Raw genomic sequence first — 72,089 nt, 5'->3', positions numbered from 1 at the left:
GTATGTCTTTGTGGTTTGACAGCTTGAATGAAACCTCTTCAAAGATACATAGAGAAATTGCATAATAATTTTGAATCAATCAGTTTGCGCAGTGACAACAGTTTCATACACTAACCTGCCAACTCATCAATGGCACTTTTTTCATTCTTGAAGAACAACAAAAACCTTTAACTTTTGTGTGTTTGCTTCCTGTACAAGGAGTTCTAAAATACCCATCCTATGTTGTGATACCTGTGCCTTGTGACCAGCTTCAGTAAATGTTGTATTACCCCCTTGTGGTCTCCCATCGCTATTATGCCAGCCTGTTAAACAGAAGGCCAATTGAGTGAATTGGAAAGCACGCAAATTAGGCTTCTAATTTAAATGACAGTTAATACATCGATGTCTTAAAAATATATTGATAAAATAACTTGCTGATTAATAATTGATATATCGATATTAAATGGCATGCCTACTTCTAACTAATGGTCGATTGATATGTTTTTTTTTTTTTAATGGCCGATGCACACAATTTAGTATAGTAGATAACCTAAACACAAACTTGCTATACATTTTTTTTACTTTTATTTAGCTCTATATTTACTTAGTTTCACACAAAACATTTACATTTGTAAAAAATAACAATTAAAAAATATTCTTTTGCTTTAAATGGTAGATAGCAGTTTCTGTTTAGTCATCCAATTTTAGTAATTGTTTACACAAAGAAATTAATATATTAGGAAGAAGGAAATAACAACAGTGCACACAGTAGTCCAGCAACCACAGACGGTATGTGGGCATTAGCAACCTGTAGTTGACATGTTTTAAATGATTTTGTAAACCGATAATACTACTACTGTAACCATACTAACATTATTGTTCTTCTGTCTCACTTCCTGCAGTCACAGCACACATCGCACCTTTGGCAAACAGCAGTGGCAGCAGCTGTATGACACACTGAGCTCCTGGAAACAGAATCTTGTCACTGTAAAGAGCAGTCTGCAGACACTCTCTCCAACTGCCTGACACTGCTGTGTCTGTTTCAGTTTTTATATACATACAATAAAAGACTAATGAAGACCATCTTTGTGCAGAGTTTTTTTACACTGTTTACTGTAAGCATTATGTGGTTATTGTATCGCTCTGAGGAAGTTTTTTTTTTTTTTATAACGTCCAGCTGGATGGACTTTATCCTACTTATTTCACAGCTACTTACCTAATAAATAAATAAATGGACATAAAATATTGATTTGTGTTTAAGGAAGAAACATGAAACTAGCACAGTAATGTAGAAAAATCAGTTGTCTGGGACAAAGATTCACTTTAAAATTAAAATTCTGTCATTTATACACCCTAATATGAGTTTGTAATAATGTGAGAGTAAATAATTATAGAATTTTTTATTTTGGGTGAACTATCCCTTTAATACATGTGTCTCCTAAAACATAAATCAGCTGACACTTTGTTTTAAGCACAGTTGTTTTTGACACTGAACACTGAAACACATGATGTGATATATTGTGTGAGAAATACATGGTTTCAATAAACTGCAAAACTCAGTTGCTTTCCCTCTCCATTTGCACTCACAATATCAGGTTAACAGTTCATACTCAAATGATGTGTTGTGTGAGATTTACCAGTTATGTCTCTCTCTGTTCACTGTGTCCATTTCATTACCCCATTTTATCATTATCTGATACAGGTAGAATCACATATGGCTGCTCTCATTACACAGTGGCACTAAAATGGACAATTACATCACACATAAGAATGTATGAATGTCATTGCATAAAGTAACAATATAAAAAAAAGTGGCATTTTCTCAAAACTAACTCCACTTAGCCATTTTAGCAGAGACTTAACCAACTGGTCCTAAAATGGTTTTTAAAGGGATAGTTCACCCAAAAATGAGAATCATTTACTCAACCTCATGCCATCCCAGATGTGTATGACTTTATTTCTTCTGCAGAACACAAATGAAGATTTTTAGAAGAATATTTCAGCTCTGTAGGTCCCCAATGTAGGTGAATGGGGACCAGACCTTTGAAGCACCAAAAAGCACATAATGTCATCATAAAAGTAATCCATAAGACTCCAGTGGTTACATTTATGTCTTCAGAAGTTATATAATAGGTGTGGGTGAGAAACAGATCAATATTTAAGTCCTTTTTCCATATACATTCTCCTCCCTGTCAGTAGGTGGTGATATGCACGAAGAATGTGAATCACCAAACACAAGAAGAAAGTGAAAATGGAGATTTATAGTAAAAAAAAGACTTACATTTTGATTTGCTTCTCATCCACACTTACAGTTCAAATAAATAGCAGTGCATTAATAAAAGTGAATAAAGTGCAAAGCTTTTTTAATAGCTTTTATTTCCATATTTCAAATGTAGTGGAAACATTACACATTCAATTCCAAATTAAAGCATTAACACATTTTATCAAGTCTGCGTTATTCTTTTACAGGAAGCAAAGAAAAGGAATATTAATCTGTTCAAAAAAATAGCAGTGTAGACATTTTTCTCTTCAAACTGTTTTTGATAACTGCTGCGCATCTGCGTTGCATCAAGTCAACCAACTTCTGGCACCTAGAAACAGGTATTTCAGCCCAGGATGAATGAACTACATTCAACAGTTCCTGTGAATTTTTGGGTTTTGCTTCAGAAACTGCATTTTTAATGTCACCCCACAAGTTTTCAATGGGGTTGAGGTCAGGGGATTGAGCTGGCCACTCCATTACCTCAATCCTTTTTGTCTGGAACCAAGATGCTGCTTGCTTACTCGTGTGTTTGGGGTCATTGTCTTATTGAAACATCCATTTCAGGGGCATTTCCTCTTCGGCATAGGGCAACATAATCTCTTCAAGTATTTTGATGTATTCAAACTGATCCATTATCCCCGGTATACGATAAATAGGTCCAACACCGTAGTATGAGAAACTTCCCCATACCATGATTTTTGCGCCACTATGCTTCACTGTCTTCACAGTGTACTATGGCTTGAATTCAGTACCCAGGGGTCGTCTGACATACTGTCGACGACCACTAGACCCGAAAAGAAAAATTTTACTCTCATCAGTCCACAGAATGTTACGCCATTTCTCTTTGGGCCAATTGATGTGTTCCTTGGCAACAACAAAAAAAAAAAACGATTCTGCACATGCCGTTTTTTCAACAATGGTGCTTTACGGGGGCTTCTTGCTGATAGCTTAGCTTCGATCAAACATCTTCTGACTGTAACAGTACTTACAGGTAATTTTAGATCATCTTTGATCTTTCTGGAGATGATGATTGGCTGAATCTTTGCCATTCTGACTATTCTTCAATCCATTTTAACAGTAGTTGCTCATTTTCTTCCATGTGTTTTGGGTTTTTGTTGCCATTTTAAAGCATTTGAGATCATTTTAGCTGAGCATCCTATAATTTGCTGCACTTCTTTATACGTTTTCCCCTCTCCAATCAACTTTTGAATCAAATTACGTTGTTCCTCTGAACAATGTTTGGAACAGCCCAATTTACTTAGCAAGTCAGAAGGAAATATATTTTATAACGTGTGAAACATTTGCTTCCCTTCTTCCTTAATAAAGGACAATTAATGACACCTGTTTTTTCACAGAATGAATGAATTCTCTAATTCTCCACACTGCTATTATTTTGAACACGCCCTTTAAATGAATGAGTCAGTTACTCAAGCAGCATGCATGTCATGACAGTTGGGTCTGTTGTTTTTCTATTACACTACTACATCTACAAGTAAATTATTTGCGATGCAGAAATATAATTACAACTAATAACAGTGGTTCATCAGGTTACTGATGTTGTACTGCTATTTTTTTTAACACAACTGTATCACATCGCTTCAGAAGATATGGATTTAACCACTGGAGTCGTATGAATTACTTTTATGTTTCATTTATGTGATTTTTGGAGCTACAAAGGTCTGGTCACCATTCACTTGCATTGTAAGGACCTACAGAGCTGAAATATTCCTCTAAAAATCTTTGTGTTCTGCAGAAGAAAGAAAGTCCTACACATCTGGGGTGTCATGAGAGTAAATTATGAGACCATTTTCATTTTTGGGTGAACTATCCCTTTAATGGATATATGAAGACAGTTCCCCTCATGTTCACACAGGTGTCCTAGCAGAGTAACCACATGTACCACTAACATTTGACAACCATAAAGAGCAAAAATACTTTAATGTCATAATTTTAACTTTAAACATTATATTAAATTAAACCGAATAAATCAGTTCTGAAGCACAATTGGCATGCCTCCAACTTGAATCCAGCAACAGATCAGGAGGTATTTCCCACTGTAGAGAAATTATCGCATTTCCAGGCCCCAGTTATCCATCATTATTCATCTAAAGCACAGTACATATTTAAAATCCTCAGGGGTTCTGACAAGTTCAACGTCTGGTTTTACACACAAGATAAAGAGAGGAATTCAAACTTTTATATCACTGCACAGCTCTCTGTCAGGCTGCTTAACTGTGTCAGCATTTTTTCAGTGGATTCAACTGCTGCAACAGTGTCCAGACCCCTGCTGAAGGACAGCACTGAAATACTGCAGTCTATTACTGGTCAATTAGCACCAGTCTCCAGGAGGAGCACAAATACATCACTGCTTTTAAATAAAGTGGGGATTTTTCCTGGCTGGAGATGATTTGGGTGAGGCACTAAAAGGAGTTGATTTTCCCAGAAAGCAATTGGAGATATGAGGCGACCATGTTATTAAGCGATTAGGTTTATCTGTGCTGTTTGGGATTCACTCTTGGTTTTTTTAAAGATATTTATTATATATACTGTATACAGATGTGCTCAAAAGTTTGGATACCCTGGCAGAAATTGTGACATTTTGGTAGTAGTAAGTGTATTATGATTATATTATTTGCTGCTTTTTATGGAGTTTTGACACACATAAACTTTTATTTAAGGATAGTGATCATATGAAGCCATTTATCATCACATAGTTGTTTGGCTCCTTTTTAAATCATAATAACTGAAATCACCCAAATGTCCCTGATCAAAAGTTTACATACCCTTGAATGTTTGGCCTTGTTACAGACACACAAGGTGACACACACAGGTTTAAATGGCAATTAAAGGGTAATTTCCCACACCTGTGGCTTTTAAAATTGCAATTAGTGTCTGTGTATAAATAGTCAATGAGTTTGTTAGCTCTCACGTGGATGCACTGAGCAGGCTAGATACTGAGCCATGGGGAGCAGAAAAGAACTGTCAAAAGACCTGCGTAACAAGGTAATGGAAAATAAAATAAAAAGATATCCAAAACCTTGAAAATGCCAGTCAGAACTGTTCATTCACTTATTAAGAAGTGGAAAATTGGGGTTCACGTGACGCCATGCGAGAGACAGACGTGTGAACGACGAGCTCTGCGAACTTTGCTAGTTTTTTAATTATTTTCATGTTGTGATCTGGTGAGATTCGATACACCCAATTACATACTTGCTCTTTGAGGTAAATATGGCAAAGAAGTCAAAATTCTCAGACTCTGGAGACATTAAAAGACACTTACGTGTTCAAGCTGAGGCCTCTGACAGTACTGCGAGACGGGGACTCGATTTGGACGGCACATCGGGAGAAGATATTCAGCGTCAGTTGTCCAACATGTCGGTGATGTTGACGAAGGTTCTTGCTGACTTGGAGGATCTCGCTGTAATACGTCGATCGATTACGGCGATGGAAACAAAATTCTCTGAGTTGTTTACAAGAGTGACAGAAGTTGAAAAACGAATCGATTATCTTGAGTCATCGGAAAGGGAATTATCTGCTAATCCGCCCACGTCCAAAATACATTTGGAATTAATTTCGGAAAAACTGGAATATTTAGAAAATATGAGCCAAAGGAATAACATACGAATTGTTGGAATTCCGGAGCATGAAGAGGGCAGAGATATGGTGAAATTCCTGGACGAGTTTTTCCCGAGTCTGCTCGACATAACAGGCCACAAGCTGGAAATCGAGCGAGCTCACAGAGTCCCTGCTCGCAGAACTGCTGAGGGAGATAGGCCTCGATGCATTCTGGCCAAATCTCTGAAATCATCCGATAAAGATCTCGTGTTGCACCAGGCAAGGAGCAAAGGAAAGCTTTCTTGGAAGAACCATAATATTTTCTTGTTCAAGGAACTTTGAGAATTCCACAAGAGAGAAACACGATCGGTTCAAGGAATGCAAGAAACTCTTACATCAGAAAAAGATCTTGTTTGCTCTGATGTTCCCGGCCAAACTGAGAATAGAAACGAAGAATGGTCACAAAGTATTTACTTGTCCAAAACAGGCACTCTCCAAATACGTTGGAGTAAGCCATTTGATGTTTCTTATATTAGTGGACTGACTCGCGGTTCAGGCACTCCGTTATCTGAGGAAGCTGGGTGCCATTTTTGTTTCTTTTTGTGTTGACTCCGCCTAGCAGCTGGAGTTTGTTTTATGGCATGACTCCAAGAAATGTTGAGATTGAGAGATTTTGCATTGACGGAAGATTTTGTTACACTGAAGTTTCCGGCCAGATCGAGAATGGACACTTTGGATGACCACAAAATATCTATATGCTCACATAAATGATGTCTTTTATAAAGTTGACGGGCTGAGTAAGTCATGGTGGTTTTTTTTTTGTTTTTTGCACGGCCTCCGAGTTAGTTTGGCTCTTGATCATCTGAGGAACCGGGATGCCGGTTTTGTTTTCGTGCTGGCTCCGCCTAACGGCTGGAGATTGTTTTGTGGAATTACACTACTTCAGGACAGTTGTGGTTAAATATGTTTGTTCTTTGTGCTTATGCCTCCTAGTAGAATGATTACCTCATCTGCTGCACTCATAACAGCTGGCTCACTGAACAATTGTTTGTCTGTCCGAGAAAACTGAACGGCTTTATATCAGCTGGAGTTTATTTTGTGGAGGAACACACCTTCGAGACAGTTTTGTGAATGAATCTACATGTTTTTTCTGTTATTCTGCCTGTTGGCTGGGGTATGTTTTACAAAGTATTTTCTGTTATTGTAATTGTGCCTCACAAAATTTGTGCAGAAGCACCGGACTCGAGCATCCCGATGTCGCGGGGGCTCTCGTAGGCATACATGGACTCTTTGAGTTTAGAGGGATTGTCGCCGGTTGGCACTGTCGTGCGCGGGGTTAATGCGCACGTTTTTCTTTTTTCTGTTTGTTTTGTTCCGGGGGAAGTTCGGGGTTTGATTGTTGCATTAATGGGGAATGTGGTCTGTATAATTTTGTTTTTGACACACTCATTTTTTATTTTTTTATTACATCAATATGACAAATGTTAATGTGAATGGGTTATCTCTCTCCACATGGAATGTGAATGGGTTGGGACACCCCATAAAAAGAAGGAAGGTTATTTCTTTTCTTAAGCACAAGAAATATGATATAGTGTTTCTTCATGAAACGCATTTTTCCCCACAAGAAGCTGAAAAATTTGGGAAGATATGAGGTGAACATGTTTTCTTTAGTGCTGGCTCAAGTAAGAGCAGGGGAGTTATTATATTAATTAATAAACATCTACAATTCAAATGTCTCAAACAGAATAAAGATAAATTAGGAAGAGTCATTGTTGTGTTAGGAGAAATTCAGGGGCAAAGGTTGATTTTGGCTAATATTTACGCACCTAACACTGATGATCAGGGCTTTTTTATAGATCTTGAAGGGATGTTGCAAGCTGCTGGCATCTCTCATGACATAATATTGGGAGGAGACTTTAATCTTTTGATAGACTCAGTCCTTGATCACAGTGAAGCAAAAGTGTATAAACCCCCTAGAGCTACATTGACACTTCACAAGATCTGTAAAAATCTTGGTCTTGTAGATATCTGGCGACTTTTGAACCCATCTGGTAGGGATTATAAATTGTTTTCATCAGTTCATAAGATTTTCTCTAGAATAGATTTTTTTTTTATATCGAAGTCCCTCATTTCATCTGTTGTTGATTGCTCAATTGGAAATATCTTAGTCTCAGATCATGCCCTGGTGAGTTTAGAGATATTGCCACATACAGAGAAAAGGAAATCATATAATTGGCGCTTTAATGTATCCCTTTTGCAAAATCCTGATTTTCAACAAATGTTAAAGACTGAAATCAGTGTCTATATGGAGACTAACTGGTCCTCGGTATCCTCTGTGGGCGTGGCTTGGGAGGCACTTAAGGCAGTTCTTAGGGGTCGAATCATACAGTATGCCTCATTTATCAAAAAATTCAAAGCACGAGAACTTGTGAAATTGGAAGGAAATATTAAAAAGTGCCGAGGCAGAGCTGAAGCGCCGTATGTCATCTGATGGCCTCAGAGAATTAACCCGATTGAAATATAGATATAATACTATTTTGTCGCGGAAAGTGGAGTTTTGATTGTTCAGGGCAAGACAGTCATACTTTGAGTCAGGGGATAAGCAGAGAGAGTCTTTTTCTACTATTCCCTCAGTGAAATCTGCTGGTGGTGAAATTTTTACTTCAGCCATTGATATTAATAATGCTTTTAAAGAATTCTATCTTGATCTCTATAGTTCCACGTCTTCGTCTACTGATGAGGATATTAGGAACTTTGTGGAACCATTAGAACTCCCTAAACTGACGAATGAGCAAAAAAACTCTCTTGATTCTGAGATAACCTTGGAGGAACTTGACGAGGTAATCAAGTCCCTACCTACTGTTAAGGCTCCGGGGCCAGATGGTTTTGCCGCTGAATTTTTTAGATCTTATGCTACAGAACTGGCTCCACTTTTGTTAGAAATTTATACTGAATCATTAAAGAATGGAAAGCTTCTACCAACCATGACACAAGCCCGGATCAGTCTGATTCTTAAAAAGGACAAAGATCTAAGCGAGTGTAAAAGTTACCGTCCAATTTCCCTGATCCAGCTATATGTAAAAATTCTGGCTAAAATTTTGGCTAACCGATTAAGTAAGGTTATGACATCTCTTATACATATAGATCAGGTGGGGTTTATTCAGGGCCGCAGCTCTTCTGACAACATTAGGCGTCTCATCAACATCATGTGGTCAGTGGCGAATGATCAAACTCCGGTCGCTGCCATCTACTTGACACCGAAAAGGCATTTGATATGGTAGAATGGGATTATCTTTTAAAAATTTTGGAAATATATGGGTTCAGGAATATGTTTATTGGTTGGATTAAGTTACTTTATAAACACCCTGTAGCAGCGGTACAAACAAATTGATTAATTTCAGATTATTTTACTCTAGATAGGGGCACCCGTCAGGGCTGCCCTCTTTCCACATTATTGTTTTGTCTTGCCCTGGAACCATTAGCAGCAACGATAAGAAAAGATGATGATTTTCCAGGGGTGATGGCGGGAGGTGTGGCGCATAAGCTTCTGCTTTATGCAGATGATATTTTATTATTCGACTCCGACCCCACTAGATCTATGCCTTGCCTCCACAGAATTATTAATTCCTTTTCCAAGTTCTCAGGATACAAAGTCAACTGGTCTAAATCCGAAGCTTTGGCTTTGACAGCATACTGTCCAGTAACGGCCTTCCAGCCAGGCACCTTCCAGTGGTCCAAACAGGGCATTAAGTATTTGGGCATTTTATTCCCAACAAATTCGTCTGATTTAGTCAGAGTTAATTTTGACCCTTTAATAAAACGGTTTTCGAGCGATGTAGACAGGTGGGTTTCATTACATTTATCGATGATTGGGAAGGTTAATGTCATTAAAATGAACTGTATTCCAAAATTTAACTACTTGCTACAGTCTCTCCCTGTAGATGTCCCCCTCTCTTATTTCAAGCAATTTGATAGCATAGCGAAGTCTTTCATTTGGAGTGGTAAGCGCCCCAGACTTCATTTCAATAAATTACATAGGCCGATTGACAAAGGTGGGCTAGGCCTACCCAAGATTTTATTATTATGCATTCAGTCTCAGACATTTGGCTCATTAGTCACTTCCACCTGAAAGAGCCCCTCCCTGGTTCTGCACTGAACAAGAACTCCTTGCCCCTATTTTGCCATTGCACAGCCTTTCCATCAAACTAAATAGAGAAGTTAAATCACACCCCATTATTTCACATTTACACTCAGTATGGACAAAAGTGTCCAGAGTGTTTAATCACAGATATTTATCTAAATGTTGCCTCAAGCCTATGGCTAAACCCCAAACTATGCATTAATAAGTCTCCTTTTTGTTGATCAGAGTGGATTGCGAGGGGGGTTAATTCACTCGGTGATCTTTACAAGAGCAGTGTGATGAGATCCTTTGAAAATCTGGTTCAATATTTTGGGATCTCCAGATCTCAGTTTTTTAGGAATCTTCAGTTACGCCATTTGCTCTGTACTATTTTTGGGAGTAGCATACACCCCCCTAAAGCAGCAGATACTCTAGGAGTGGTGATTTCTGCTTTTGGAAAGGGCCATGAGGCATCAGTGTATTACTCCTTATTAATTCAGAGTCTGGGGGACGGAGTCTCAACCAATCTCAAGAGATTATGGGAGAAAGATTTAAACCTGGAATTGGAGGAGAGAGAATGGGCTAGGATTTTAAAAAACATAAAAACTGCATCGAGAGATGCAAGGGTTTTACATCAAGATTTTACATCGGTTCTATTGGACCCCCTCTAAATTGTATAGGCTTGGTCTTAAAGACACACCCACTTGCTGATGATGCCAATCAGAGGAAGGAGACATGGCCCATGTTTTTTGGTGGTGCGCTGAGATTCGGGAATTTTGGTTGAAGGTACAGAGTGTTCTGTGTGACGTGTTGGGCATTCGGATTTCGTTTTGTCCCAGACTCTGTGTTTTGGGTGATGGGGCGGTCATCGACGTAGGTGATAAATACATAAACAATTGGATCCTCACTAGTGCGATGATAGGCAGGCAGATTGTTTTAAGGGGTTGGAAGTCGGTGGGAGCACCCTTAATTCGGGAATGGTGCGAAGAGATGGGAAGGGTGGCAGCCTTCGAAGAGGTATCATGCAGAAGGCTGGGGATATGGGATTCTTTTATTGGGAAATGGTAGATATTTGACGTTTTTGGGGGGCTCTCGCAGTGGGTCTGTGGAGAGAGAGGTATAGTTTAGAGTTGTATGTTTATTATAGGTGTATGTGTGTGTATATATATATATATTTGTGTATGTATGTATATATATATATATATATATGTGTGTGTGTGTGTGTGTGTGTGTGTGTATATATATATATGTGTATATTTATTTATTATTTTATTCTCTGTAAATGTGTGTACTTATGTAAGACCACTGGGATGTTCGTTTGGGGTGGGGTTCTTGATCGGGGAGGGGAAATAGTGGGTGTTAATGTCGATTCACTGTATATATGTTTTGTTTTTCTTTGTTTTGAAAATTAATAAAATGTTAATCACAAAAAAGAAGTGGAATATTCAGGGATCTCTTGATACCAAGCTACGGTCAGGTAGACCAAGAAAGATTTCAGCCACAGCTTCCAGAAGAATTGTTCAGGATACAAAGAAAAACCCACAGGTAACCTCAGGAGAAATACAGTCTGCTCTGGAAAAAAGACAGTGTGGTTGATTCAAGGAGCACAATACAACGATACTTGAACAAAAATTAGCTGCATGGTCGAGTTGCCAGAAAGAAGCCTTTACTGTGCAAATGCCACAAAAAAATCCCAGTTACAATATGCCCGACAACACCTTGCCACACCTCACAGCTACTGGCACACCGTAATTTGGAGTGACGTGACCAAAATAGAGCTTTATGGTCACAACCGTAAGCGCTATGTTTGGAGAGGGGTCAACAAGGCCTATAGTGAAAAGAATACCATCCCCACTGGGAAGCATGGTGGTGGCTCACTGATGTTTTGGGGGGGTGTGAGCTCTAAAGGCACGGGGAATCTTGTGAAAATTGATGGCAAGATGAATGCAGCATGTTATCAGAAAATACTGGCAGACAATTTGCATTCTTCTACACGAAAGCTGCGCATGGGATGCTCTTGGACTTTCCAGCACGACAATGAACCTAAGCACAAGGCCAAGTTGACCCTCCAATGGTTACAGCAGAAAAAGGTGAAGGTTCTGAAGTGGCCATCACTGTCTCCTGACCTTAATATCATCTAGCCACTCTGGGAAGATCTCAAATGTGCGGTTCATGCAAGACGACCAAAGACTTTGCATGACCTGGAGGCATTTTGCCAAGATGAATGGGCAGCTATACCACCTGCAAGAATTTGGGGCCTCATAGACAACTATTACAAAAGACTGCACGCTGCCATTGATGCTAAAGGGGGCAATACACAGTATTAAGAACTAAGGGAATGCAGACTTTTGAACAGGGGTCATTTCATTTTTTTCTTTGTTGCCATGTTTTGTTTTATGATTGTGCCATTCTGTTATAACCTACAGTTGAATTTGAATCCCATAAGAAATAAAAGAAATGTGTTTTGCCTGCTCACTCATGTTTTCTTTGAAAAAAGTACATATATTACCAATTCTCCAAGGGTATGCAAACTTTTGAGCACAACTCTATATATACAGTATATATATATATATATATATATATATATATATATATATATATATATATATACACAGTACTGTGCAAAAGATGTTTCACAAAAAACATTTGTCTTAAGAAGGTTATTTATATCTTCAGCTTTAGTGTGTCATAGGAAATATACATTTAGACTCCCAAAAGTTCCTTTTGCAAATAGAAGAACAGGGAGCCCTGCAACAGATGTTACTGCCCCCACAGAGGCTCAGGCCGTATCAAAACATGCTGAATCCATGGCGGAAGAAAGTAGTTCCACTCGCAAGAGCATTTTACAGACGAAAATGAGAAAACGTCTTGATATAAAACCCTGAACGATGTCTTGAGGTGTGGTAACCGTGGTATATTTGGAATAAATAATTGACTCTGGCCCGTTGAATTATTGAAAAATAATTTCTCCGCTGTGCGTCGTGTATGCATTACAACCTCGGGGTGTGCATTATTTTTCCTTATTATTCCGGAATACTTGATTCTGATTAGTCAATGGTGCCATCTAGCGGTCTGATATTGCTCTGTAACCACTGCAGCTCCACGTATCAGACCGCTCATCCAGGTCCTTACGAGCCATCTCTCCGGTTGTGTGATCTCTTCATGGTAATAAAATATTTTCAACTCAAATCAATGTTTCATGTCCATTTATTTGTTTATTTGGCAAGTAGTCTTGTAATAACTTGTATAATGAGGAGTCAGATGGACATTTTCGCAAAAATAATACCAACAGAAAACTCCTATGCAAACCGGATGTTGATTTCAGCTGTTCAGCGATTTATTTCTTCGCACATACTTACACAATTTCAACACAAAGTGTCATGTCCATTTATTTGTTTATCTGGCTAGTAGTAATAGGCTGAATAATGAGGAGTCAGATGGACATTTTCACAAAAAGAAACCACCAACAGAACTCTGACACAAACCGGAGGTTGATTTCAGCTGTTCAGCGATTTTTGTTCATGTTCCTCCGCTTTGCGGGTCCTGATCACTCGGTCAGGGTTTATTGTGCGATAACAACCGCCTGACTGGACATTATCCTGCTTATTACACAGCGGACCAGAATTCTCGGTTCTGATTAGTCAATAGCGCCATCTAGCGGTCTGTTATAGCTCTGTAACAACCGCAGCTCCACGTATCAGACTGCTCATCTGGGGTCTGTGATCCGTCTCTCCAGCTTCAAATAGCACTCTGTGATTTCTACAAGTAAGATAATATAATAATTTAAACTCAAATGTTTCATGTGCATTTATTTCTAAAGTTGTTTCTAATTACAGAGAAGTAATTAATCATTTGTAATGAATTACTTTTTTTATGCAGTAGTAACTTACCAAACACTGTTTTTAACACATACCTTATTGACTGAATGAATGCATATTACATTCTGTAAAATGGGATCAATGATCCAGATTACAGGACAAATTGTAGTGAATTCCATTTGGTTGTACTAACGTGTGCATGAGTAGCCTACATACAAAGACAGTTACAGTCTCCTTATGATTAAGCACTTATGTTTTGGCATTACTCATTTGTAAATGTTAAATAAATGTAAATGATTATGTTAATGCAAATGTGAAGATTATACAAAGGGATAAATTGATTCAGGTTTCGCTGCAATGTTTTAACCACAGGTACTGTTGACAGCAAGTTTTCCATGCCATCTAGTGGTATTACGTATGCTGCCTTTACGTGCAATCTTTGCACATGCACATTTTATTATATTATTGTATTTTTTTGCTGTATAAATCAATACAAAGAGAAATGTTCATTCAAATATTAAAGGGGGGGGGGAGAATAATCAAGTGCCAAATTGCGCACGCGCGCGCGCGCGCGCACACACACACACACACACACACACACACACACACACAGGGGGAAAAGGGTGCCACTTTTGCAACAATATCATACTTGCAGTATTACAGGCTCTAAAATCTTTTACTAAACACTATATTGTTTGAAATCTTAAGTGGAAACATTTTGCCATTTCATTTTATAAATGTGAAACTTCCCCATTAATATTAACAATCGTTTAAGATAAGCTTTCTCTTTCTATGGTCATTGAAGTATGTTTGTATTAGTGCTGTCGCAGTTAACGCGTTAACGCAAAATTCGTTTAACGGCACAATTTTTTTTTTTTTTTTTTTAAACGCCGTTAACGTGTAATATGACCCTTTGAACAAACCGTAGTTCATGAGAAGCGAGTCAAACGCCGCTAATGTCAAATGCATTGACCGATGGGAATACAGATGGGAGACATTATGCTGATACTTGCGCCAAGCATTTGATCAATATAGCACAGTAGAACATGCCTGCTAAGTACAGATAGAGCTTGGAACTTTGTAACATGATTGCAGTGTCAAGACAGCCATTTGAACACCTGTCTTGCACTACGATGTGCGAGTACGAAATGAAAGTGTGTGCGCGAGGCGATCGGCTGTAATCCGCGACTGCTTCCGGGTCCTTGAATAATGTATAACGTGCCAGTAAAGGCAGCCGGTGGAGTTTCTACGCTAACTGCGTAATATGCGTGTAGGGAGCGCAGCGGCAGTACTGATTACCAGCTAACGGAAACCCTGCTGCCGTCTCCAAGGTTCTGTCACAGTGTCTGTTTGATAGTGTACTAGACTAGCCAATGCAGAAGTTGTAGACATTGCTGGAACCCTGCAGGTAATCTAAACTGTCATTAACCCATTTAATCCTACCGGTTACAATTGTGACTAGGGTGTAAAAGGAGTTGATGTATTTTACACAGAGTTGTAAATTGTAAATGACAGTGCAGACTTTTGCACCAGTGGTGTAAGTAGTCACATGACCAGAGCCTTTTAATTCCACTGTGCTCATGGAAAGAGTCTCAACTCTATAAAAAGCAGTAAATAAATCATGTTATAATACACTTACTACTACTACCAGATTTTGTACATAATTTGAATTGAGTGGTGTTCAACTCTGTTGGTGGTGTTACAATCTCACTTTAAAGTCTAGGGCCGTGAGCCTGTAACAAGGGTTTTGTGGGCACAATTCCGGCCCGTTCCAGCTCTCCACAATAAACACCAAGTTTACAAGATAAATCTCATTTTATTTGGGAAAAAAAAAAACAAAAAAAAAAAAAAAAGTAGAATATGCCAAAATAAAACAAATTTTAAAAGGGATCTTTCTTACCAATCAAAAGAAACTTACACAGTTCTTACACATCTCCCTTACTGTCCACAAAACATAACCCAAACAGTGTTCCACAGAAAACAGCATCCAACTCCCTACTACCATAAAAAAATAAAATAACTAACAAGCCGTACTCAAAGTTCAAATGAAGTCACAGGTTACCGTCTACAACTTGATAACATGAGTCATCAGTATCACAATGTATATACACTTCACCACACTACAACACATGTCTGGAATGGGCAGAAGAGTGTGACTTCTCCTTGGCCATCCTGCTTAAGAAATCAGGCACATCCACCCATTAGCCAGTCTGCTTCCACTCCTCATCATTGAGGACACCTGGTGACAATTAGTGGGACAAATAGCAATGAGAGGGGGAAACAGAACACAGGCACAAAACATCCACAGACAGAGTCAACATAAATAACACATGTAAAAACAATTACGTCTGCAACGTAACACCCCCACCATTAGCTTTACAAACCTATCCTTTTTATTACTAAGGATGGTCTTGTAAAGAATATTGTAACAATTCACATTTCAGCACTATGCACTCTAGACAGCGCATCTGCTACCACATTGTCTTTCCCTTTCTTACAGCGAATGTCTGTTAAACTCTTGGACAATAAGAAACCAACACATCAATCTGTCTAATAAGAACCAGTCTCGAGAGAAAGACTAATGGGTTGTGGTCTGTATACACGACAGTTGGAATGTTACTACCGCCTAGGTATACTTTAAAATATTGAAGTGCCCATACCAATGCTCCTTTCTCAATGGTACTATAATGATACTGTGGTTGCGAGAACTTCTTAGAGAAGTAGCAAACTGGATGATCTATACCAGATGCATCTTCTTGCAATAAGACTGCACCGGCACCTGTACCACTCGCATCCACCTGCATTTTTAAAAGTCTGTTCAAAATCATGCGCAGAGAGGACAGGAGCGTGACAAAGATCTTTAGCTGTCAAATGCATCTGTACACTCAGAGTTCCACACACGCATTTCTTTGAAGTGCTGAGGATATTAGTCAATGGAGTTACTACTGTGGCAAAGTTCTGACAAAACCCTCGATAATAGCCATTGATTCCTAAGAAACGCAGTTCACGCTTATTCTTTGGGGTGTGAAAGTCTAGAATGGCGGATATTTTAGCCCCCACTGGGCATACTTGACCAACTTGTTTTCCTAAATAGACAATACTCGCCTTTACAAACTCACTTTGCAAGGTTCACACTCAAGGAAGCATTCGCTAGTCTATCAAACACAAGGTTTAGGGTTTTCAAGTGGTCTTCCCGGCTAGCAGAATAAATGACCACATCAAGATATGCATCACAATTCGTTATTCCTGATAACATTCGCTGCATGAGCCTTTGGAAGGATGCTGGGGAATTTCACATCCCGAAGGCCATTATAGTGTACTGCAGAAGTAATCTGGGGTTACGAACACCGAGATTTCAGAAGCACGCTCACTTAAAGGGACTTGCCAATATCCTTTGAGGAGATCTATTTGTTACATACCTTGTGGAGCCAACTCTATCAACCAAATCCTCCATTCTTGGAAGGAAAAAAAAAATAAAAAATTAAAAAAATAAATAAAAAAAGTCTGGTTTCGTTTGACTATTAACTTTGCGATAGTCAGTGTAAAAGCAGAAGGAAGAATCCGACTTTGGCATGAGTAAGCAAAGTGAGCTCCAGGGACTTACCCTTGGAACAGCAAAACAATGGCATAAATATTCAGCCTCCGATTTCATTCTCTCTCTCATCTTTGGATTTACTCGGTATGAGTGTTTGATCAGAATCGTGTCACCTACACCAGTATCATGGCAAATGACATCAGTTTGAGTAGGGACATCCGAAAACAAACAAGAATGTGTCTCAATTAGCTCAACTACATCTTCCCGTTCCAATTCCGATAGATGAGATACGACCTCAAATAATTCAAGATAGAGTTGGGCAATCGAGCACTTGACATTTGGAAATCTTTTACCACCAATTCATCCTCCTCTGGCAAACAGACAGATGGAGAGATAACAGGAGTGGCTGGTTTAGCTGCACACGCAGAGAGAAATTCCTTTCAACATAGGGCTTTATCATATTAATGTGACAAATTCTTGACTTTCCTACATTCCAGGGTCCGAATTACGTAGTTAGTTTCAGTTACCTTTTGTTCAACCACGTAAGGGCCACTAAACTTAGTTTGTAACGAGGAACCAGGGGCAGTGAGTAACGCAAGTACAAGATTACCCTTCTGAAAGCTTCATGATACACTTTTCCTGTCAAAGCGTCACTTCATCTTGCTTTGCGTGGTAGCTACATTTTCTTTTGCGACTTTGCAAGCAGTTTTAAGTCGATCACGGAAGGATAGCACATAAACTGACACAGAGATGGGCACACTTCTCCTAGTAAGTAGCTGTTCACGGACCAACTTTAGAGGGCCTCTGACAGTGTGACCAAACACTAATTCAACAGGGCTGAATCTTAGGGATTCTTGTCCCTAGTTTCCCTGATCACAAACATCAGTAGTGGGAGACTTTCCACCCAATCCTCAATCCTTACCTGAAGTTACGCAGTATGTGCGTAAAAGCATACTTAAGGGTTTGATGGAACTATTCTAAAACACCCTGTGATTCCGGGTGGTATGCACTAGAGATCTGGTGGTTTACTCCTAGTTCACGCACTACCTGTGTGAAAAGCTTAGATGTGAAGTCGATTCCCTGATCTGTTAGTTGCGCACAACTACTCGTATGCCCAGTTTGCCGCGATCCAAGTATGCCCAGACTTAGATCACGGCAAAGGTCCGACACAATCAATTATTAGTCTCTCAAATGGTTCTTCCATAACAGGAATCCTATTCAGGGGTGCTGGTGGAATAACCTGATTTGGCCTACCAGCAAGCTGACATGCATGACACGATCGACAAACATGAGAAACATCAGATCTTATTCCTGGCCAAAAGAAATAGAGAAATTCTATGGTACGTTTTCATGACACCGAAGTGACCAGAAAGTACATGCTCGTGAGCAAATTTTAGCATCTCTGGACGATAACTTGAAGCACTAGCTGGTTAGCTGCTTCACCAGGGGTCAAATGAGGCTTCCATCGGCGCATGAGGTTGCCCTCATCCCAATATTAAGCTACACTAGCGTTAGGATGTTTGTCTATATCTACCGTACGCTGAATACAATTCAGGAGCGTAGAATTGGCTTGTTGTGCTTCAGCTAACAAATGTCTTCTGAATTTCTGAGCATCTAATGTCAAAGGTTTGTGTGGGTACAGAATCTGCAGACTTAATTGACAGTTTACACTCAACTGGGGTTGAAGAGGAAACCAAAAACGAATCAGAAAAGGTTCTCAACATCCAACGTTTGGGCCCGAGCACGAGTAACTGCACACGCAGGAAATGCCGAGGGAAAGTCTTCTGCTAGACCTGACTGATCATAGGGGTTAGGTTTGTCTGCCACTATCAGTTGGGGAAAGACTTTGCCACCTGCCAAATCATTTCCCAAAATGATACCGACACCACTGACAGGCAATTCAGATCACACTCCAGTCCTCACTAATCCTGTAACAAGATCAGATTTCAAATAAACATGGTGCAATGGCACCTTAACACAGCCTAACTCAATTCCTTTCACCAAAACATCAGTACCAGTGTAGGTTTCTGAAGAAAAGGGTAAGGCGATCTCAAAGATAAATGATAGAGTAGCTCCCGTGTCTCTTAACATTGTAACGGTTGTCAGATCTGCATCAGTAGAGACAGATTAAACCAGTCAATATGAATGGATCATATAAGACAGCTTCCGACACATCTGTTTGGAAATGACATTCATCAGGCATAGTTAATGAATGCAACGCTTTTAGTCGGTAACGCAGAATTTTTACGCTCCATGCCTTGCAATTGGAGATGAGATGTCCAGGGTCAAGATGGTAAAAACAGACTCTTATCATCGGTACGTGATAAGGCTTTAGCATTAGTTTTATCAGTATTAGAACTCTGCACTCATACTGGGCGTCTGATTTTTAGATGGGCTCATGGCAGAAAACACTATGCGCGAGCACAAATTCATCTGCGAAAACAGCTGCCTGTGAAAGAGAATTCAACTTATTCAGATGCATAACTACATTTTCCGGCAAACAGTTTTTAAACTCTTCGAGCAGAATTAACTTTTGAAGTTGCCCTAGAGTCGTGACTTTGCTAGAGTAGCACCATTTTTCAAACAGGGTTCCCCCCCGCTGGCAAACTCGACAAAAAAAGTCAGTTTAAAAAAAGTTAACATGCTTTCGGAATTTTTGACGGTATGCTTCTGGCACTAGCTCATATGCTCTCAATACAGCTGTTTTGATCGCATCAAATCTGCACACATCTGCACTTTACCGATTAGACTACACTGGAGCAATAACGCCTACATATCTCTTGGCCACTAGCAGCGACACGTTCAAAAACGTAAAATAAGTCCACCTCAGCTTCCCGAAACTGAGGCACAAGCCTCATTCTTCCTCACATCAAATCTAAGTGTAGATACAGCAGTTCCAACACCGGCATCAGGGGAGAAAGTCACATCGGGAGAAGTAGTTGCATTGGCAGCACGAGTAGCTCTACGCTTTCGTTATCTTAATAACGAACTTAATTTCCTGCACACAAAGCATTCGAGTATCATATTCCTGCCTCTTAATTCGTAATTCTAGCTCCTTCAATTGAAGCATTGAGATCTCAGGTGCAGGAGTCTAAGGATCAAGAAGCAGAGATTTAGCCTCATCCCCCTGCACAGAACTATCTCCCCCTCCCTTCATCCTCAGACCCTGAATCATCTTCTGAAGGTAGAATTCCTTGCTCCACTAAGATTTTGTATAACTCACTTTTAATTATTTTTTAGAAGCGTCGGGAGACTGATTTCAAAGAAATCAGCGATTTGAAATAAGTCAGCCTTTGTACATGACTCAAAGTCTTCAAGATTTGGGAAGAGTAAAAATGAAACCAAGTTAAAAGGCATTTTGGATGTAAATAAGAATCTCACCCACAATGAAGTATTTCACTGCTGTGTGTCCACAAAACAATATAGAGAATATACACATGATTCAAGTGAGTGAAATGACATTTGACCTTTTAATTACAACAGGCAAAGCAAAACGTTCACAATGCATATAGAAAAAGTGGACAAATTTCCAATTTGAGTTTATAATAAATCACAAAAAAAGCAGTAGACAATCCCCCAATTGTTACAATCTCACTTTAAAGTCTAGGGCCATGAGTCTGTAACAAGGGTTTTGTGGGCACAATTCCAGCCCATTCCAGCTCTCCCCAATAAACATACCAAGTTTACAAGACAAATCTTATTTTGGAAAATAGTTGTAAAAGGAAGCCAAATTTCAGGAGAGGATATGCCAAAATAACAAAGCAATTTTAACTAATTTTAAAAGGGATCTTTCTTACCTATCAAAAGAAACTTGCACAGTTCTTACCGATCTCCCTTACGGTCCACAAAACATAACCCAAACAGTGTTCCAAAGAAAACAGCATCCAACTCCCTACTACTTCCATAAAAATAAAAAATAAAATTAACAAGCCATACTCAAAGTTCAAATGAAGTCACAGGTTACCTTCTACAACTTGAGATAACATGAGTCATCAGTATTACAATATACATGCTGCACCACACTACAACACATGTCTGGAACAGGCAGAAGAGTACAACATCTCCTTGGCCATCCTGCTTAAGAAATCAGACACATCCACCCATTAGCCAATCTGCTTCCACTCCTCATCATTGATGACACCTGGATACAATTAGTGGGACAAATAGCAAAGAGAGAGAGGAAAACAGAACACAGGCACAAAACATTCACAGAGAGTCAACATAAATAACACACGTAAAAACAATTACGTCTGCAATGTAACAGTGGGGTAGGTTTTGTGTGGATGACTGAAAAATACATCTGGATTAAGCATATTTTGTCCACTTATGTTTATAAAATATTGCGATTAATCGCGATTAACTACAAAACATTATGCAATTAATCGCGATTAAATATTTTAATCATTTGACAACCCTAATTATTAAATAATTTCCACCCAACTGTAAAACAATATTTTCCTTTTAACGAAGCTTTCCATATCAATCCAATACATTTGTTTCCTTATCACACTCAAAAAAATAATTTTAAGCATTTCAATTTCAAAATAAAATTCCTTTAAACTGAATTGAGTAATCTTTAACAAAATAAAACAAACTCAATATTTACTCAAAAGTTTTATTAATATTTTTAATTACACAATTTAATTTGATGGACTTTTGTAATTAAATTGAAATGCGTAAACCTGCGTAAATGCTCCAGCACGTTTTACACGATATAGCCAATTCTACGCATTATTTTGACTGAAACTTCTTTTGTTTTGTTATTGACATTCTTGCTAAATGTTTTTATTGTAACGTTAGGAAGGAAGTCCCAAGAGCTGGATCTAGGTGCGGCTAAACATAGTTTTATTAAATAAAGAAAGTACAATGTAACGGGGTAAACGCAGGAACAAAGAAATCATCCATGATGGGAAAACACAGAAACAAAGGAAACATCCACAATAGGTACTGGTAATTACACAGGAGGTCAAAACACATAACAACTGACAAAGACTAGGCAAACAACAGGGCATTAAATACACAATGGATAATGAGTAATGAAAGACAATTGAGGACAGCTGGCAGTGATGAGGGCAGGGAATTATGGGAAGTGTAGTCCATGGGAAACAGATGACAGGGGCAAAATACAAGGCAAACAACAGAGAATCATAACATAGCCCCCCCTCTAATGGGCGGCTTCTGATGCCCAAGGAAGGCTGGTAAGGGAGGCAGGGCCAAGATGGAGCCGGAGACCAAGGATACCAGAGCAGATCAGGCAGACGTCCGAGAAACCAAGGAAACCAGGGCAGATCAGGCGGACAGCCATGAGACTAGGGAGACCAGAGCAGATCAGGCAGATGGTCAGGAGACCCAGAAGACCAGAGCAGATCAGGCGGTTGGCCAGGAGACCCAGTAGACCAGAGCAGATCAGGTGGATGGCCATGAGACAAGGGAGATCACCTCAGGTTAGGGACTGGATCAAGAGGCCTGGTTGATGGCCACAGAGCTGAAACAGGGTCAGGAGGCCTGGATGGTAACCACAGACTAGAGACTGGGGCCGTGGAAGACTCTGAGGGCGGAGCCATAGAAGGTGGAGCCGTAGGAGACTCAAGGGGTGGAGCTGTGGAAGGCGGAGCCGTAGGAGACTCGAGGGACAAAGCCGTGGCAGGCGGAGCCATGGCAGGCTCGAGGGGCAAAGCCGTGGAAGGCAGAGCCGAGGAAGGCTTGAGGGGCGAAGCCGTGGAAGGCAGAGCCATGGGAGGTTTGAAGGGTAAAGCCGTGGAATGCGGAGCCATGGCAGGCTCGAGGGGCAGAGCCGTGGAAGGCGGAGCCATAGGAGATTCGAGGGGCGAAGCCGTGGAAGGTGGAGCCGTGAGAGGCTCAAGGGGCAAAGCCGTGGAAGGCAGAGCCATGGCAGGCTCGTGGTCGTGGGCATGGACAGAGACTCAGGAACGACTTCCATGGTTGTGGGCATGGACAGAGACTCGGGAACAACCTCCGTGGTTGTGGGCATGGACAGAGACTCGGGAACAACCTGTGACGTGGCGTGGAGCAGACTCAGACGTGGCTGTGACGTGGCGTGGAGCAGACTCAGACGTGGCTGTGACGTGGCGTGGAGCAGACTCAGACGTGGCTGTGACGTGGCGTGGAGCAGACTCAGACGTGGCTGTGACGTGGCGTGGAGCAGACTCAGACGTGGCTGTGACGTGGCGTGGAGCAGACTCAGACGTGGCTGTGACGTGGCGTGGAGCAGACTCAGACGTGGCTGTGACGTGGCGTGGAGCAGACTCAGACGTGGCGGTGATCTGGCATGGATCAGACTCAGACATGGCTGGGATGTGGCATGGAGCGGACTCAGGCTTGGAAGACTTGGAAGCTGGAACCGGGATTGAGAGAGGAGGATCCTCAGAAGTGAGTGTGTCGAGTATTAGCCTCACATATTCCTCCCAGGTGTAATCTCCGGACTCCGGCAATTCCTTCCACTGCCGTGTTGTGAGTCCAATCTTGTAGAGGGACTTTAGAGTGGCATCATCAAATCCAGTGTAGACGGCGACGGTGGAGAAGTGTGAAAACTCCCTTATAGATAAGTCCGCCTGGCTTAGTTCCGCGAAGTAAGCAGCTAGATCCATTTTGCAGTCAGTTGTTCTGTAACGTTAGGAAGAAAGTCCCAAGAGCTGGATCTAGGTGCGGCTAAACAAGAGCTGGATCTAGGTGTGGCTAAACATAGTTTTATTAAATAAACAAAGTACAACGTAACGGGGTAAACACAGGAACAAAGAAAACATCCATGATGGGAAAACACAGAAACAAAGGAAACATCGACGATAGGTACTGGTAATTACATAGGAGGTCAAAACACATAACAACTGACAAAGATTATGCAAACAACAGGGCATTAAATACACAATGGATAATGGGTAATGAAAGACAGGTGAAAACAATCGAGGACAGCTGGCAGGTATGAGGGCAGGGAATTATGGGAAGTGTAGTCCATGGGAAACAGATGACAGGGGCAAAACACAAGGCAAACAACAGAGAATCATAACATGTATAATACCAATCTATAATTTATTTTAATGTCAATAACATTAGGGTTTTTATCCAACCATAGAATAATGAGAAGTGTCAATAACTTATCAATAATGTTTATTACAACTGCAAATTCCTTAGATCTAACTGGTAATTTAAAATTGTTCAAAAATTCTGTATGTCATGATAGCAGAACACCATCACTATTTAATAACTGTCTAACTATAATAAATATATAGAATGTCTTTGTTTTTCAAATATAGTATCTCTTAGGGGGAAAAAATATGCCAATAGCTCAATGACCATGCCATGAGGGCTTGTTGATGGAATCTTGCACGCTTAAAGGGATAGTTTACCCAAGAATGAAAATTCTCACATCATTTACTCAGCCTCATGTCATCCCAGATATGTATGACTGCTGAACACAAAGATTTTTAGAAGAATATTTCAGCTCTGTGGGTCTATACAATGCAAGTGAATGGTGGCCAGATCTTTGAAAGTCCAAAAAGCACATAAAGGCAGCATAAAAGTAAGCCATACATCTCCAGTGGTTAAATCCATATCTTCAAAAGCGATATGATAGGTGTGGGTGAGAAACATAATATTTAATTTCATTTTTACTATAAATTCTTCTCCCTGCCCTGTAGGTGGTGATATGCACAAAAACAAAAGAAGAAGAATGTAAAAGTGAAAGTAGAGATTTATAGTAAAAAATGACTTAAATACTTATCAAATTCTCACCCACATCTATGGGATGAATATTTTTAAAAAATATATATTTATCATAAGATTGTAACATATACGATATTATTTCTGAATAATTTGAGTCTTTTTTTATTATTTGAGGGGTGTTCTGAAAAAAATTTGACCAAGTTTTGCCAATTAGTCCACAGTATGTGTAAATAGTGAGCTTCTAAATTTGATTGTGAAAAATTGCAGTTGGCTGCCCAAAAATGCTCCAGAGTCGAAGAGGATAAGAAAGAAAGTTTTACATGTTTAAAACGGCATAAGGATGAGTAAATGTAATAATATAAAAAAATTATAATTTTTGGGTGAACTATTCCTTTAAAATCCTAATCTACGCCCTTGATACCGGGCTAACGTCATCAATTAATATTAATGAGCCAAACCTTCACCATAGTAGCTTTTGAGAAGTTGCATTTTGTTTGCTTTCTATCCACCTTTTTCCTGAACACGAAAGTGTATTTAAGGTATTACATTTGTAAAAATAAAAAAATAAAAAAACATGCTGATACTTCACAGAGTCGAGATTTAAATAGGGGGTTGTGTACTCTTGCAAAGGGCCAAAGCTCGTCATGCACATACTGTGTACATTTAGGGTGCTTTCACACTGGCAGTTTAGTTCGAAACAGAGCACTGTTCGAATGAAAAATTGGTAATGTGAAAGCCACCTCAAATTCATCCTGCTCGACCTCGCGGTCCTCGTGGGAGGGCGTGGGAGGCTGAATCGTCCCTCAGAACTAGGGCGATTTGCAAGCTAAGCATCTTGAGGCTCATGCCCTCACAGTGAGGGTAGTCTGTCTCTATGAGAGCTGTCTCTGCAGCGAGTCGAGTGTGGGAGCTCAAGATGGCTCCTTAAGCACATGGTCTAAGGAGAACCGCTAAATTTAAATTGTTATTTTAAGTAAAGCGATTGTCTAATTATTACAACTATAGTTAAACAGTGTTGGCTATCAGTTGTTTAAACAACATCTAAGTTACCAAATGGCGACTTCTGATCGAAAAAGGGATAGAAATCAGACAAAATCGAAGTCTAAAACAACAGTCACTTCAGATAGCGTTAGCCTGGAGGACAACTTCCATGATTATATATCGGCTGATGAAGACCTTACCCCTCTGCCTGTCACCCCCAGCAAATCATCTGCACCAAAGAAAGGAAAATCGGAGCAGTTACCTACTTCTGCTGCTGTAATGGAGACCTCTGACATATGTCCTACAGCTTTCGCAGCTCATTAACTCTAGATCTGATGTGTTGGAGAAACTGATCTCTGATAATACCCTGCGAATTGAGAGACTCAAGAAAACTATTGACTTTGCATGTGCTGAGATAAAGGACATTAAGGAGAAATCTGCAGTTCTTGAGAAGCTCTAATGACGAGGCACGCCTGGGCTCAGCTGAATTACGCATAGCAGAGTTAGAGAGTTATTCACGAAGATGGTATCTCCGTTTATTCGGAGTACCGGACGCCGATAAACAAGACATGGGACAAGAAGCTATTTGCATATGTCAAGCTGTCCTGCCTACAGAGAAGACCAAACTCCCCAGTCTCATTGACACAGTGCATCGTCTGGGTCAGAAGAGGGGAAAGGAGCTGTCCAATATCGATAAACCCAGAGGAATAATTATTCAGTTTACATCCAGGGTGATTCAAGACTCTGTGTGGAAAGCGGCAAAAAAGAGTACCTGAGAAGTCATGGTCTGCGTTTTGCAGAAGATCACTCGAAGATGGACAGATCAGGACACCTCCAGCTGTGGCCTGCAGTAAATGAAGCCCGTCTCCAGGGGAAATCTGCTTACTTTGTTGGCGGACGTGCCTTTGTTGCCGAAACCGAAATTAACCCAGCATGAGGGATGAGGTAATGTAGCATTTTTGCTGGAGTACAACCCTGCTAGAGTTGGATGATTACCTTTTTGCTTTATAAGCCAGCGTGGGATTTGTAGACATATTTGATTTCAAACGAAGACCTTTTTGTCTTTATTTTTATTTATTTATTTATTTATTTTTTGCTGAGACTGAAATTATCCCATCATGATGGATGAGGAACTGTAGCAATAGTCTACTGCTTTCTCTTAATTCTTGCCACAATTGAAGGATTGCCTTTTTGTTCTTATAAGCCAATATGGGATTTGTACACATGTTTGACTTCAAATGAATACCCTTTTGTCTTCAAGTTTTTATTTTATTTTCAGTAAGGACAGATTCCTTGACCATTAGAATTTCTGTTTCGCTTTTCTAACAGCCTAAATGTGGTTTTTCCTTCCACTTGTTCTTGTAATCTCACTTATTTTTGTGGATCACTTTTCACTTTCACTTTCGTTCTGTCATTGTCTATAGTTACACTAAATGACAGGGGGTTAAGACAACATGTCAAACGGAAAGCTTTATTTTTATTTGTTAAACAACATAGGACTGATTTCTGCTTTTTTCAAGAATCTCATTCGATTCCTGATGATGTGCGTTTTTGGAGGACACAATGGGGTAACGACATCTGGTGTGCACATGGATCTGAGTGCTCCGCCAGTGTTGTCTCTCTAAAGAACAGATTTACCGGGGAGATTCTTCATACAGAACGTGACGGATCAGGACATTTTTTTGTGTCAAATTCTCAAAGTTCATGGTACTGTATTATTCATTGCGAATGTTTATGGATATAATTCTAAAAATTAAAACGATAATTTATTTGAAACTTTAGAAGATCATATCCTTCAGGGACTGTCGCAATTCCCGGATCTCTCTCTTATCATAGGGAGTGATTTTAATACTATTATGGATGGCTTTCTCGATTGTTTACCACCAAGACCATTTTATATTCAAAATGCAAACCTTAAACATTTTATGGAGAAATGTAATTTGGTTGATATATGGAGGTCTAAGTTTCCTGATTCGTTGCTGTATACTTGGAGCAACAAGTCTGGTAACAGACAGTTAGATTATTGGTTAGTATCCTCAGATGTCTCTGTTAATATGATTCCTTCACCGCTTAGTGACCATAAGGCTGTTCTTATTTCCATTAACCTCAGCACTGCTCCACATGCTATGGGTAGAAGTTCATATTGGAAACTTAATAGTTCATTACTGCAATATGAAAATAAAGGTTAAAAATCTTATTTTATTTCATTGGTATAAAGCACTTTCAGAAAAGAAATTCTGCAGTAATTGGGAGCTACTGAAATTTGAGGTAGCCAAGTACTTTTGAAAGCAGGGAAGCTTAATGGCAAAAGAAAGAGGTATTCAGGAGGACAATATTATTTCAAGATTAACTGTCCTCTCCTCAAAATCATGTCCAAATGAAGACGAACAAGCTGAGTTAATCACCCTACAACTGGAATTGGACAAAAGATATAAGAATAAGACAGAAGGAGCCTTCGTTAGGTCACGGAAGCGATGGTTGGAAAAAGGGGAACAAAACTCTGCATATTTTTTTGGTTTAGAGAAATTTAATTTTAGAAATAATACAATTGAACAACTTAAAATAGATGGGGATGTCACAGATGACCATGTTAAAATATCAAAATTTTGTACAGAATTTTATAGTAGGTTATATTCATCCAAATTCTGTGAACATTCTGCTTCTCTATTTCTGAACTCTATTTCTGGAATTAATTTTAAGACCATCGACCCTGTGCAAAAAGAGCTCCGTGATAGTTAAATTACTATTGAGGAGGTCTTAAACGCTATCACACTTATTAAGGTTAACAGATCTCCTGGAGTTGATGGCCTCATGGCCGAATTTTATAAAACCTTTTCTGATCTTATTGCCACCTTTCTCAAAGAGGTTTATATAGAGAGTATAGAAAATCAATTTCTTCCACCTACTTTAACTCAAGGATTAATAACATTGATTCCAAAACCAAAAAAAAGACCCATTGCTGTTAGATAACTGGAGACCAATTTCTCTATTAAATAATGGTTACAAGATCTTTGCCTTAATCTTTGCAAATGGAATCAAGTCAGTTATGGACCCCCTTATAGATGAGACCCAATCTGGCTTAAAGAAAATACATATTTCAAATAATATAAGATTAGTCTTAGACTTGGACTACTCACATTTAAGTACTGATGATGGATTTATTCTTTTCTTAGAGTTCTATAAAGCGTTCAATACAGTGGAGCATGCTTTTACTTTTAGGTCATTACAAAAATTTGGGTTTGGAGACTTTTTCTGTAAAGCTATACTAACAATGTATAGGAACGCAAACTGTTCATCCTCTAGATTTTATTTAAAACGTGGTATTAGACAAGGTTGTCCAATCTCCCCTTATCTTTTTTTGTTCTGTACTCAGCTTATGAATATTTATGTTAAATCAAGCCACTTAAAAGGTATATCTATTGCTGGCAGGGATATTATCATATCCCAGTTAGCAGACGATACTGCACTGTTCCTGAAAGATCATCATCAGGTCTCAGCTGCTCTTAAAGTAGTAGATGCCTTTTCTAAAGCTTCTGGCCTTAGTTTAAACATCAGCAAATGTGAACTGTTATCTATTAAAGACTGTCAGTTACAACATATTGCTAATATCCCAGTGAAGGAATCATTGACCTCTTTGGGGATTGTTATCTCGAAAGATCAAAAATTTAGATGTAAGATTAATTTTGATCCCATTCTTCAGAAGACTAAAGCAAAGTTGAATCACTGGCTTTTGAGGGATTTGTCCCTAAAAGGTAGAGTTTTGTTGTGTAAAGCTGAGGGACTCACAGCCTAGGTCGTGAGCAAGGACACTCCCCATTAGTGCCAGCTTAGTGACGCAAGGTCAAGTGTACTGAATTGTAAGGGAACTGTGGATAATCTGATTCCACCCATTCAGGCGATCGATTTGTCAGGTCTGAACAGGTGTTGCGTTGATAAACAGGAGGTGAGGACACGCCATTTGTTTTGTGTGAGTGTGTGTGCTGTAAACAGAAACTTATTTCCTTGAACAACAGCAAATGGCACTTCGGCCAAACATTGAACGCCTTCGGGTGCTCTCTGGAAATTAAGAAAAGCTGAATTTTAAACTCTAAGGATATAAACTAATATTCAAAGGTAAGCCACCCGATACTTCACAAAGCTGACGCGTGTTTTACCTGCTTATTAAAATCGTTTTGTCTTACGGTTACAAAATATGAAAGAACAACTCAAAAGTCAAACCATTGTGACGTCTTATTTGGATTTGCCCTTTAAAAACAGAGATTTTACTTTTCTGTAAAGAAACATGAGCGTTTGTGGAATTCAGTCCGACTGTCATCTCTTCATGTTGTTGATTAGTCTGATATTTGTGGGTTTTCCCATAGAAATGCTTATATTTGTCCTCCTGCTGTGTCATTTCACTTTGTGTGGACACTGTGCCTGTATAAGAAAAACTCTCCAAATAGAAGCAGATCAAGACAGTAAAGGTAAGCAATGCTTTTATACACAGTTCAATATGTACACTTATTTAAATGCCATTTTTATCTAATATATATTCATGAGCCTTATTATGTCTAGATGCCTTTTGCTTTAGTTCATTATGAGATTTAATATTATGAAGTCACTCAGCCCAACAGTGATGCAAAATGTGTATACTATTGTACAATGATGTATAAAATTAGCTGTGATTATTGGGTAACATGATGGTTCAGATTCATTTGACATTTTAAATGTTGGTGGCTTTTAGTGTTTGTTGTGGGCCAGGAGGCCAACACATTTTTGGGACGCCACCTGTTGTTCAACCGCTTCGACTTTGAGATCTTCACCCCGGGTAATCTGGAGAGGGAATGTTACGAGGAGATATGCAACTACGAGGAGGCTCGGGAAGTCTTTGAGAATGTTCCTGATACGGTTGAGTAATCCCATTATTATTAAGTACTATTGAACAATAAAACTTATTAATAATTATACAGATTACTACAACCACTCCCAAAAAAAGATATTGTTTTTATGTACTTGCCCATGGGTTGGTTTTGGGTAGATGTGTATAATAAAAATGAGAACAATTACTAAAAAATGTGGCTCCTAACGCTCCATGATGTCAGGTATAAACCAAAGTGCGTTTGGAACCGCATGCTACCAGTGTGATATATTATTAGTTTTCAGTTTGTAATAAATCTACATTAACAAACACTGTTGTTGATTTAATTCTAGATATTAATTTAATTTGCTTGCTCTCTTTGGTCTGACAGAATGCCTTTTGGAGGACATATACAGCGGGTAAGTTATGTCATCATTCTTTTGCCACACATACACCTGTTGGACCGAAAATATTTATAAAATGACTTACTGTTAGCACAGAGTGCCTGCAAGAGAAACTGCACACAGAAATCACACTATAATCTTTAATCTTCTCAGACAAGTATTTATATATTAACAGAAACCAGAGTTTTTAGCAGGAGAATTTAATATTCATCTTTTTAAACAGCTTCTTGGTTGTGTCCATGTTGTATTTGTCTGGATAAAAGAAAGCTCTTTTCCAGATTACATTTATACTTGTCTTTTTGCTTTTACAACTTGTAAAAAAAAATGTATTAGCTTACAAGTGGTAACTTAATGCACATAGAGAAATCTTTGTAATTGCCACAGTACATACACACACACACACACACACATACACATACACTGATCAGCCACAACATTAAAACCATCTGCCTAATATTGTGTAGGTCCCCCTCGTGCCACCAAAACAGCACCAACCCGCATCTCAGAATAGTATTCTGAGATGCTATTCTTCTCACCACAATTGTACAGAGTGGTTATCCGAGTTACCGTAGACTTTGTCAGTTCGAACCAGTCTGGCCATTCTCTGTTGACCTCTCTCATCAACAAGGCGTTTCCTGTCCACAGATCTGCCCCTCACTAGATGTTTTTTTGTTTTTGGCACCATTCTGAGTAAATTCTAGAGACTGTTGTGCGTGAACATCCCAGGAGATCAGCAGTTACAGAAATACTTAAACCAGCCCGTCTGGCACCAACAATCATGCCACAGTCGAAATCACTGAGATCACATTTTTCCCCCATTCTGATGGTTGATGTGAACATTAACTGAAGCTCCTGACCCATATCTGCGTGATTTTATGCATTGCACTGCCACATGATTGGTTAATTAGATAATCACATGGATGATTGTTGGTGCCAGACGGGCTGGTTTGAGTATTTCTGTAACTGTTGATCTCCTGGGATTTTCATGCACAACAGTCTCTAGAATTTACTCCGAATAGTGCCAATTACAAAAAACATCCAGTGAGCGGCAGTTCTGTGGATGGAAACGCCTTGTTGATGAGAGAGGTCAACAGAGAATGGCCAGACTGGTTCAAACTGACAAAATCTATGGTAACTCAGATAACCGCACTGTACAATTGTGGTGAGAAGAAAATAATCTCAGAATGCTATTCTGAGATGCAGGTTGGCGCTGTTTTAGCGGCACGAGGGGGACCTACACAATATTAGGCAGGTGGTTTTAATGTTGTGGCTGATCGGTGTGTGTGTGTGTATGTGTGTAAAATATATATATATATCTCTAAAATATGTGTGTATGCATTTTTTATTTCTACATGCACTAGATAAAGAAGAGTACCAATCAAAAGTTGATGTAACAGCCTTGTTGGTGGGCATTATCTCTGCTGGAGTCTTTATTGTTGTAGTCGGCCTCCTGATCTGGTACTTCTGCCAGGGAAGGAATAAAGACTATGGCTTTAGAGGGTAAGGACCCATTATCTTAGCATTTATCATTTGTAATTTCAAGTGGTGGATAGATGTCCAAGTATTTGCATTGTTTGTGCTTCATGTTTTGTGACTTAAATTTAGCTCCATCAGACGTCGCTCCACCCGAAGCAATGCCTCTGTGATAATCCGGAGACTGGAGGAGGTCTCTCTGCATCCTATTCCTCGTACACACTCAGATGATAACCCAGACGCTCATGGTTTGCCTTCTTATGACCAGGCCATTGCCATCACTGGACCACATGATGCTCCACCTCCACCATATCCTGGGTACCAACACACTTTGCTTTTTAAGGATTTATGTAACTGCTTTGTCATTTGTATCACTCCTTTATTATATCATTAAGTAACCTGTTTCCACCTATTTAACAGTTGTTGTCATCAAAAACTAATTATAGTACACTAATTGCTGGAACTGGTGACATATTGTGCTCAAGAGCCGAAAATAACATATATGCTAAATAATCATCCATTTATGCTAAAAGGAATAGTTACCCAAAAAAGAAAATTCTACTCACCCTCCCAGATATAAATGACTTTATTTCTTCTGTTGTACAAAAAGATTTTTAGAAGAATATTTCAGCTCTGTAGGTCCATACAATGCAAATGAATGGTGGCCAAGACTTTGAAGCTCCAAAAGGCAGCATAAAGGTAATCCCTTAGTCTCCAGTGGTTAAATCTACAGTTGAAGTCAGAAGTTTACATACACTTAGGTTGAAGTCATTAAAACAAATTTTTTAACCACTGCACAGATCTAATATTAGCAAACTATAGTTTTGGACATCTACTTTGTGCATGGCATGAGTAATTTTTCCAACAGTGGTTAACAGACAGATTGTTTCACATTTAATTGACCATATCACAATTCCAGTGGGTCAGAAGTTTACATACACATGCAAGTTAACTATGCCTTTAAGCCAATTGGAAAATTCCAGAAAATGATGTCAAGCCTTTAGACAATTAGCCAATTAGCTTCTGATATGAGATGTACTGAATTGGAGGTGCACCTGTGGATGTATTTTAAGGCCTACTTTCAAACTCAGTACCTCTTTGCTTGACACCATGGAAAAATCAAAAGAAATCAGCCAAGACCTCAGAAAAAAAATTGTGGACCTCCACAAGTCTGGTTCATCCTTGGGAGCAATTTCCAAATGCCTGAAGGTACCACGTTCATCTACAAATAATAGTACGCAAGTAAAACGGTCCTGTATCAACATAACCTGAAAGGCTGCTCAGCAAGGAAGAAGCCACTGCCCCAAAACCACCATAAAAAAGCCAGAATACAGTTTGCAAGTGCACATGGGGACAAAGATCTTACTTTTTGGAGAAATGTCCTCTGGTCTGATGAAACAAAAATGTAACTGTGTGGCCATAATGACCACCGTTATGTTTGGAGGGAAAAGGGTGAGGCTTGCAAGCCAAAGAACACCATCCCAACCGTGAAGCACTGGGGTGGCAGCATCATGTTGTGGGGGTGCTTTGCTGCAGGAGGGACTGGTGCACTTCACAAAATAGATGGAATCATGAGGAAGGAAAATGATGTGGATATACTGAAGCAACATCTCAAGACATCAGCCAGGAAGTTAAAACTTGGTCACAAATGGGTTTTCAAAATGGACAATGACCACAAGCATACGTCCAAAGTTGTGTCAAAATGGCTTAAGGACAACAAAGTCAAGGTATTGGAGTGGCCATCACAAAGCCCTGACCTCAATCTGATAGAAAATTTGTGGGCAGAACTGAAAAAGTGTGTGCGAGCAAGGAGGCCTACAAACCTGACTCAGTTACACCAGTTCTGTCTGGAGGAATGGGCCAGAATTCCAGCAACTTATTGTGAGAAGCTTGCGGAAGGCTGCCCAAAACATTTGACCCAAGTTAAACGATTTAAAGGCAATGCTACCAAATACTAACAAAGTGTATGTAAACTTCTGACCCACTGGGAATGTGATGAAAGAAATAAAAGCTGAAATAAATCATTCGCTCTACTATTATTCTGACATTTCACATTCTTAAAATAAAGTAGTGATCCTAACTGACCTAAGACAGGGAATGTTTTTCACAATTAAAATGTCAGGACTTGTGAAAAACTGAGTTTTAAATGTATTTGGCTAAGGTGTATGTTAACTTTGAAGGTAGGCCTTAAAATACATCCACAGGCACACCCTCTATCAGAAGCTAATTGTCTAAAGGCTTGACATAATTTTCTGGAATTTTCCAAGCTGCTAGACAGTTAACTTTGTATGTAAACTTCTGACCCACTGGAATTGTGATATAGCCACTTAAAAGTGAAACAATCTGTCTGTAAACAATTGTTGGAATAATTACTCGTGTGATGCACAAAGTAGATGTCCTGAATGACTTGTCAAAACTATACTTAATTATAACTATATATACACTTAACTATATAACTATACTTATTAGTTTTAATGACTTCAGCCTAAGTGTATGTAAACTTCTGACTTCAGCTGTACATTATATTCGGCTCTTGAGCGCAATATGCCACCAGTTCCAGCAATTAGAGAGAATTTTCATTTTTGGGTGAACTGTTCCTTTAAATGTCTCTGGGTCTTGATCCACAAGTGGCATAATATTTTTTATAGTGTACTGTGAAATGACCAAATATCTAATTCTAGTTATATCTATCGACAGTTCGAGGCCAGGCAGTATCCGTCGATAGCATCATTTACTGGACTGTATCAGGATGGACTAAGCCATTTCTTTCTTGGATTATAAACTGGAGAAGTGTTAAACCAAAGGCATTCCACTCTGATTGAATTCCTTGGAATAAACCGCTAATATAAAAATTGGCAGAATAATAATGTGCACTGCTGCACTGTATCATTTAACATGAGCTCTGTTGTCTTACTAAGCAATGAGTTGGAATTACTGGAAGCATTGCAGTCAAAATCAGGGCAGTTTAGGTAGTTAAAACTACAAAGAAAGATGACTTCCACATTCTAATTACTTTTTTCATTTTGTAAATCTTTTAAATGTTTGTATTTAGATATTTAACTATAAAAATGAAAATCTAGTTTAGATATTAATTATTGTAACAATAAGAAGACTGATCATAATGATTTTTTTTTTATATTCTGGGCTTTTTATGAAGGAAGATAAATAATCGTTACACAAGTAATTATTTTTATTTTATTTTATTTTTTGCAAGTTATAGAGATGCAGAGTGTGACTTGCGTCACTTGAGATGAAATGCTTTTTTGCAAAGTCCTGTTAATTCTGTGATCCATACAACCAAAACACAATTACCTCCTCATTCTAATGTTATGACTATGAAGTTAGACTAAGTTGTTTACACTAGGCCTTGTGCATAATGATAAATAAATGTTGTTCCTTTCATCTTAGTTTGGTATTTCTTTTTATTCTTTTTATTCTAGTGCTATATATATATATATATATATATATATATATATATATATATATATATATATATATATATATATATAAATATAATATATAAATATATAAATATAATATATATATATAAATATAATATATATATAATATATATAAATAAATATAATATATATATATATATATATATAAATATAAATAATATATATATATATATATATATATATAATATAAATATATATATATATATATATATATATAATATAAATATATATAAATATATATATATAAATATAATATATATATAAATATATAAATATAATATATATATATATATAAATATAATATATAAATATATATAAATATAATATATATATAAATATAATATAAATATATATAAATATAATATATATATATTTAAATATATAAATATAATATATATATAAATATAATATATAATATATATATATATATATATAATATAAATATAATCTATATATATATATATATATATAATTATAATATATAATCTATATATATATATATTATATATATATATATATATATAATATATAAATTTTATATATGTGTATATATATATATATATATATATATATATATATTAGTGTATGTGTGTGTGTATATATATATATATATATATATATATATATATATATATATATATTAATTAGTGTATATACACAGATCAGCCACAATATTAAAACCATCTGCCTAATATTGTGTAGGTCCCCCTCGTGCCACCAAAACAGTGCCAATCCGTATCTCAGAATAGCATTCTGAGATGATATTCTTCTCACCACAATTGTACAGTGCGGTTATCGGAGTTACCATAGATTTTGTCAGTTCAAACCAGTCTGGCCATTCTCTGTTGACCTCTCTCATCAACAAGGCATTTCCGTCCACAGAACTGCCGCTCACTGGATGTTTTTTGTTTTTGGCACCATTCTGAGTAAACTCTAGAGACTGTTGTGTGTAAAAATCCCAGGAGATCAACAGTTACAGAAATACTCAAACCAGCCCATCTGGCACCAACAATCATCCATGCGATTATCTAATTAGCCAATCATGTGGCAGCAGTGCAATGCATAAAATCATGCAGATATGGGTCAGGAGCTTCAGTTAATGTTCACATCAACCATTAGAATGGGGAAAATGTGATCTCAGTGATTTGGACCGTGGCATGATTGTTAATGAGAGAGGTCAAACAGAGAATGGCCAGACTGGTTTGAACTGACAAAGTCTACGGTAACTCAGATAACTGCTCTGTACAATTGTAGTGAGAAGAATATTGTAACAGTATGCTATTCTGAGATGCGGGTTGGCGCTGATTTGGTGGCACAAGGGGGACCTACACAATATTAGGCAGGTGGTTTTAATGTCGTGGCTGATTGGTGTATAGCAAAATGTGTAGCTTTTGGGGGGGAAAAAATAATTGGATACCTAAAACATACTTAATGTATAAATATCATTGCGCACTCAAAAAATGATAATAAAAAAAAAATATATATATATATATATACACTATATTGCCAAAAGTATTCGCTCATCTGCCTTTAGACACATATGAACTTAAGTGACATCCCATTCTTAATCCATAGGGTTTAATATGACGTCGGCCCACCCTTTGCAGCTATAACAGCTTCAACTCTTCTGGGAAGGCTTTCCACAAGATTTAGGAGTGTGTTTATGGGAATTTTTGACCATTCTTCCAGAAGCGCATTTGTGAGGTCAGACACTGATGTTGGACGAGAAGGCCTGGCTCGCAGTCTTCGCTCTAATTCATCGCAAAGGTGCTCTATCGGGTTGAGGTCAGGACTCTGTGCAGGTCAGTCAAGTTCTTCCACACCAAACTCGCTCATCCATGTCTTTATGGACCTTGCTTTGTGCACTGGTGCGCAGTCATGTTGGAACAGGAAGGGGCCATCCCCAAACTGTTCCCACAAAGTTGGGAGCATGGAATTGTCCAAAATCTCTTGGTATGCTGAAGCATTCAGAGTTCCTTTCACTGGAACTAAGGAGCCAAGCCCAGCTCCTGAAAAACAACCCCACACCATAATCCCCCCTCCACCAAACTTCACAGTTGGCACAATGCAGTCAGACAAGTACCGTTCTCCTGGCAACCACCAAACCCAGACTCATCCATCAGATTGCCAGATGGAGAAGCGTGATTCGTCACTCCAGAGAACGCATCTCCACTGCTCTAGAGTCCAGTGGCGGCGTGCTTTACACCACTGCATCCGACGCTTTGCATTGCACTTGGTGATGTATGGTTTGGATGCAGCTGCTCGGCCATGGAAACCCATTCCATGAAGCTCTCTATGCACTGTTCTTGAGCTAATCTGAAGGCCACATGAACTTTGGAGGTCTGTAGCGATTGACCCCGCTCTGTCATTTTACGTGGCCTACCACTTCGTGGCTGAGTTGCTGTCATTCCCAATCGCTTCCACTTTGTTATAATACCACTGACAGTTGACTGTGGAATATTTAGTAGCGAGGAAATTTCACGACTGGACTTGTTGCACAGGTGGCATCCTATCACAGTACCACGCTGGAATTCACTGAGCTCCTGAGAGCGGCCCATTCTTTCACAAATGTTTGTAGAAGCAGTCTGCATGCCTAGGTGCTTCATTTTATACACCTGTGGCCATGGAAGTGATTGGAACACCTGAATTCAATTATTTGGATGGGTGAGCGAATACTTTTGGCAATATAGTGTGTATATATATATATATATATATATATATATATATATATATATATATATATATACATATATATATATACATATATATAGATGAGCCTATTTGTAAGATTAATGCATTTAAATTCAAATCAAATTCCATCAAATTGAATTGTGCAGTTTTTAATAAAATTTAATTTAAAATATTACTTTTTTTTTTTTTGTTAAAGATTACTCAATTCAATTTGATGGAATTTTGTCATGAAATTGAAATGTGTAAATCTTAAAATTATTAATTACATAAAAATTTTAAAGTGGCACTTATTTTAATGAAAGATAGTATGCCTACAATTTTCAAGCAAACAATTTCACAGTTAGCCTGCCTAAAAAATAATTGCAGAAATGGCTATAGCAGTAAAAAGAAGATAGCTTTGAGAAAAGGGTCTAACCTTGTGGGGACAAAATTTATTTTAATGTCCTCAGAAGAAGAGCGGAACTTGACAGAAGGTATTTGTGGTGACAACCCAGCTAACAATTTTTGGTTCCCAGAACAGACATCCTAATGTTCTCTGTTGGTTAGCCAGTTTTTTTTTTACGGACATAGAACATCCCCCTAACGTTATCCTGACGTTACAAAAATTAAATTAAAAGTTATTGCTGCACCCCTTGGGTACGTTACTGAAAAATAGTATTCCACTACAAATTACTAATTATTTTTCAAAAATTGTAATCAGATTACTTCACTAATTACTTCATTGAAAATAATGTCTATATTTTTATCTTGTTCATTGTTACACACAAGTCATACACTCAGCACCTCATGTTTCTCCTTCACAATGACTCATATGGGGCTATAATTCATGTATTCTACATAAATAATATACTGGAAATAAGCTTAACCCTATAATGTACTTAAAACTGTAATCTGATTACAAGAATTTGTAGTGCAATTCATTCCTTTTTTTTAACTAAAAAGTAATTAGATTACAGTAACTAATTACTACAATCTAAAAATGGCAACGGTGCTTTTTGGGGCAATGTTTTGGTAGGGTTAAGGTATAGTACTTGTATTTATCTTATATTACAAAGTAAATATAAAAGTCCCAACAAGGATATGTACATTGCATGCTCTGTCTCCCTTTCTCTCTCTCCCTGTGTGTGTGTGTGTGTGAGACAGAGGCAGAGGGGGTAGAGGGGAGAAAAGCAAAAAACTTTTATCTAAAAAGTTTGTCGTAAGTGAATCTTTGGGAGAAACACCAATATGGGGACATGATCCAGTAGAACTTCTATCATGCACCATTAGAGCGCTATTAAGTTTTGGTGGGGGGGACAGGATCAGTGATTTCATTCTGCGCGTTATCAACATTACAAACCACCACTGCCGTCCGATCCCCCCAGAACCAGCGCTCAGATCTCCGCCGGGCAGCACAATAAAACGTTTGGAGGAATATGTGACTTTCTAGTGCTCGGTTGAATCGGGGACTGTATCGGGGACGCGCATCACTCCCAAACCCCGGCGGATGATGGAGAGGAATTACCCGAGCTCCAACTTCACCGAGCCGGTCACTGCAGCGGCCCAGAGCGCGGGCTGGGCCTACAAACCCAGGTACGAGCATGATAGAGAGGGCGGGTCACCTCCTGAAGAAAATTCCGGTGATGGGAGGCCTAGCGTAACATATTCGCATAAAACGCGAGTGAAAGAGTAAATGCAGTTTTTTTAAACGGAGTTAATGCGTTCACAGCTTGTTTGTGCTTGTACCTCTGCGGAATGTGCACAAATCACTGGCTGATCACTTTTAATAATGCCCCGGTTCACTTACTACACAGCTGACACTATTATTCATTGTGGATTTTTTTTTTCTTTTGCACATGAATCATCAGAAAGTGCATGAACTGTGTCAACTTGTTCTCTAATGTATAAACTTGTGAAGTTGTCAAGAGTGTCTTTGCAGATATGGAGGACACTTGTAAACAATTGATCGATCAGTACTGCAGAAGGGCCACGTGTCTCCAACTTTGTAAAAAAAAAAAAAAAAAAATGTCTTGTTTAGATTTGTCTACCTGTCATGAGTTTAAATTTACAAATGTATGGCGCCACTGCATCATTGTCCCTTTACCATGCATATAATGTCAGGCCACATCTATAAACACATCAAGATTTTTAAAGAAATCTAACAGTGAAATGCATATGAAAACTTCACTTTAAGTGCTAAACTGATTATGGCGGTATCACAAAAACACAGTAAGCTGCCTACCTAGACAGCATTTTATGTCATCTCAGCTCACACACACGTTAAGAACTAACCCTGATCACGCCAGTGTGATACTTACGAAACCTGTCATGGAAATGTCCTGGCCATATTTAACACTAAATCAATAGTCTACAAAAAATATATATATATTTTGCATAAAGAAAATTAAGCCTACTTTTATGACCGTTATGATTTTTTTTAATTGTTACATTATTATCAGGACACTTTTTACACAAAGCACCCCTCCCCTCTATTATCATTACCGTAATGCATTACCGTAAATCGTCTTTTTTGTTTACTGTATTACATGGAGGATGATCGCATATGCAGTTTTGGGACTGCTTTTCCCCTGTTTTTTAGCAAAGTTCGTTTCAAGGCAAGTCGGTCCACTCGTCGGCCATCTTTGGAACAGTCCCGGTCAGCTATTTGTTTTGTAAACAAACGGCATAAAAGTGCAGCTCCTATCTACTTCAAAGGGGAAAAACCGAAATATACAAAATGGTTGGTCAAGATTATGATCAACATTTAAAATCAGCAGTAAAATCTGACAACAATGGTATCGTGAATTGTGCTTCTTTTCCTCAGATTACACTAAAAAACACTATTTCTTTCAGGCTGGTCCTGCTAATGCGCATGCGTGTTCTCGAGTTGATTGACAGGCGATCTAAAAGGTGACTGGCCAAAAATCTTCTATTTCTCCATGTTTTCACCATAGGAAAGAACGTAACGGTCAACTAGCATGTTACGACAGTAAGTCTCTGTTTGCGCATACCATTCAAATGAATGGGGAGAGCCATAAACTGCGCAAAATCGGCCGTGACTTAAAAAACAGCGATTTTATTGTAAAACTCCAAACATAGTTCATTCCAGAAACTTAATTAGTGTAAAACATGTTGAAGATTAGCTAACTGGTGGTCAGTTCATTAAGTGATGAACTATTGCCTCACAAACGCAATTTATTCAGCGTACTGAAGCATATCTTACATTGACATCTATTCAAAAAGTACAGCCTCTTGTCTCCTCGACAGTGTATTGCCCATAGAATGCCTATTGGAAGAAGGGCTCTGGATTGACTCTTTTACCCATAAGGCAGGACTTCCTTTGCTACATTCTTCTATTTAACCTCACCTAAATACTGGCAAACTTGACCAGCTACCTAGAAATAATCGAGTTACCTTGGCGTTGGCAAATTGACAATCGTAAGTCACCACGTACTAAAACCATTCCACCAACACGGTTAGCTAACCGTGTCAAGAAATCCAGGCCAAGACCGGTTTGTAATCATACCGTGCCGAACCATAGAACCGTTCCTCATCATGCTCAGAAGTGTAAGACATGATGGTGGAAAAGTAATAAATGACTTCACCATTCACTTTCACTGCATTTTTTTATTCTATACAACAAAAGTGAATGTTGACTGAGGATAATATTCTGGGGGGACAGCTGTTTAGCAGTAGTTTGTAATACTGTCACAGAAGTAGAGTTATATTAGAAACTGGTTCCTCTTTTATATGTAAGCCACCATTGATGAATCATCCAAACATGTTTTTGTCAGTTTCACTCTTTTAAGAGTGAAAGCACTTTGCTTCCTCAAAGCATAATTTTGGTTTACCTAATCTCCATAATTGATGTCTGTATTACTAACTGAAACAGATAAATGAATAAGAAACAAACAAACTAGAACTGCAGTTGGCTGTTTGATACCCACTCTAATATGGCGAGCTAAGCTTATGTGGTATCTGATCACACTTTCATTCCACACTGAAGCCATCAAAAACTGCTAGGAAACAAAATCCAAATCAATCTCCACAGCTCTGTTAGTGAAACATATCATGCAGACTGGCCTTTATTTAGTGTGAGATGTGGCTTTGCGAAAATAATAACAGACAGACTTACCAACTTAAATACAGTATATAGTTTCCATGGGTTTTCTCAGACCAGCCACTTGCCCTTGTATCTGATATATATATATATATATATATATTATTCAATAGTAGTATGGCTAGCACATTTAACATTGTGATGGTATTCAGTCTATTAAGGAAAACTGGTATACAGTTGAAATCACCTACACAAATACATTTAAACTCAGTTTTTCACAAGTCCTGATATTTAATTGTGAAAAACATTCCCTGTCTTAGGTCAGTTAGGATCACTACTTTATTTTAAGAATGTGAAATGTCAGAATAATAGTAGAGAGAATGATTTATTTCAGCTTTTATTTCTTTAATCACATTCCCAGTGGGTCAGAAGTTTACATACACTTTGCTAGTATTTGGTAGCATTGCCTTTAAATTGTTTAACTTGGGTCAAACTTTTTGGGTAGCCTTCCACAAGCTTCTCACAATAAGTTGCTGGAATTTTGGCCCATTCCTCCAGACAGAACTGGTGTAACTGAATCAGGTTTGTAGGCTTCCTTGCTCGCACATGCTTTTTCAGTTCTGCCCACACATTTTTTAGTGGATTGAGGTCAGGGCTTTGTGCTGGCCACTCCAATACCTTGACTTTGTTGTCCTTAAGCCATTTTGACACAACTTTGGAGGTATGCTTGGGGTCATTGTCCATTTGGAAGACCCATTTGCGGCCACTTCTTGGCTGATGCCTTGAGATGTTGCTTCAATATATCCACATCATTTTCCTTCCTCATGATGCCATCTATATTGTGAAGTGCACCAGTCCCTCCAACAGCAAAGCACCCCCACAACATGATGCTGCCACCCCCATGCTTCAAGGTTGGGATGGTGTTCTTCGGCTTGCAAGCCTCACTCTTTTCCCTCCAAACATAACAATGGTCATTACGGAAAAACAGTTAAATTTTTCTTTCATCAGACCAGAGGACATTTCTCCAAAGAGTAAGATCTTTGTCCCCATGTGCACTCGCAAACTGTAGTCTGGCTTTTTTATGGCGGTTTTGGAGCAGTGGATTCTTCCTTGCTGAGCAGCCTTTCAGGTTATGTCGATATAGGACTAGTTTTACTGTGGATATAGATATTTGTCAACTTGTTTCCTCCAGCATCTTCACAAGGTCCTTTGCTGTTGTTCTGGGATTGATTTGCCATCTCTAGGAGACAGAATGCATCTCCTTCCTGAACGGTATGATGGCTGCGTGGTCCCATGGTGTTAATACTTGCATATTGTTGTTTGTGCAGATGAATGTGGTACCTTCAGGCATTTGGAAATTGCTCCCAAGGATGAACCAGAGTTGTGGAAGTCCATTTATTTTTTATTTTTTTATTTTTTTTGAGGTCTTGGCTGATTTCTTTTGATTTTTCTCATGATGTCAAGCAATGAGGCACTGTGTTTGAAGGTAGGCCTTAAAATACATCAACAGGTACACCTCCAATTGACTCAGATTAGCCAGTTAGCCTATCAGAAGCTAATTGCCTAAAGGCTTGAGATCATTTTCTGGAATTTTCCAAGCTGCTTAAAGGCACAGTTAACTTAGTGTATGAAAACTTCTGACCCACTGGAATTGTGATATAGTCAATTAAAAATGAAAAATTACTTGTGTCATATACAAAGTAGATGTCCTAATCGACTTGCCAAAACAATAGTTTGCTAAAATGAAATCTGTGGAGTGGTTAAAAAATGAGTTTAAATGACTTCAGCCTAAGTGTATGTAAACTTCTGACTTCAAATGTATGTCAGTTTCAATATGCAGTCTACATCACATATTTTAGAACATGCATGAAATCAGCTATACCTGAAAACTATAGGCTACATCCTTTTATTTTAGACTTAGTAGCACATACATTTGTAAAGCATTACAAGAAATAGCTGGTTCAGGACCCTAATAGCACACGTACATCACGCAGACGTGTATTTGATGTGTATTTACATCTGAAAGATGTATTTTTTAGGTTGTTTGCTCATCGGCAATACATCGATAAGAAGTTTCCTGTCGGATGTCAAGAAGACATTTAGCAGATGTCTTTGAGACGTTTATGATTTAGAATGTTTGTAAATCTGATCTTTTTAAGATGTTCAGCAGATGTTAATTAGAATGCGATGATTTCCAGATGAAAATATCTAAAACAGGCATCTCAGAGATGTGCATGAGATCTATCTGGGGATCTGCTTTAACCCCTTATTATAAAAGGAATAGTTCTGACTCTGAAATCTGAGTGAATGAGCCATGTTTGAAGTACTGCACATTAATTTAACTCTATGTTAATGCTTTCATTGTATATTAAAGGAGACCTATTATGCCCCTTTTTACAAGATGTAATATAAGTCTCAGGTGTCTCCAGAATGTGTCTGTGAAGTTTCAGCTCAAAATACCCCATGGATCATTTATTGTACCATGTTGTAAATGCCTCTTTTTGGGTGGAATCAAAAACACGCTGTTTTTGTGTGGGTCTCTTTAAATGCAAATGAGCTGCTGCTCCCCGCCCCCTTTCCGGAACACGGCTGTGCCATTACAGCTGTGCTTTGGATACTATAGCAACAACAAATCAGAACCAATATGACTGACACCGTAAATACCGGAGTGTTTTTCAGCCATTTAGCAACGATGGATGAGCAACACAAAAATATACTGTAATGATGTTAGCTATGCACTATAACGAGACATGACATTTTAGGGGGTTGTCTTGCATCATGCAATTTGCAAACATTCACAAAATATAAAGTGCGATACTTACATCTTCAGGATATAAAGCTGGAACACGAACAGTTGGTACTGATCCATGCTTGAGTCAAATTTTGTGAAAATCCTGCTTTATATTGATCCTCATTCACAAAGCAGTCCGGTGTAAAATGATTTGCACAAACATACACGAATTTTCGTATGTTCTGGGGAACATTTTCTTCAAAAACAAATCTTGTCCACTGCGTCTTCAGTGGCTCTGATGCCGGGAGTACATGAAGACTCACTTTTATAGCCTACAGCAGAACACGTATGACGCTTATGAAGCTGAGACATTATTCTTCTCAATGGAGTGGTGGTGGCGTAGTGGACTATAGCACTGATCTGGTAAGCAGAAGGTTGTTGGTTCAATCCCCACAACCACCACCATTGTGTCCTTGAGCAAGGCACTTAACTCCAGGTTGCTCCAGGGGGATTGTCCCTGTAATAAGGGCACAGACTGTGGCGGACTGTGTGTCGATCACTCAGGGGAGGATCTATGATAATAGGGTGGAGTCCATCACCAGTCGTGTGTGTGGCCTGCTCTAAAGTGACGTCACTTTAGAGCGGATACCAAAACCAGTCATTTTGAGACACTGTTTTAGATTAATAGAAATATAAGAAAGAGGAGTGGGTGGACTTTTAACATTGTAGGGTGGTTGTGTACACACACTGCCGACTCACATTTATGTTCAAACACCATGTAAAAGTGAATTTTGCATAATAGATCCCCTTTAAGTCTGTACACTGCCTGGCCAAAAAAAAAAAAAAGTCACTGTTAAGATTTAAATAAGCAGATACTTAAAAGCCTATGATTGGATCATTATTGCAGTGATTAATATGTTTCAGCTGGCAACAATTCATTTAACCCTAACTGATGCAGTGTGTAGCTTCTCATTTCTTAAACAACAATGTTCATGGAAAAGATGTTACTGTGTTTTACAAGGGGCAAATTATTGGCCTGCATCAAGCAAGGAAAACAACTAAGGAGATTGCTGAAATCACTGTAATTGGGTTAAGAACTGTCCAAGGCATTATTAAAACCTGGAAGGATAGTGGTGAACCGTCAGCTTCACAGAAGAAATGTGGTCAGAAAAAAATCTTGAATGACCGTGATCGGAGATCACTAAGGGCGAACTCGCACTAGGCCCAGTTGCCTTGTGCCATGCCCAAGCACGATTGTCCCCCCTCCCCTGCTGGCCTGCACTCACATTGCACTTAACATTCCGGGCCTGAGCACGCTTGCATCATTACAATGCGACTTTTTGTTTTGAAGAAAATGGGAAGAAAAGCGCTCTCGCAGAGCACAATGGAGTCCTGCATTGTAACGTTACTTAATTTTTGGCTTATTTTGAGTCGGTTGGGGCATGGTGATGCACTGCCCTCTCACATGCCTAACTGTCGACAGCATCGTACCACTGGAATTTATCCTTTTCGTCCAACAAGCTGCCAGATTTACGGAGTGCATTCCGTACCTTCAGATACTGAACCCGCAATTTTTCAGCTTGTCACGTCATTGCTCAATGGTCCTTTGGTATCCATGAGCACGAAGATAGTTGTGAATTTTACCAAATATCTTGTAGTTCTTGTGTGTTGTATCCAGTTGTTCCTGTATACTCTCGTCTGCCCAAATTTCCAGTGAACACTCCACCTATGCCGTAGACCAAAGTCATTCCTTTGCTCAGTCGCATCATTGACGTCATGTTGAGTTCCGTGCTCGGTCACAGTTAGCGATCACACTAGATGTGTACCGTGCCTGAGCCAACTGAACCATGCCCAAGCCCACCTCTTCAAGCGGGCCAAGGCACACGAGTTGGCCAGTAGTAAAACGAACTGGACTTTGGGGGTCAAAACGTGCTCTGGCACGGTACAGATTGCCTAGTGCGAGTACATCCTAACATGCTTGGTGAAGTCACATCGTAAACAATCGACAGTAGAACTCACGGCTGTGTTTAATAGTGAAAGTAAGAGCATTTCCACATGCACAATGCGACGAGAACTTAAGGATTGGGACTAAACAGCTGTGTGGACACAAGAAAGTCAATTGTTAGTGAGGCTTATCTGAAAAAAAGTATTTCATTTTGCTAGGGAGCATAAAGATTGGACTGTGGAGCAATGGAAAGGTCATGTGGTCCAGATTTATCCTATTCAAAAGCGATGGGCGTGTCAGGGTAAGAAGGGAAGCACATGAAGTGATGCACCCTTCATGCATAGTGCCCAATGTACACGCCTCTGGAGGCAGTGTTATGATCTGGGGTTGCTTCAATTGGTCAGGTCTAGGCTCAATATTAGAGTATGCAACTTTTTTTTTGGTCAGGCATTGTATATCATTATTTATTAAGTTGAAATACAACAGGTAAAATTGCCCATCTGCATTCACATTCAAAGACACCTTAGGGATGTAAACCAACTTGGCTTGCTGCTTAATGATTTTTACCCTAGTTCACTTGTGCTGTCTCATGATATGTGAGTGTTACTTTTTGCTTTTTACAGTTCAAATTATGATTCTACACTACTAGACTCTGAGCTTCTCCAAAGGCAGACCTTTGCCTCAAGTCACCAGCCCCCTACATTTTCCACATCACACCATCCCACAGGTGAGTGCACAGTGGTTTTTGACACTCTGTGTCATAACCTAGTAAGCTGCCAACCTAGACAGAATTTTAGCTGTGCTTCTGATGCGAAGACCTTTTAAACTGTAGGCAACAGCATTAAGCTGCTTTCTATCATACCTTATTTGGCCAAATCTTAAAGACTAGGGTATACTTTGTTTTTCCGCTTGCTGTTCCATCTCAAACATGGTCGAGAGCTTAGCCTTTTTAAAATGTTCTCTTTTGATCGCAAGGCCATACAGATGCATTCAACGAATGCGCACTATGACTGCTTTGCAGTAATCTTTTAGCAGTCAACGCCGGGCTCATGCACCAACAACGTGCAAAGATGTTCCGTTCAATACCAAAATTATAGTTAAAAATAGACTACTTCACCCAATATTTGTTTGTGCTATGCAGTTTTATGCTTATTAGTGCAATGTGTAATTAGCGTAGTAACATGCCATGGTCAAACTCTTTTAAAATGAATTCTCAAGTCCTCCAGGAGCTCTATTTGTGTGATGCATGTGAGTGACCATGTGAGTTGCTGCTTATCTAGAGCATTTCAAATAAATCACTAATGAGGTTCCATTTTAATTAGGATGCTGAAAATAACTACATAAGTTTTGGAACAGTGCAACAGTCTTACTAGAATCATTGACACACCCTCTTATCTCCCTGTGGTCTTTCTCTATCAGAAGTGTTTGACTCAAATCAGCACAGCATAACCAGCAGCATCACTACTGAATCATCAGTCATGAATTTCCTCTCTGCTATTGAATCACGAAGCCTTCAGGCTGGACCTGCTGGCTCTGCTCTTCTCCCTCCATTTAGAAGCCCCTCATGGCAAACTGGTAAATACGCACTAGGTCTCTCATTCAAGGCACCACTGAGGTTTTTGATGCACTTATGTCTTATCAGACAGGAGACCTCTGGTTGGTGTCCTGGGTTCATTGTTTTCAGCCCAGTCAACCTAAGTGGGTATTGTGTTAGATAGTTTTTGTTAATACTTTTAAGATGCTGTAAGCGATGTTCACTTGCTTGCTAACATCCGCCTGAATTAGACTGCACCTTCCATCCCTTCAACCACATGCCCTTTCTCCAAAATCCTAACCTCTGAAGACATGTTAGCCAACCCGTGCAAAATGATTGACAGGTTAAGAAGCACTTCCAAGTTTTCTGATTGGCTAACATGTGGGCTTCACTCAGATTCTTTTTTCATTTCTACAGAGCCTATGGCAAACACAGACAAATGCAACTGTTTCAGGACACTTGCTTCAGTGATATTGGTCAGGTGGTAGGGATATTTGGTCAGAATCAGAATGAGCTTTATTGCCAAGTATGCTTACAAATACAAGGAATTTGTCTTGGTGACAGGAGCTTCCAGTGTACAACAATACAAAAACAGCAGCAAGACATAGATAATAATAAAAAAATAAAAATAATTATACACATACATACATACATACACACATACATGTATAACATACTGTTATGCATGGTAGGGATATTTTATGCATGGTATTTCCAGAAAAGCTTAAAGCAGCAATAGGTATTTGCCGTTTCAGTGTTTTGATTGTGAAAGAAAAATGGGTTAAGTGATAAGATTTGGAATGTATAAATGCTACCTGAATGTCACCAAACCTCCCTTTTTCATGCTATAGGTGCCAACACTTCAACAGAACTCTTTCTTACCGGAGCCCTTCATCCATCAGAAACGTTCCAAATCCCATCTGCGCTCTCATCCCACCAGCACACCAGTGCCTTTCCTACCAGAAGCTTCACCACTACATCAGCACTTGCTGTTCAGGACAGCCCTTTTAGCTCATCAAATGGTTTGTTGTCCCACAATGACCCTCTTCTCCAGCTCAAATCCACCCAGAGTACTGTGCCAACCGCACTTGCTTTTGACCGTCTTAGTGGTGCATCTATAGGTGCGGGTCTACCACCCCAGTCCTCCACATATCGCTCAGCACAAGAATCTGCCCCACACCTCCTTCAACCTCAGTTCAGCTTGCTCCCCACCGCCTTGGGCACCTCCCAGCAGGCCCCTCAGCCTTACAGTGCTCCAGTTTTCTCAGGCTCCATTGAAAGAGCTTTTCAGCGTGAATGTAGTGTGATCAAGCACCTCCAGCGGCCTTCCAGCACCCAGCCGGTCCAGGAGCAGCTGGCTGGTGGTATTCAGCACTCCCTACAGGGTTATCTGCATGATGATAGTGATGTTTCATATCAACAGGACCCTTCCCCGCACACACCACTACCCTGCAGCCCTGTGGGTGACCCTTTGCATACTGTTAATGGCAGTGCGCAGCAGAAGACTTCTCAAGCAGCACTGCAGCAAGCTCAGGCCTATGCTTCTGTCTCCTCCCCTGGGTTTTCTGGCTCATCTGGAGTAAAGGTTAAAGATGGTTCTTCCAAAATAGCTCAACATCCCAGTGAGAGCACAGACACTCATGCCCAGGCAAGTTCTCCAGCCTTGCAGCAGCAGAGCTATGCCTCCCAAGCCCAGAAACAAAGCTCAGTGATTGCTAGCCAGTCACAACCTTACACATCCGCACATCTGCTTCCAGGCCTGTTGTCCGTTAGCGCCTCGCATGCTTATGTCACCTCTCAAAGCCTGACAAGCAACCTTAGCCAAACACAAGCCTTCTCTTCTAGTTTACCTGAGAAGCTACCCTCAATTTACAAGACTCTCTCATCATTTGCTAGTCAGTCTGAAGCTGAGACATCTGTAAGCCAGTCTTTTATTTATTCTTCCAGTCAGCATCAGGATTTGCCATCTCCAGGAAACAGAGAAGGGTATGATACACAGGTGCAAACACTTTGCATGGGAAGTCCTTCTCAAAGCTACTCTTCCACCCGCTCTCAGGGCCTGCCAACCATTAGTTTCTACACCCAGGCGCCAGCATCTTCTAGCATTCCCTCGCAGAACTTTGTGTCAGTTCAACCCCTAACCCCAAGCCCAACTTTCTCACCCAGTCATGTCCGGACTTTATCAGCCAATAACCCAACCCAGGACTATATCCTAATGCAGCCTTCTCCAAGTAGCAAAGCTGATAGTGCCCTATTACAACAAAATTACTTATTATCTGTTCAGGCATCTACTTCCTCTCCTGCCACTCACACCCAAGCCTTAAAGGATGACCAGTCTTCGGTTGAGTTGAAAACAGCCTATGGCAAAAGTGAACAAGATGAACGAATGTTTCTCTCCTCCAAAGAGGACTCTGGGGAGCTTCCTATTGAGGATGTGCAGGCGTTACAGAAAGGCTCTATTGGGAGCTCCCCTCAAACCCTTGCACGCAATGAAATTGGGGTGCAGAACAATGTTGTTTATGTCCTTTCAAAGATGGAAGATAGACAAAACACTCAAAGTGTCATTCGTAGCAACTCCCGGTCCGAGGAGCAGATTGTAGGTCTAACACATTTGGAAACAACAAAGGATGAAAAGAAGATTTCTCCAAGACAGTATACTCAGCTAGCTACCAGTGCCAACAGTCCCAGTCACCTAAAGAGTAACCCTTTATTGATGCAATCCACCCATGCACCTTTGAGTGCTGACCAGCTGAAACAGCAAACTCTGCTTCTGAAAGAGTCCAGCTCTCAGCAGCAGAACCATCAGAGTCAAATGATCAGAGTTCAACAGGCATATCAAAGGCAGCTGTCTGAGGACCAGACACCGTTCATTCGGGTTCCCAGTGCCCAAGTTTTGCTGGAGCCATCTCACATGATTGTTCTTCAACAGCCTGTGCTTGCCTCAGGACAGAATCAACCCAAGAAGACTATGTACATGCAGTCTGTACCAGTCCAGTATCTTCAAACAAATTGCGACACCATTAGTTTGACTGTTAATGGGTGTCACAACCAGCAAATCATTCCACACCAAGTCACCAACTCAGCAGAGTCTACTAAACAGGACCCACCTCAAAAAGACAACTTTAGCCAATCAAATCCTCATGACACAAAGCACAATTTTACCCTAAGTTCTGTATGTTTTCCGGAGTCCATGCTATTGGCAGATGAGAGGCACATCCTCTCAAATGTAGATGACATTCTGGCTGCTACCGCAGCTGCCTGTGGCGTCACGCCACAGGACTTTGTCAAATCCACATCCTCTGATGGAGATTTGTCATCTATAGCCAGTCCTACAGATTCCAAGTGCCATTTTCAGACAGTTGAGAACAGACTTAATAGTTTCCCATCTCAGAATGTGATCATGGCTAACTCACAAACCATGACTATAAATGGTGCTCAAATGTCATACCCCAAAGATGAGGTGTTTATGCTATCAAATTCTCTTAACCAGCAAGATGTTAGCAACAACTCTGCACAAGAGTTTTCTGACAAGGTAGCAAGCTCCTATGAGAAAAACAACGTGTTGCCCAAAGAACATTTTGTGAAGTCCAGCAATGACTCTGCTCTGAATGCTAATGGACTAACTAATAGTAATACAGCCTCCTCTGACCTTCAGTTGGATGGCCAGAAGAATAGCCCATCAGGACACGTGAATAATGACAACCCATCAAATAATAAGGGCTATCCGAAGGGAACAGAAGGCATTAAAACAGATGATGGTCCCACTGAACATCCCACTGATGGTCTTCCAAAAAAGCGATCCAGGTCAAAAGGTTCCTCTAAGCAAACTGCTGAGGATGAAAATGGTCAACACAAACCTCAGAAGAGAAGCACCCAAGCTAAGAGACTGAATTCCCGTGCTAGTGATGCAAGTTCAACCTCCACCTCAGAAGGTTGCCATGATAATTACCAGCAGCAGGAGAGGATGCGTCAGAAAATAAAGGAGGTTGAGGAAAAACAACCAGAAGTTAAAACTGGATTCTTGGGCTCCTTCTTGGACTTTCTTAAATCTGGACCCAGACAGCAACTTTCATCTCCACCAATACGGTCACCCAGTCGCTCTAGAAAGCCTTCGGCCTCCAAGAGGCCTCCTAATCCATCACTTATACCTCTTAAATCTCAACCTCCTTCAACCCCACTGATATCTCCAGACCCTCATAGTGTCATTTCTACAAAGCGACATGATGAGGATCTTCAGAGGAACCTGGAAACACTGCCATCATTTTCCTCTGATGAAGATGATTCAGTAGGGAAAAACCAAGATCTTCAGAAGAGCATTACATCTGCACTCTCTTCTTTAGACGAGCCTTCAGACGAAAAGCAGAAACTAGGTATGCAGGCTGCCTTTATGTTTGTGTACTTTCATTTAAACAAGTTGATTTGATTATGTTTTGATTGTTAATGTTGAATTAGACATTTAAATATTTAAAAAGCTAAGTCATGTCTCCAAATCGCAATGTATCACATTGATTTATTAAAAGTAGTTAAAAGTATTGGCACTTCAGTTGTCGATACCAAAAATAAAGAAATTTAGTGATGCTTTTTTTTTCTTTTTTTTGCAATCAGTAGTATTGAATTGATTCACATGTACTAATTCTACTTCTAAGACTCAAATATGGAAGTGTCATGTGCTTATGTGCACATAAGTTTATTAAAATAACTTAAAATCATTTTGTTTTTAGTCGAAAAGCTGCACAAGTTGTGGGTGAAAGTAATTTGAGTTCAATTTAAGTTTTATATGTTTATATTTATGAAAAAATTAAATAAAGGAGTGTGTTTAAAGGTATTTTATTTTTTACTATAGTTTCAAAATTGGTATCAACAATAATATTACACTAATACTGATACTGACTTCAGAAATTTTGCTATTGTGACAACCCTAGTTAATGCTCACCTGTTTCAAAATAACAAACATTCAGGTAACAACACAAAGCAAGTTCAGGCCTCAAGCATGCAGCCAACCAATGCGAAGCTACAGGAACAACAGAAATCTGCACAGAACATGTCTGCTGAGGAATTGGTAAAGGATGTCCCACATGACAAGCTAGCTGTGCAACTGACCACTGTTGCTATCGAAGGTCTGATGGATGAAGAGATGCCGGATAGTGGAGGGGAGGGCATGTACCGAGAGCGGGATGAGTTTGTTGTTAAAAATGAGGACATTGAAAGGCTGCAGGTATGTTGCCGTTTTTTAGGCACAAGCATGAAATTAGTGGTGCTTTCTTAGACAAGCATCACTACCTATGTTTCCATCCAAGTTGCAAATTTAACTGAGAAAAATCTGAATATTACAAAAAAACTATTTGCGAATAAAGCAGTGTTTCCATCCCATGCGTTCAAGAGAACACAATAGTCACTTCTGGGGAAATTGGCCCAAAATATAAAATGAAAAGTTAAATTGAATCATATATTTACATGGCTTATTAAGGCAAAGTCATATGACTTTTTTTTTCTTTTTTTTTTTTTTTTACACGCAGCTATGTCCCTTTATAAATTCTATAGGAATATATTTGGTAAATGTGTTTATGTGCATATTTTCTTACTGAATAAAAAAAAAAGTATGCATTATAATAGGTTTCCAGCATTATTATTATTATTTTAATATCCCAAAATTTGCATAAAAATATGTGAATGGACACCCAGCTATAACTATTGCTCATACTTCAGGTTAGGGATTTGAACACCTTAGCAACCACATAGGAACACCCTGTGAACCACCCAAAACACCTTAGCATCATGGTGGCGACTTAAGCATGGGCAAGCATCACTCTTCAGTAAACAAAAATAATCATTACTAGCCAGTGATTATGTACTTGTACAAGCTTTTAGAAATGCATTTATGAGCTTATTACATTTATCAGTTATTAAATTGTTCAAATGGCATTAGTGACAGATCAGATGAGGCTGGGCAATTTATCATCTTTTCACACCACCTCCTGTCTACTATTACAGACATTGGACAGATTGTGTTTCATCAAACCCTTTGTCTCTGTAAGCCTTTGATCTACTTTATTGTTTGTGGGTTCAGATCACATTGAAAGCAGGGGTCGAACCACCAGCCATCTGGAAGGTTCAGAAAGCCCTGCTGCAGAAATTCGTACCAGAACTAAGAGATGGGAAGCGAGTGTTCTTTGCCACCAACAGTGTAAGTGCGAATAAAGAACATGGATATACAGTATGTGGCAACGGTGTGTGCGGTGTATACTGTGTATTAAATGTTGTGTCACAATCTCTTTACAGTATTTGGGGTACTTTGGTGATGCTAAGTCCATGTATAGAAGAGTACATGTCAAATTTCTTGACACCGTCAACAAGCGGGAATATGTTCGAGTCTGCAGCAGAAAACCACGAACCAAGGCCATGCTTTCACTGAGGTAAAGTCAAATTTAGGCTTCATTTTTTTATGTCTGTTGTTTCATCGACATCTCATACCTTAATTGGTGCATGTCAATTTAAAAATAGTTAAACTTTTTTTTTTTTTAATTGTCTAGAGACTAAGGCTTCACGATTACAACAAATGTTTTATCTGCTCATGCAGATGAACGCATCCTGTGGGTACGACCCCAGATGAGTTGCTTTGAAAATTAGTGTAGATACAAGAGCAAATATTTAAATGAACAACATAAAGAACAGCTCGGATGAGTCTGCAGTCCTATTCCCTAAACTGTCAAGCCGAGCCACAGGCAACTATTGTGCAGTCCCACTCAAATATTTTTCTATGGAACTTCATTCTCTTTCCAGTTTGTTGGAAATCTCCCCAATCAAATCGATCCCACTTTTTATTCTAATATAAACAATCAACTTGCAGTAAATTTCATACTCGGTATTCTGGCTTCAGTAAGAATAATAATGTCAGTTAAATTCATATTTATTTGCACTGTATTGCAGATTTAAAAGTACAAATCCTTCCAAAGAACCTTAATAAAGAATTATTGAAGTGTTAGTATCTGAAATGACCCACTCTATTTTTTTTTTTTATATTTTATATTTGTTTCAAACACCCAGATGCTCCCAGGCTAAAGCGCTTCTGGCCCAGCGATTTACTGCTGTGACTGTATCAGATACTCCCACACAGAAAACTCTATCTAAACCCAGACCCAAGCAGCCGAAAGCCAAGGCAGAACCTCCGCCCAAAAAGAGAAAGAAATGGAAAGAGGGGTTCACAATGTCTCCCTCTGACTCCTCACCAGAGGCTGTGAGTGAAGATGATGGTGAGATATTTTACAGCGGTCAGAGAGTGACTCAGCTGCTCTCTTGATGTTTTCCCATATTCTGGATTGCTTGTACATGCTTAGAATATTGATGTTTGCAGATGCTGCAGATGACAGAGTGTTCCCATCTGCAGATATTGCAGCAATTGAGCACATAAACTGGCTGTGTTATATTGTCACATCTTTGGCCGGCTAGAATTTTCATATGTATAAAGTCGAGGTCGACCGTTAGTGGATTGAGCAGATACCGATAAATAAGGTGCCCTCGCTTCAATTTAGAACACTTGATTTTCTTATCACAATAACAAATATGCTTTGGAGTTAGGATAAAAATATGGATGAATATTGTCAATGATGAAAAATGTTGATACAGCAAATCTCCATGATTGTTTTATTTCACCTCTAAAGGGCTACTATTATACTGTAGAACGAAGCCGTTTTAACTGTAGAATCCTCCAGTGACGGCCACACTATTGGCAACTATCTTTATAGATTTTTGCCAATAACCGATAGTTCCAAAAAGCAACTATCGGCACCAGTTAATAGGTAAAACCGATATATCGGTCTACCTCTAGTATGAAGGGGTTTTGATGTGATGTTTTGTAAGTTTGGGATCGATGTCTTTTTCACACATCATTAATCTGAAGATTTTGCCGATGATTATTGACATATATCAGGATTTTTTTTTTTTTTTTCAGATATAAATAGTAGGGGTGTAAAAAAATATTGTATCTTTACGACGCTTTCGATTCAATATCATATGTATCTTACAATACATAAATAAATGCATAAGTGTGATTAAAACCATGCAACGCAACATTGAGAGCTGCGAAACGGTCTCCTGCCCAGAGAGGCGGCGCTGAGCGCTCACAGGAAAACAGAGCAACTAGTTGAGAGCTTGAAGACCTATGGCAAACGTCAAGTAGAATGTAGCATTACAGCTTGTTGAATTTACCAAACAAAAATGTCATGTCCCGGTGCTACAGTTCATCAAACATGTTGTTTTATTTATGCCAACATCACGAGGCAGAAACAGCAGCAGCAAGTTGAAATTAACAGCCATCCTCTCCCATCCAACACTGAGCCTGATTAAATGCACACCAAGACGCTCATAACTTAAAAAAAACAGCTTATTCAAAAAAAACGACAACGTAAGAAACCAGCGATTACATGACGCTTATTATTCTCTGCTTTTGACATCGAAATGTAAACTGCTCTGAGCACAACTAGGGTTGCCACCCATCCCGTAAAAAATGGGATCGTCCCATATTTAAAGATGAAATGATGCGTCCCGTATCGAATCAATACAGGACGCGATTTGTCCCGTAGTTAAGCTGGTCTGATGGAGTCACAGCAAAATCGTTCAAGATCATTAATTTAACCATGACAATTGTTGGAAAGTGTGCCTATGGTGGGTAAGGGACTGTCTGAAAACTTCAACCAGCAGCCGATTGTTTTTTGCTCAAATTGCTAAATAATATTGTATTATGTACATATAACGTAAAGCCAGATGTCAGGTTCCTCTCAAGGTTTTTTCTCCACTAATTATTGAAAGGTTTTTTTTTTCTTTGCCACGGTCACCTTTAGCTTGCTCACTAGGGGCTTTAAGACTTTAAAGCATGATTTTCTACAAAGCTGCTTTGAAACGATGTGCATTGTGAAAAGTGCTATTCAAATTAAAATTACTTGAATGTAGATAAACTAATTTTTCTCAGGAAAACAGGAAATTTTTCTCATAACAACAGGGTTTGTACAAGGTGCTTGAAGTACTTGAATTTGGCTTTTTCAAATTTAAGTCCTGGAAAACCCTTGAAAATAGCCATTTTTACCAAGAGGTGCTTAAAAAGTTCTTGAATTATAGAAAATCTTAAAATACATTGCTTAAATCATTTAATAAATGAAATGTATTTATTTATTTTCGGAAAAACACGACGACAGACTACTAGACCACTGCTGAAACGCATAGACGGTGCTGTCACGTGGCCCTGTTCAGAATGGGCCAATCACAATCAAGTGTTACTGGAGGATTTAAAAAAATATATATATATTATAGATACTGCTGTTGCGGATTTAACAAGTATGAATTCTTGCAACTATCAGTTTTAATTACAGTTTAGATCAATGGAGGATTCAGTTTTGTGAGCCATGTAGCGCCACCTTGTGTAAAGAAAGCTTTGTGTCTCACAAAAATAGGTTATTTCTTACAACATTTGACAACATGACAAGCATGTCCCTTGACTTTATTAGTCATGAAAAAGCTTTCTAGCTTCATCTGGTACACCACTTCTATGACGTGTGAAGTTATTTGTGTATATATTTTGTACTTATTTTTAATAAAAGCATTAGTGCAAGGCCGAGCAAGTGTGCAAAAAAGCAAAACAAAATTATTATTAATTATTTAAATAATTTAAAAAGAATGTTTGTCCCTTGATTTCATGGCATTGGTGTTATCAATGTTAAACCCTTTTTTTTTTTTAAATACAAAAAGTTGTGGAAAATAATTTTTAAGGTTTAAGTGCAGAGGCTGCTTAAATATGCATATAGTGATTTTTTTCCAGCATGTTAAAACGTTATTCACATTTTAACTAGTATTTTCACACAAAAATATTTGGTGTTGTACCCCATTGAACCCTCAAAATGTGGTGTTGTAAGCCATTTAACCCTCATTAGTGTTAACTTAGTGTGAACTTGCTTCGTTCATGAAACAAAATTAAATAATAAAAGAAAGAACAACAGCCAAGTTGTCCTTTATGAATAAAAATGTATGTCAACATGTTACAAAATGTTTACCCTCAGCGTTTATAGGCAAAAACTGAACTAAATGGAACATTTCAATATTGTGTAAGCTGGAAAGTCAAAATCTTTTGAGAATGATCCATTTGCAGTTTTGGTCAGTTCCTCACATAAATCTGTTGTGTGACTTTAGAAAACATGGAACACAGCACATGAGTCATATGAACTACTGTTTACGGATCCAGTTATTCACTTTTGTTGGAAAGTGAAGTGCGTTTTAAGGGAGCACACTACAACTTTACCTCAATTCTGTCATGAATGAACCAAGAATTGTTACTGAGAGAATATGTAGTTAAAGATGCACATTGTTGTACTTGTAATAAGTGGTGTTTTATAAAAATAAATTAACTGAATGTTTAAAATATTTTTATTTAAAATGAACAAGTAAAGAATTTGTTTTAATGACATCTCGAGCATAGTCCTTGAAAACAAATTAAAATGTGCTTGAAAAGTCCTTGAATTTAACTTTGAAGCATCTGTACGAACCCCGTAACAATCTGCTGATAAATTCAGTGTTGTTAAGTTACTTTATTATAGCGCTCTGCTTTATGTTGCCAATGTCAGTTGTGTCATTTAAGATTTAAAATTCATTTATCTTGAATCCTTGAATACGTTTATGTGAAAGAATTTGTGGGCGGCATTTTTTTAAATAATTGTATCGTGAGGCTTCTGCATCCCATTGTATCGTGAAGTTTGTTAATCGTTACATGCCTAATAAATAGGGCTGCTTATAGCGCAATAGTTTTTGTCTGGCAGACGACATGGCGTGTTTTAAAATTCGTAACGATTATTTTCTACAAAAGGTATGCATACACGCCAACGCTCGGCGTCAAAATTCTGCAGTGCCGCAGAGTTAAGGACAAAGAACAAAGGACAAAGATTATTTACTCTAGCCATCACTGGATGATATATCGTTCATGTGTATCTTTCATATAGCCTGCACTATGTATTTTCAGTTACAAGCATGTCTTTGTTGTTACAACCTATTCAAGGCTACATACATTGAAACTGCATAATAAACTACGCCATTGTTCCGTTTGCGCAGTTGCACCAGTTTCATACACAAACCTATAAATTCATCAACTTCACTTTTATTCTTGAAGTACAAAAACCTTCATAACTTTGGATCATTTGCCTTCTGCTTCACACATTAACACGTAATCTGTGTGTGTGATACCGATGCTTTTCCTACCTACGAACCGGCTTCAGTAAATGTTATATCACCCTCTTGTGGTCTCCCAACGCTATTACACCAGACTGTTAAACAGATGGCCAACTGAGTGAATTGGAAAGCACGCAAATTAGGCTTCTAATTTAAATGTCGGATAATTTTAATAAATCGATGCCTCAAACATATATTGATAAAGTGTCGATCAATAATAGATAATAATAATAATAATACATTTTATTTGTATAGCACCTTTCATACATAAAATGCAGCTCAAAGTGCTTCACAGTTTGAAGTATAAAAAAACAGAATTCACTAATGACATCACTAATGTTTTATTAAAGTATCCTGTTAATGATTCATACAGATATTCTGCTTCTGGGTCCTGATCACCTTGCCAGGGTTTATTTTGTGATAATGACTGGCTGACTGTACGTGGATTTGGAACTGTATACTGGCACCTGTGGATGCAGCATCACGCAAAAGCAAACGTTTTCGGATATGATGCCATATATTTTCTCTTCCATTGTTAATTTATTCAACTGAAAACATCTATCTGTTGGTCTGTTTGTTGCTATTGTCACACTCTCACCCTTTTGTGTAATCACATCCATCCCCATCTCTCGTTTTCAGAGTTTACACCTCCGGTTCCGTTTGCCTCACGTTTCCTGAACACCAGAACGATGAAGGAGACCTTTAAGAGCTTTGTAGAGCTGCTGATCGGTGTAGCCCTGGACGCAGATGTCATTAATGCACTAGAGAGAGAAAACGGTGAGAAATAAAGTGCCAAAATGTCTATTTTGTAACAGGAGTTTTACATAATGAAGCTCACCTATCGGATTTCATGCAGATGAACTGCTGCTGCCTCACATGAAGAGGGTAGATGGTATGATCACGGACAACAGGCGGAGACTGCTGCCAAAACTGCGCATGGGTCAGATCTTCAAAGTGAGTCCACGAGTCATCGTTTTCCATTTCGCATACAGTAAAACAGGCCATGTAGTGCAGTCCTGCTGTAAGTCAAGGTAACTTCAGTAGCCTTCGTGTAAACACCTCAATTAGAAAAAGAAGCTTTAAACTGAGCTCAGTCTGAATGAAGTTTCTATCCAACGGTAGATCTTACGTAATCTAATGTCTTCGAATAACTGTCATGGTAACATTACATTAAATACCACAACTCTTCGTATCCACATAAAATTGTGTTCAGAATACTTATGCACATTTAATTGGAAATTTTCATTAGATTGCAGAGTTCAAACAGCAGTACTACATTCAGAATCTGCAATTTGGATTGATGAAAACCAGTTACACAGTGGTACGATGTTTCTCTGCTTTACCCCTCAGAATGCATTAGACAGCTTTCCTGAGCTTTCCGTGGTCAATGAGCTGAAAACAGATTGTGAGACCCCTATCTTTAAAATGAGGTTAAGTGGGAGGGCTTACAACAGGAAAACCATGAAGCCCTCGAAATCCCCCAGTAAACTTCCACTGGTGAGTTTTCCAGATTTAGTAGTACACAAAGTGTTGTTAATGCTAAATATCCCGATATTTTAATAAAAAAATTAAATTCTGTCTTCATTTACTCACCCTCTTGTTGTTCCAAACCCGTATGACATTGTTTCTTCTGTGGAACACAAAAGTTGATGTTAGGCTGATTGTTAGCCTCAGCCACTTTCATCTTTCATAAGGCCTTACATTATGCATAACATCTTTTTTTCATTGCACGGAATAATAAAGAAAGTCATACAGGTTTAAAACAACATAAGGGAGTGAACTATCACTTTAACAGCTCGTTTGCATTTTTAACTGTTGACCACTAGGAGGTAAGCCATACTGACTTTTAGTCGCACTTTAGATACAACTTAAAGTCTCTCTCTCTCTCTCTCTCTCTCTCTCTCTCTCTCTCTCCGTCTGTCTTATCTTTCTCAATTAGGAATACACAGTGGATCAGCAGAAAACAAAGTGGTTTTCCCTTTATCACTCTCTACAACACTACAAGTACCATACATACCTGATGTGTATGGAAGAGGTGAGACAGCAGTGTGTGTGTGTGCGCGTTAAAGCATAACCAATTGTACAGGTCCTTGCTGACAAGATCTTGGACTCTGAAAGAATTTTGTTTTGACTATTTATTTTGTTTTGTATCAGTGCTGACGCATGTTGTACCGTGTTTTCTTCTGTGGTAAACTATTTTACCTTGCACTATAAAAGTCTTGCTGTGTAAAATCTGACCTGTGTGTTGGAGTCGTGGCCCCAACAGTTTGCGCATGTCCTTCATATAAGATGTGGTGCTCATGCGCAAGACTGAGTATTAAACTTCGGTGCATACATTTTCCTGCACCGTTTAAGCTAAACTTGCCGCAAATTTGACGCTCTTTATTTTCACATGCAAATGAGCTTTTGATTCGCTGCAGATGTTTGCCAGAAGTTTGCAGCTCTTCACCAGTAGTGGTGAACCTCCGGCAAACCTTTGGCAACAATGGAGAATTTGCCGCAAGTTTGCTGCAAAACTCAATTGCATGTGAAAATTATCAGTGGCGAGTTTGCGGCAAATTTGCCATGAACTCTCGATTGTTCAGAACTGGTTCCATTTGTTTTAAAATACCCAAATCGTATGATTTTTATGATTTGCGGTTTGTTTTCCACCGATATGCGGACAGAACACCGCAATAAAATACTCTGACAGTGTTTCTTGCAGTGTTCTGCCGCTACCGAGTCTACAGCGTACAACATACAGCACCACCAGTGGAGTCCGATTCCTGAACGAATGACTCTAATGAGCTAGCTCTTTTTAGTGAATCAAAAACATACAGTGTGACCAGTGTAGTGTAGAGCTGGCCGATATATTGAATATTCATGATATAATCTAAATGAGTTTGCTGACAGTATATAAAATTAAGCAATATCACGATAATGCGGATTTTATTTGGCCATTGCATTTCCTATTAGACTCATTTAACGATCCTTCAGGGCGCCACAATTAATCAAAATAACATCAGAATTGCAATGTAGTCATATGGCAATATTAAACTGCAAAAGGCTGTGACTTTATGACAAATACATGAGCGAATGGGTAAAGTGATGCTTTGTGTGCACATGCAGTGTTAATGATACCAAGGAGCTCACATAATCTGCTGTTTTCAAAGCGGTTCACTTGCATTGTGAAAGCAAAGTGCGGCAGGTTCAGACAACCGCACAATTCCAGAAATTTCTAACCATAACAAGTAATTATACAAATCTAAAAGCACGAGACAGTATCAGAGAAAAGAAGGAAATCACACCATCCCATCAGATTTCCAATGTGGAATTCTGTAAACTTTAAAAAACACACACTGACACTGCAGGAAACTTTCATTGTTCTGCCAAAATAAACATTACACATTACTATTGTATAAGTCCAATCTAATCCTCAAAATAATGGTAATAATTATTTAGTATTATATTATAATAATGAACTTTGCTGGATCCCACAAGAATAATTGAGTGTTATATTCAACTGGGTTCAAAAAAAATAAATGAGGGAAGTTCATTCACAAAATTGTTTTAGTAAAAATATATTTAGATAAAAATTGCTTTTATTAATGTTTAGATATTATTTTTGTAGCCATATCGCCCAGCCCTAGTGTAGTGCAATTACAGAACAAATGACTCTTTTGAAAATCAGAAAATCTTTCAAAAATCAGTTTTAACAGATACTGAATTAATATTACTGATGTGCAAGTAATGACTTTCATCATGTCCAACACGGAAAAAAATAAGAACTGTTACTGTGTGTAATGTTGTACTTAAGGCTTGTGAGGCTTAAGTCAGGCTGTGTAGTTAGATGGGAAGTTCATATGACAATGTGTAGTTAAACAGTTGTGTTGTAATCAGTGGAATTGTATTTAAAGAAAAAAAAAATTATCATTTATTTATTTATTTATTTTTACATTTTTTATTTAATATATAGTTAGGATCAATTATTTGATAGAATTAATGCCTCAAAATCTCTTTGAACACATTTATGTCTGATTTGTATCTGCTCTGTCAAAATCTGGAATGATCTTTTAATTTGGCAATAGGCTGCTGATTGTAGTAAATCCAGTAAGAATTGCATTTTTTTATTTACAAATAATTCTTCCACAAAAGTATTGAAATTGTTAATGGAACCGTTAAGGAATGGGAATAATTAAGAGGAATCGGAACCGGAATCATTAAAATTTCATACGATTCCCACCCATACTTACATTGAAGGAGGGAGCCGAGCCATATCTAGGGTCCAGAATATCATAGAGACTTGAAGTGTACTCTTTTGACTTGGGCCAGTAAGAAACCACTTACTGACTGTGTTTTTTGGCATTCTAAAAACGCAGTCAGAACACCTTAGCAACCATATTCAGTAGCAGTGCCATGGCAATAACCCACAAGGCGATGGCTTTTGCATGTGAATTAAAATACAAAATGGTGGTTTGTATTTACAATACTCATTCAAATATACTGTATAAACTGAACAAGAAATACGTATTAACCAATATTTCTCCTTTGTGATTGTCTCCCATGTCTCAGATTGAGTTGTTGAAGTCACGAGGTAAAGACTTGGGTCAGGATGAGATGGTCCAGACCTGCATGGGGAACAGGGCGTGGGTAGAGGGCCTGTTCGATCACTTCGGGGAGCTTCTGTCACAGGTGCAGCAGGCCTGCCTTTAAACAGAAGAGTACATAATGCTGGTAGACAACCATAAATGGGACAAAGCATTCATCAACCCTGTGAAAATGCTTTATTAAAGCACTACTGTAATGTGGACAGCGATAAAGAAGAAGAAACTATGAGATGAGGGAATGCTCTTGATGGTTTTAACAAATGGAAATAAAAAGACCAAAATGGTGACATCCTTTTGTGACATCCACAGAGACAATGGACTTAAAGGGATAGTTCACTCAAAAATGAAAATTCTTGCATTGTATTACTCACCCTCATGCCATCCCAGATGTGTATGACTTTCTTTCTTCTGCTGAACACAAACTAAGATTTTTAGAAGAATATTTCATCTCTGTAGGTTCATACAATGCAAGTGAATGGTGACCAGAACTTTGAAGGTCTAAAAAGCACATAAAGGCAGCATTAAAGTAATCCGTACGACTCCAGTGGTTAAATCCATATCTTCAGAAGTGATATGATAGGTGTGGGTGAGAAACAGATCAATATTTAAGTCCTTTTTTGCTATAAATTATCCTCCCTGCCCATTAGGTGGTGATATGCATAAAGAATGCGTATCACCAAATACAAAAGCTTGGAAATTAATAGTAAAAAAGGACATGAGTGTTGATTTGTTTTTCACCCACACTTATTGTATCACTTCTGAGGACATGGATTTAACCACTTGAGTCTGATGGATTAATTTTATGCTGACTTTATGTGCTTTTTAGACCTTAAAAGTTCTGGTCTCCATTTACTTGCATTGTATGGACCAACAAAGATGAAATATTCTTCTAAAAATCTCTGTGTTCAGCAGAAGAAAGAAAGTCATACACATCTGGGATGGCATGAGGTTGAGTAAATGATGAGAGAATTTTAATTTTGGGGGGGAACTATCCCTTTAAACTGTGGTTTTGCATATAAACCTGCTTTTTAAAAAATAAAAAAATAAAAATAAAAGCTAAACTAGCTGTAGTTGAGTATCTGGAATCAATGTCAGGTCATTTCTTATCAATAAGGACCAGAATTAATGATCTGGTATGTGATACAGAGTGTCTTGCTGAGACTTTTTAAACCTCCATGGTTTAAAAGAATGATATCTGTAATTATGGTCTGGGATGGAGGGCATTCTAAAAAATAATGTATACATATGTAAAACATCCATTTTTTACAAATGAATGCCAAATTTATATACGATAATGTATATTTTGTATAGAGAGCTTGTTTGTCAGAGGATTCTCTAATGGATGTATTTGGCATAATATAGAATACTTACCCCATGTGCTTTTTTAACTTCTTTTGTTATAACAAAGGTTATACATTTGGAGTTGGTGCAATTCTAATACTGCTTTTTGTGATATTTTGTTGTAATAAAAAGCATTTACTTAAACTATTTTTTCTGAGGGAAAAATCTCTATACTCCAAACATTTATTTTACCTCACAGATAGATGTATTTTTCATAGAAGGAAATATTGTGGTCATTTGTCCTACATTTGTAGATGGCCTATGCATTTATATATCAAATGCACACTCTATACTTTACAACATATAGATTGTTTCTTTATTTGGTGATATTGCAAGTTTGCCATGGTTTTAAACGGATTACTGTGCCAACAGTATTGGATTAGTTTTTTGCTTTTCAGGTGTAGCTGTTTTACACACTACAATGTTTTTGCTGACATGTGAAAATAAATTTCCTACTAAATGACCGCGAGTGAGAAATTAATTTACTGTATGAAATACCAGAAAAGTTACTTGCTATCACTCACAATACACTAAAGAATGTCTGTTCTTAAAGCTTATACTTATGTCAAAAAGTCTTGAAATGGTGTTCGAGTGATATGGGTTTTTCAGTGGCTGATGCCAATATCTAGGGAGTTTGGGTGGCCCATGGCTGATATAATATGGAAAACATAATAATACTATATTTCGCATGGTATATTAGGGAGGACACGTACCCCAATTATAAGGTACAAAACAACTAAAATGGAAAAGGTAAGATTCAAACATAAATTGGCCAACAAATAATGTAATTAAATACTTATATAAATTTATGACATTTAAAAGACATGACAGCCCACAATGAAAAATACCTTTTTTCTAAGAACACATTAAATATCAGCTTTATAATGGGTTGTACTAGGATGTGATCTTTAGGGTGTGCAACTGTTTATCTCTTTGTCAGACCAGGCATTGCTCCTGCCATGGAGATGAAATTCAATGGGGGATGTCGAGAAACAGATTGATTATCTGGAGTCATTGGAGAGGGAATTAGCTGCTAATCCTTAGCTGCTAATGGCCAAAGCGGACATAGAGGGTGTCTGGGAAAAGGTGGAGGATATGGAAAATCGTAGTCGGCGAAACAACGTCCGAATTGTGGGAATTCCTGAGGGAGCAGAGGGTCAGAATATGGTGGAATTCCGAGACGAGCTCTTTCCAAGTCTGCTTGACATAACAGGCCATAAGCTGGAAGTCGAGCGAGCTCACAGGTTTCCGGCTCAGCGATCCACTGAGGGAGACAGGCCCCGATCAATTCTGGCTAAATTTCTGAGATCGTCTGATAAAGATCTAATGTGAGGAGTAAAGGAAGGCTTTCTTGGAAGAACCACTGCATTTTCTTGTTCCCAGACTTTGCGAATTGGACAAGAGAGAAACGTGATCGATTCAAGGAATGCAAGAAACTCTTACATCAACGGAAGATCGCTTTTGCACTGATGTTCCCGGCCAAATTAAGAATAGATGCTAAGGATGGCTGCAAAGTATTTACATGTATCCAGCAAGCCATGTCCTTCATAAACTCAATGGAGTAAGTGTAACGAATGCTGGCAATGACAGGCAGACGAAGACAATGGTGATGTGAAGACCCAAGTGCAGTTTATTCATAAACATGAAATCCAAAAACCATGAACATAAACATGGACTTGACTTGACTTGACATCCAAACAATGTTACATAAACAATACTCAACAAGAGACAATGGCAAACATGAGGGCTTAAATACACAGACACGGGTAACAAGTAAACAAGACAACCAATCACAAGACTGAACTAATAAACAAGATAACAAGACAATGACCATGAACCAATGACATAACAGAACTAATAACAAGACTATAATCAATGGGAACAGGACACATGAACATGAGGGAAACAAGATAATCACATGACTTGACATGGAAACAGGGAATCACATGACATGGCAAGGAAACAGGAAATAACATTACATGGAAACACTTTTCAAATAAAAGACATTAACACAAAACATGAACAAAAACACATCTAGACATAACAGTAAGTAATTGTGTGATACTCACGTTGCAGCGGAGTGGGCCTGACTCAATGAACATTCACTTGACCATCCAAGGAATCTGGGAGCCTTTTTTGTTTCTTTTTGTGCTGGTTCCGAGTAGCGGCTGGAGTTTGTTTTGTGTAGGATGAATCTACACATTCTTTGTGTTTATCCCACCTATTGGCTAGAGTTTGTTGGTTTTTCTTCTATTATGTGGTTCTGTCTCACAAAATTTGTATAGAAACACCGGACTTGAGCAATCTGATGGCAAAGTTGTCGCACTGGCTCTCGTAGGCGTACATGGACTGTTTGAGTTTGGAGGGATTGCGCTGTCGTGTGCGAGGCCCTCTGGGGTCTGAGGGTGTTTTGGGCCCTGGAGAAGTTTTGAAATGCCTTGACATTTGTGCAGTTTTCAGTTGCTTAAAAACATATTAATGGCTAAAATCTGATAACACTGTATTCAGCACAAACTGGGCTACAATAATATGTGAACAACATGTATGTACATGTTTGTATTTTTGAGAAAATAACATTTATGTGTAGTTTTTGAAAAAACTTAAATTTTAAGTCACTGAAATAAGGCAATATAACACATACTAAAAATTTGTTCACAAGACTTTTGAGAACTGGATCTTGTAGCCTAGAGTTTTTGCTACAAAAATGATGTGAAAACCATCCTGATCACTCATTCATACAAAACAATAGTCATTTAACTTTTGTAAGACACTTTTAATGTTAGAAAGGCCATATGCGAGGAGGCGTGGATGATCATGAATATTGATGTGATTCACACCTGAGGAGACAAAGACCCCTCCCCTGAGAGAGAATGAATGTGAGGAGACTTAATGATTGAATGTATTATCTGACAATACATTTTCTTTACATAAAGACTTCACTTAATTTTAGACCTACACTACTATTTAAAAGTTTATAGATCTGTACGATTTTTTACTGTTTTTAAAAGAAGTCTCTTCTGCTCACCAAAGCTGCATTTGTTTGATCCAAAATACAGCAAAACAGTGATATTGTGAAATATTTTTACAATTTAAAATAACTGTTTTCTATTTGAATATATTGTAAAATACAATTTATTCCTGTGATCAAAGCTGAATTTTCAGCATCATTACTCCAGTCTTCAGTGTCACACGATCCTTCAGAAATCATTCTAATATGCTGATTTTCTAATATGTGCATATTTACAGCACATTTTACACATTTACACCCAAACAGATATTTGCAAGCACAAGCTTCGTTGATGATAATGAGGCAGCATAAACACTAGTTAAAATATAATCTAAACATGCATATTATTTTTATATCATATTACATATCATATTTATATCATACGGCATACTATTGAAATACCTGCTTTAGCCGAAACAACATTTAATGTAACTAAAACTTATTGGAACATATTTCAAATTTCAATACTCTGAATCCTGGCTGGCAAGCCTGGAAATAGTCCAGCTAGTAAAATATGTACATGTTTATATAAAATAGCATGTCAACTAATATGTAAGTAAAACTAAATGACTTACTCATCCAGAATTGTATCCTCGGCTGGATCAAATCGCTCTTCAAAATGTAAACATTCATCGTCGGAGTCCCGCTCTTCTTCTGAGGAAAATGTGAATTTATCATCACTATCCAGGACCATCTGTAGAGCTTCCTCACCTGTGTAGCATGCCATCTTCCAAACGTGCAGGAAAATGAATGAATCTGATGACGAACTTTATGTTTTTTAAGGCATTGTCGGGGGTGTTCACCATTTGCATTGATCGCCTCAGCACATTACCGTATGAATAGCGCGCTCTGCTGGTGGATGTGATCTCATTAGGGATTATTAGCTGAGCCAGGAGAAACTGTACATCGCTTTGTTTCATACAGATTACATTGCACGAGAATATTTGTTTTAAATTTGAATTCTTTTATTTAAAAGTAGACATTTTAAGCTTTCTTTAGACATATGTTTCATGTTTGTCTGATAAGTATACGCAGAGTTTCAGTTCATTTTTGTGACGTGTTTCAGAAAGATGCTCGTGGAGACAGAGACGGCTGAAAGCGCACCCTGTGTATTTTCTTTATTTTACAAAAGCACAAGGTTTTGTTGTTATTGTGAGTGTACTCAAACAAAAGTAGACTCTTTATAGTCTCTAATGATGTCTTACACTTATCTGTATGCCCAAAAATGACGGAGTATTTTAAGTTGTTTCCACTGTTATGAGGAAAAAATCCAGCAGGACCCGCTGGCGCGTCCGTCAACCCCAGAGGGTTAATGCGCATGTTTTTCTTTTTTCTGTTTGTTTGGTTCTGGGGGAATTCGGGGTTTGATTGTTGCACTAATGTTGGAATGTGGTCTTTAGAATTTTTTTTGTTTTTTTTTTTTTTTTTGACACATAATCTATTTTTTCTAATATGTCAAAATGTCAGATGTTAATATGAGTGGATTGTCTCTCTCCACGTGGAATGTGAATGGGTTGAAGCACCCCCATAAAAAGAAAGTTATTTCTTTTCTAAAACGTAAGAAATATGATATAGTGTTTCTTCAAGAAATGCGTCTTTCCCCGCAGGAAGCTGAAAAATGTGGGAAGATATGGGGTGTACATGTTTTCTTTAGTGCTGGCTCAAGTAAGAGCAGGGGAGTCATTACATTGATAAGTAAACATCTACAATTCAAATGTCTCAATCAGAGCAAAGATAAATTAGGAAGAGTCATTATTGTTTTAGCAGAAATTCAGGGGCAAAAGTTGATTTTGGCTAATATTTACACACCTAACACTGATGATCAGGGCTTTTTTATAGATCTTGAAGGAATGTTGCAAGCCGCTGTCCCCCCTCATGATATAATATTGGGAGGAGACTTTAATCTATTGATGGACTCAATCCTTGATCATATTGAAGCAAAAGTGTGTAAACCCCCTAGAGCAACATTGACGCTTCACAGGATGTGTAAAAATCCTGGTCTTACAGATATTTGGAGACTTTTGAACCCATCTGGTAGGGACTATTCATTCTTTTCATCAGTCATAAGATTTATTCCAGAATAGATTTTTTTATATATATGTAAGTCCCTCATTTCATCTGTTGTTGATTGCTTAATTGGAAACATTTTAGTCTCAGATCACGCCCTGGTGAGTTTAGAGATGTTGCCACATACGGAGAAAAAGAAATCATACAGTTGGCACTTTAATGTATCCCTTTTGTAAAATCCTGAATTCCAACAAATGTTATGAAATCAATGTTTATATGGAGACTAACTGGTACTCAGTATCCTCTGTGGGCCTGGCTTGGGAGGCACTTCAGGCGGTTCTTAGGGGTCGGATCATACAGTATGCCTCATTCATCAAAAAATGGAAGGGAATATTAAAAGTGCCAAGGCAGAGCTGAAGCACTGAATGTCATCTGATGGCCTCAGAGAATTGACCCAAATGAAATACAGATATAATTATTTAATTCTTAATTAATTTTAATTATTAATTAAATATACTATTTTGTCACAGAAGGTGGAGTTTGGGCTTTTCAGGTCAAGACAGTCATGTTTTGAGTTGGGGGACAAAGCAGGGAAACCTTTGGCTAGATATATAAAACAGAGAGAGTCTTTTTCTACCATTCCCTCAGTGAAATCTGCAGGTGGTGAAATTTTTACCTCAGCCATTGATATTAATAATACTTTTAAAGGATTCAATCTTGATTTTTATAGTTCCATATCTTCGTCCACCGATGAAGATATTAGAAACTTTGTGGAACCATTAGAACTCCCTAAACTGCAGGGGTCACGTGACGCCATGCAAGAAGCAGACGTGTGCACTTTGCTAAATTTTTAATTATTTTCATGTTATAATCTGGTGAAATTTGATACACCCAGTT

General features: G+C 38.6%; 3 protein-coding genes across 5 annotated transcripts in view; all 3 read left to right on the top strand.

Moving 5' to 3' along the window:
• Positions 1-1,062, top strand: part of LOC127455765 (eukaryotic translation initiation factor 3 subunit M-like) — a 13,958-nt gene extending 12,896 nt beyond the window's left edge. Inside the window, exon 11 of the mRNA XM_051723892.1 lies at positions 882-1,062. Coding sequence (XP_051579852.1) covers positions 882-1,005 — 124 coding nt within the window. The 3' untranslated portion in view covers positions 1,006-1,062. The remainder of the gene's footprint in view (positions 1-881) is intronic.
• A 28,536-nt stretch (positions 1,063-29,598) lies between these two features.
• On the top strand, positions 29,599-36,052 carry prrg4 (proline rich Gla (G-carboxyglutamic acid) 4 (transmembrane)). Of its 2 annotated transcripts, none has more exons than XM_051723904.1 (7): positions 29,599-29,874; positions 30,293-30,394; positions 30,655-30,818; positions 31,160-31,187; positions 32,534-32,672; positions 32,778-32,963; positions 35,343-36,052. In XM_051723904.1, the coding sequence occupies exons 2-7, from the start codon at positions 30,295-30,297 to the stop codon at positions 35,368-35,370; spliced, it is 645 nt and encodes a 214-aa protein (XP_051579864.1). In that variant the 5' UTR covers positions 29,599-29,874; positions 30,293-30,294; the 3' UTR covers positions 35,371-36,052. The 2 variants fall into 2 exon arrangements, with proteins under 2 accessions (XP_051579864.1, XP_051579863.1); XM_051723903.1 differs by having other exon boundaries at positions 29,606-30,044.
• A 3,892-nt stretch (positions 36,053-39,944) lies between these two features.
• LOC127455740 (glutamine and serine-rich protein 1-like) lies at positions 39,945-65,292 on the top strand. Of its 2 annotated transcripts, none has more exons than XM_051723826.1 (13): positions 39,945-40,369; positions 48,136-48,239; positions 48,935-49,087; positions 49,898-53,416; positions 54,005-54,261; positions 55,114-55,230; positions 55,326-55,459; positions 56,091-56,296; positions 60,891-61,028; positions 61,108-61,205; positions 61,602-61,748; positions 62,191-62,286; positions 64,803-65,292. In XM_051723826.1, exons 1-13 carry the CDS (start codon positions 40,284-40,286, stop codon positions 64,941-64,943), a joined length of 5,196 nt encoding a protein of 1,731 aa, XP_051579786.1. In that variant the 5' UTR covers positions 39,945-40,283; the 3' UTR covers positions 64,944-65,292. The 2 variants fall into 2 exon arrangements, with proteins under 2 accessions (XP_051579786.1, XP_051579785.1); XM_051723825.1 differs by having other exon boundaries at positions 48,932-49,087.
• Positions 65,293-72,089: the final 6,797 nt, after the last annotated feature.

This window comes from Myxocyprinus asiaticus, chromosome 18 (genome assembly GCF_019703515.2).
Source record: "Myxocyprinus asiaticus isolate MX2 ecotype Aquarium Trade chromosome 18, UBuf_Myxa_2, whole genome shotgun sequence".
NCBI classification, from domain to species: Eukaryota; Metazoa; Chordata; class Actinopteri; order Cypriniformes; family Catostomidae; genus Myxocyprinus; species Myxocyprinus asiaticus.
The sequence above is the reverse complement of the archived record's forward strand: the minus strand, read 5'-3'. Positions and strand labels throughout refer to the sequence as shown.

Coding starts and splice junctions, on each gene's coding strand:
- LOC127455740 (XM_051723825.1), top strand. CDS start 40,284: ATGATGGAGAGGAATTACCCGAGCTCCAACTTCACCGAGCCGGTCACT. Junction 55,460..56,090: donor AAGGCCATGCTTTCACTGAG/GTAAAGTCAAAT, acceptor TCAAACACCCAG/ATGCTCCCAGGCTAAAGCGC. Junction 61,029..61,107: donor TGCACTAGAGAGAGAAAACG/GTGAGAAATAAA, acceptor GATTTCATGCAG/ATGAACTGCTGCTGCCTCAC.
- prrg4 (XM_051723904.1), top strand. CDS start 30,295: ATGCTTATATTTGTCCTCCTGCTGTGTCATTTCACTTTGTGTGGACAC. Junction 30,819..31,159: donor TTGAGAATGTTCCTGATACG/GTTGAGTAATCC, acceptor TTGGTCTGACAG/AATGCCTTTTGGAGGACATA. Junction 32,964..35,342: donor CCACCTCCACCATATCCTGG/GTACCAACACAC, acceptor ATCTATCGACAG/TTCGAGGCCAGGCAGTATCC.